The sequence below is a fragment of the Hyperoodon ampullatus genome (assembly GCF_949752795.1).
Source record: "Hyperoodon ampullatus genome assembly, chromosome: 11".
NCBI classification, from domain to species: Eukaryota; Metazoa; Chordata; class Mammalia; order Artiodactyla; family Ziphiidae; genus Hyperoodon; species Hyperoodon ampullatus.
This window is the reverse complement of record NC_136924.1, coordinates 53,542,848-53,614,936: the sequence shown is the minus strand read 5'-3', so window position 1 is coordinate 53,614,936 and position 72,089 is coordinate 53,542,848. Positions and strand designations below refer to the sequence as shown.

General features: G+C 40.8%; 1 protein-coding gene across 1 annotated transcript; it reads right to left on the bottom strand.

Moving 5' to 3' along the window:
• Nucleotides 1-39,862: 39,862 nt before the first annotated feature.
• On the bottom strand, nt 39,863-48,613 carry PCED1B (PC-esterase domain containing 1B; the record flags this gene model as incomplete). The annotated part of the gene is made up of 2 exons (XM_079715293.1): nt 48,512-48,613; nt 39,863-41,238 (listed from the first exon to the last, which is right to left on the bottom strand). The coding sequence occupies exon 2, from the start codon at nt 41,180-41,182 to the stop codon at nt 39,863-39,865; it is 1,320 nt and encodes a 439-aa protein (XP_079571419.1). The 5' UTR covers nt 41,183-41,238; nt 48,512-48,613.
• Between the last annotated feature and the right edge of the window lie 23,476 nt (nt 48,614-72,089).

The window sequence follows — 72,089 nt, the reverse complement described above, 5'->3', positions numbered from 1 at the left end:
GGACTCAAGTAAGCCTGAACTTGGAAGGACGTAAAGAGAGAGAGCTCTAGGAGCCTTCTAGCTCAGCTCAAAGAGCAAGCAAGGGGGTTTCTCATGCTCAGAAAGGGATGGGGAACTCATGGTGTTTTGTTTGTTTGTTTGTTTTTGGTTTTTTTTTTCTCTTTTCTTCATTTTCTTTCTCCCCAGTTCCCCAGCAATCCTGCAGCAGTGACAGGCCCAGGGACCTAAACTCTGAGGAAGAGAGAACTTTCTCTCCAAGTGAAGGAACTGAGGTCTCAAGAAAGGGAAAACAAGCCCCTGTTGTTTTCTTCATTCTTTTTCTCCTTCCACTTCCGTCCCATCTGTGCCAAATGTGGTACAGTCATGGCAAGTGCACGGTAGAACAGAATAACTAAAGCCCCAGGTTTCTGGCCTAAAGACTGTATAGGGGAAGCCCAATGAACTTAAAAGTATCAGGGAGATTGCAAAGAGAGGAATTTTGGAACATAAGTCTATAAAAGTTCTTTATGAAACCCTAGGCTTACCTCTGAAAGTGGATCCAATCGTAAACACCACCAAAGACTTTGAGAACTGAACTAAAGAGTAAACCTCTATCCAGATCCTGGACTGGCTGCTTCATGGTGCATCCACAGGACATATCTGAACAGCACAGCAAAGGCTTTGAAAGGAAAACTGATTGTGAAACCACAACCAAAATAACTTTCCGTCATAACCATTGTTTGCTGAAATAAAAATAACATAATCCACAGGATTTGGAAAAGACCCAGAGTCTCATAGCACAACATTTAAAGCATCCAGTGTATAATCCAAAATTACTGAGCATATGAAGAATCAGGAAAATCTCAACTCAGATGGAAAATAATGATGAGTAGACATCAAAGCCAAGAAGGCCCAGATGTGGAAATTATCTGACAGACTTTAAAATGCTCCAAGCAATAAAGGCAAGTACTCATGAAATAGAAGATATAAAAAGAAAATTAAATGGAAATTTTAGAACTGAAAAATAGAATAACCATACAAGAAAATCTCACTGGATAGACTTAATAATGTAACAGGGGCAATGGAATAATGAGTCAAAATGTTAGTGGAATTGAAGATAGATCGATAGAAATTATCTATCTGTACAACAGAGGAAAAAGAAAAAGAACAGAGCCTCAGGGACTTGACTGTCCTGAGAGACAATACCAAAAGTTCTAACATTTATGTCATCAGAGTCCCAGAAGGAGAGGAGAGAGTATGGTGCAGAAAAATTGTTTGAAAAAATCATGGCTGAACACTTTCCAAATTTAGCAAATGACATAAACCTATAGATTCAAGAAGCTCATAATTCCAAGTAGGATAAATTCAATGAAGTCTATTCTCAGACATCATAATAAAACTAGTTGAAAGCGGACAGAGAGAAAAGATGCCTTACTTATGGAGGAACAGTAATTTGAACGACTGTGGATTTCTCATCAGAAATCATGAAGGCTAAAAGGAAGTATCACATTTTTTAAATGCTGAAACTAAAGAACCTAGAATTCTATATGTAGGTAAAATATCCTCCAGAAATGAAAGTGAAATAAAGACATTCTCAGATGAAGGAAAATTAAGAGAATTTATTGTTGGCAAACTGACTCTGATACCTGAAAGAAACTCGGAACATCAGTACTTTAAAAAGAGCAACATAGGGCTTCCCTGGTGGCACTGTGGTTAAGAATCCGCCTGCCAATGCAGGAGACACGGGTTCGAGCCCTAGTCCAGGAAGATCCCACATGCCATGGAGCAACTAAGCCCGTGTGCCACAACTACTGAGCCTGTGCTCCAGAGCCAACAAGCCACAACTCCTGACGCCCACACGCCTAGAGCCCGTGCTCCGCAACAAGAGAAGCCACTGCAACAAGAAGCCCGCGCACCGCAACGAAGAGTAGCCCCCGCTTGCCGCAACTAGAGAAAGCCCGCGCACAGCAACGAAGACCCAATGCAGCCAAAAATAAATAAATAAAATAAATATATGAAAAAAAAGAGCAACATAAATGAAAATTAACTGGGTATACATAATAGACTGAGTTCTTTAAAAAGTGTTTGAAGTTTGAAAGCAAAAATTATGAAATTGTCTGATTAGTGTGAATGTATGTTGATATAATATGTAATAAAGTGCCAATGTAAAAGGGGGGGAGACAAAGGGACCTAAAAGATGGTAAGATTTCTACGTTCCATAAGAAGTGGTAAAATAATAATTCTAAGTAGATTGTCAAAAGTTAAGCATGTATATTGTAAGCCCTAAAGCAACACTTAAAAGCTATACAAAGAAGTATAGAAAAAATCAGAGTAGACAAATTAAAATGGAATACTATAAAATATTCAAATAGCTCAAGAGAATGCAGAAAAAGAGAAAGAGAAAAACAACAACAACAACAAAAAACAGAAGGAATAAACAGAAAATAAATATTAAACATATGTCTTAGGGGTGCATGTTTAGGTGGTGAAACTCTAAAGCAAAGTAAGGAACTGATTATTATTCAAGCCAGGATAGTGCTTACTCTGGGAAAGGAGGAAGAGAGGCGGTTGCAGTTGAGAAGGGGCACACAGGGGTCTTCTGGATACTGGAAATTGTCTGTTTTTTGACCTAATGGTGATTTCATGGGTGTTTACAGCACAACAATTTGTTAAGTTGTATATTCGTCTTAGGCACTTTCCTGTATTTGCATATTTCTCAGTAAAATGTCATAGAAAAAGTGAATATTTAGATAATTTTAAATGCTACTTTCTTTAGAGAGAATTCTTGCTTTAGAAAGAATACTTTAATACCTTACTCCTCATAACTTCTTATATTTTTAATATTAACACTAACAATTGATAAATAGGTGAAGTAAAGAATTGCCCTCTGGAGTTTTATTGTAATCAAACCAAAATCATGGTTTTAGCTACTCAGCATGGAACTTACTTAACTCCTGAGTTTTGGTTTTCTCATCTGCACAGTGAGGGGTGGGCTAGATAGTCTCTTCTAGCTGTGGATGGGGCCCTAGCACAGGGAATAACACAGGGCATCAGCCAGCAATCTCCTTAGTCTGTTCTCAGTTTCAATCCAAACACTTTCTGATTTAAAAAGTGTAAAAAATTGGCCTTAATTACCTAAAAGCTTTTTATATAAGTTCATTAGAAGATTATTTATAGTAAAGCCATTTAATATCATTAAGATAATTCCATGTGCGTTTTTTTTAAACTTATTTTAATTGCAGTGTCTTTTTTTTTAACATCTTTATTGGAGTATAATTGCTTCACAATGGTGTGTTAGTTTCTGCTTTATAACAGAGTGAATCAGCTATACGTATATGTATATCCCCATATCTCTTCTCTCTTTCATCTCCCTCCCACCCTCGCTATCCCACCCCTCTAGGTAGTCACAAAGCACCGAGCTGATCTCCCTGTGCTATGCGGCTGCTTCCCACTAGCTATCTATTTGACATTTGGTAGTATATGTAAGTCCATGTCACTCTCTCACTTCGTCTCAGCTTACCCTTCCCCCTCCCCATGTCCTCAAGTTCATTCTTTACATCTGCATGTTTATTCTTGTTCTGCCCATAGGGTCTCAAAATGTCTTTCCTACATTTTTAGGTTTCATCTGCTTAAAATCGTGTTTAAAATAAAAATTTAAATCAAAGGGCCAATAAGAATTTGGATAAACAAGCATGGATAGAAAATTAAAAGTGTGTAAATGTCCCATAACTAAATTCTAATTTATATCAGTACTGCAGAGAAAACATAAAGCTATGTAGACAGCCTTCAGCAAAAGTGAGTATAATCACCTCAACTCTTTTTTTCTAGAATTGGAAAAAATGACTTAAAGTTTGAATTTTTATTATAAGTACTCATGTATTCTAAAATTTTAAAAGGTCTTACTTTGGGAGAGATATGAGGTTTTTCTAAAATATATAGTATAGTAGCCTTTCTTTGTGTTCTATTATACATGATAAAGTTTTAAATTTGTATGTAGTACAATGTAGAATTCCCTACATTGTGTTTCCTTTTAATCTTTTCTGTGCTTAGAAAGTAGTTCCTTATTCATTTCTCATTCACCTAATTATTCTCTTTCATTTATTTAATAAATGTTGAGCATCTAATATGTGAGACAGTGTTCTAAGTATACATCAGAAAACAAAACAGACAATATTTCCTGCCCTCATGGATCTTACTTGTAGGGGTAGTAGACAGAAAACATAATTAATAAGTATATTATATGATGTATTAGAGGGTAATAAGGGCCATGGGGTAAAAACCAGAGTGGGGTTATGGAAACCAATAGTGTCGGGACAAGGACTGGGAGGTGGGAGCTTGTAATTATAAACAAGGTGATCAGAGTAGAACTCATTAGAAGAGGTGACATTTGAAGAAGATGCTTAAAGGAGGCCATGAATAAGCCATGTAGATATTTGGGGGAAGAACATTCTAGGTGAAGGGAACAGCATGTGCAAAGGCTCTGAGGTCAGAGGGTGCCTGGAGTGTTCAAGGAACAGCATGGAGTCCACCATGGCTGGAGGAGAGTGAGAATGTGGGAGATTAACCAGAGATGTGGTCAGAGAGGTAGGGGGTCTCTTATGTGACATTGTAAGGACTCTGACATTTACTCTGAATAAAATGGGAGCCATTGGAAGGTTCATGATCTAAGTTGGGTTTTGACAAGGTCACTCTAGCTGTTCTTCTGGAAATAGACTGTAGGGAGACAAGATTAGAAGCAGACTGACCTGTTAAGAGGCTATTACAATAATCCTTGCAAGATGTGTTGTTGGCCCGGACCACAGTTAACAGTGGAAATGGTAACAAGTGGACAGATTTTGGATATATGGTCAAGGTAAGATTCCAATAGAAGAATGGATTTTTTTTTATCAACTGAGATGAAGAAGAGTATGAGTGGAGGAGGGATGGATAAGATTAGTTCAGTTTTTGACATCTTAAATGAGATGCCCATTTGATATTAAATGACAATGCTGAGTAGTATACTGGGCTGAATAGCAAAATCATGTCCACTCAGAACCTCAGAATATGGCCTAATTTGGAAATAGGACCTTTACAGGTTTAATTATTTAGATTAAATTAATCATACTGATTTAGGATGAGTTCTAAGTCCAATGACTGTTGCCCTTATAAGAAGGCCATGTGGGCCTCCCTGGTGGCGCAGTGGTTGAGAGTCCGCCTGCCGATGCAGGGGATACGGGTTCGTGCCCCAGTCTGGGAGGATCCCATATGCCGCGGAGCGGCTGGGCCCGTGAGCCATGGCCGCTGAGCCTGCGCGTCCGGAGCCTGTGCTCCGCAACGGGAGAGGCCACGACAGTGAGAGGCCCGCGTATCACAAAAAAAAAAAAAAAAAAAAAAAAGAAGGCCATGTGAACACACAGGGACACACAAGGGAGGATGCAATGTGAGGCCAGAAGCAGAGACTGGAGTGATGTGTCTATAAACTAAAATATGACAAGGATTTTCTACAACTACCAGATGCCTTGGGAGAGACATGGAACAGCTTCTCCCTCAACGCCTCCAGAAGGAACCAACCCTGCTGACACCTTGATTTCAGATGTCTGTCCTCTGAACTGTGAGAGAATAAATTTCAGTCTTATGCCACCCAGTTTGTGGTAATTTGCTAGGGTAGCCCTAAGAAACTAATAGAAGCAGGCAGGTGAAAACATGAGTGAAGTTTAGGGGACAATACTTGGACTGGAGATATACATTTGTGTGTAGAGACCATATGGATAATATTTAGAGCCACAAAATTCAATTTCAAGTAAAATGATATAAATAGGCTGGAGAAGAGGACCAAATACTGAGCCCTGGGACACTCAACATTCAGTTTGAGAAGATGAAGATGAACCAGGTAAGGAAAGTGACCAACGCAGTAGGAAGAAAAGTGTGAGTGTGGTATCCTCAAGTTAAATAGTCTTTTTAGATGGAGTGCCGTCAGCTAAATCAAGCAAGACAAAAAACTGGAAATTAGCATTGAACTGGTTAATACAGTGGTCATTTGGAAAATTTAATGAAGAGAGTTTTGTTGGAGTTTTGGCAGATAAAGCTTGATTTGGAGTGGATTTAGGGGAGAATGTGGGAAAGAAATTGTAAACAATGATTGTAAACAAGACAAGTAGCAAAACAATGTCATTTTGCTTTAAAAAAGAGCAGTCAAAATAGGGTTTATGGAAAAATAAGTGGGGTCATGAGAGGGCTATTTTAAAATGGGAAAACTAACAGCATATTTATATGAAAAAGGGAGTGATCCAGGTGAGAGATGAAAACCGATCCGTGTAGGAGATTCAGGGTATGAGTGATGTCCTTGGATAGGGAAGAAGGGATGAGATCTGGGGCTACACCGTTCAGTATGGGAAGCACAGGTGGCTTCTGAGCACTTGAAATGCGGCGAGTCCAAAGCACAAAATATACACCAGATTTCACAGACTTAGTATGAGCAAATGAATGTAAAATATCAGAGGCATTGTGACATCAACATGCGACAATATGCACAGAGTATTGCCAACCAGGGAAGCTCAGGTGTTTGGTTTTTACTGAGGTCCATTACATAGACGTGATTGATCAATTGCCCACGTGGTCGATCTCAGTGTTCAGGCCCCTGATCCCGGGAGACCCAAAGCCTCCGCCCTGAGCTCTGTGGTTGGTCTTTCTGGCGTGGCCTGCCCTACCCTAAATCACATTGTCAGACTATCGACTGCCCCAGGAGAAGAAAGACAACAGAGATCACCTCCCAGCAGCTGGGGACAAAGGTCAGACCTCTTGTGATGGAGGTTAATTCTTCACTACACAGGGCTGCTGACATCTCTTTGCTTCCTGTGCAGTGAAGAAGAGAACTCAAGAGTTTCAGCTCAGGGGATCAGACATTTTGCAGAGAGAGTTCACTTTGGCGGGGCCTGAAAGGGCTCTGCTCTTCAGTTCTCCAAGGGGAAATGAACTCACCCCACATTGGAAGAGCCCTTAACCAATCAGTAGCACAAACAGCATACTCCAGGAGGCCTCAGTTCAACCTGAATCACACTGAGGAAATTGCTCTTAATGTGTCATCCAAATGTTATGTAGACCCAAATGTTTCATTTAAATGTAAAACAAAAATAACAGAGTGTATCTGAGTAAAATGTGCCTCTCTTCCAATCATGCTGTTCTTTCCCTAGCACTCAAAATTCAAACCCTGCTGAGAAGTTACCCTACATCACCTTCCCAGCCAGCAAAACTCCCATTAGAGAAAGCCAACTATTTTTGAATCATTTCTCCAGTACATTACAGATACAAAGATAATAAGTCAACGACCAAGAACTAACTTTGTGATAGGCACTAGACTAGCACTCTTGCAGGAAGGGGGACCCCTTCCAGGGCCCGAGAGTGGGCTCTTGTCTAACACTCGGAAATGAATTGTCCGAGGAGACACACATGCTGACAAAGCAAGAGACTTTATTGGGAAGGAGCACCCCGGTGGAGAGCAGGAGGGTAAGGGAACCCAGGAGGACTGCTCTGCCATGTGGTGGCTCACAGTCTCAGGTTTTATGGTGATGGGGTTAGTTTCCGGGTTGTCTCTGGCCAATCCCTCTGACTCAGGGTCCTTCCTGATGGCACGCACATCACTCAGCCAAGCTGGATTCCAGCGAGAAGCATTCTGGGAGGTGGGTAGGACATATGGTCTGGGGTCTCCTCTCTCCTTTTGACCTTTCCTGAATTCTGCTGGTTGGTGGTAGCTTGTTAGTTCTGCATTCCTTACTAGTACCTCCTGTTTAAGATAACTCATGCAACTGGTTTCTATAAGGCCTGGCCAGGGTGGGCAGTTTGATTTAGTGATTCCCCTAACAGCACCATGAAGAACACAGGGGCAAATCAGTGAGGCATCCTGCCCTCTGGGATCTGACAGTCTAGAAAGGCAGGAAACACACACAAAAATAACCTGAGGGTAGAGGGAGAGGTGATGCCACACAGACCTACAGGGAAGGGAAATGAGAATTTCTCCCTCAGAGCCTGGAACACAGGCCCATGCTTTGTCCTTTCCAAGGTGGAGAAGCCTTTCTCTCTGTGACCTAGTCCTAGAACATCTATTTTCCTTTTAAATTGAAACCAAGCCCAGGATGCTGCAGGGCCCTCCTGGGTACAAAAGCACCTAGGGGCCCTCCATTTCTGTTTCTATAAAAAGACTTTAGTCTCCTAGGTCTTTCCTGAGTTCTAAAGAGCAGACTTAAGCAGTTACTAACTAGGGACATGAGGCAATGCAGAAACAAAGGAAAAACAGGCAAGAAATAATAGTTCAGTGATAAAACAGAGTCCTAGTTCCTCCTCAAGGTGAAACCACACAGATTAGGACTTAAACCCGAGGACTGGGACTCGAACCCAGACAGAACCCAGACTGGGACTTGAACCCACTGTCTTTTAATTGAGATCATACACCTAGTCTCTGGACTTAATGAAGCCCAGATTCTTTATGTCTCATTGCAGAAAGAATTCAGTGAGAGACAAAGTGATAGGTAAGAAGTGGATTTATTTAGAGAGATACACATTCCACTGACAGAATGCATTCCATCTCAAAAGGTGAGAATGGCCTTGGGAGAGATATACTCCACAGACAGAGTATGGGCCATCTCAGAAGGCGAGAGACCCTGAAATATGGGGTGGTTAGTTTTTATGGGCTGGGTAATTTCATATGCTGATGAGTAGAAGGATTATTCCAGCTATTTTGGAGAAGGGGTGGGGATTTCCAGGATTTGGGCCACTGCCCACTTTTTGGCCTTTTATGGTCAGCCTTGGAACTGTCTTGGGGCCTGTGGGTGTGTCATTTAGCATACGCTAATGTATTACAATGAGCATATAATGAGGCTCAAGGTCTACTGGTAGTTGAATCTTCCACCATCTTGGACCTAGTTGCTTCTAACCAGTTTATGTTGTATCCACAAGGGCTATGTCATTCTTTTAAAGGTTTTGCCCTGCCCCCTTCCCCCCTGCTTCAAAGGGATATACATAACACTCTGATACATATCTGAGTTGAGTTCCTGCAGAACTCAAAGATATATTATTATGCCTATCCCTTGAGGAGGAAATAGGACTCTGCTTTATCACTACACTATTGTTTGACTGCCTTTTTTTCCTGTTCTTGCATTCCTTTGTTCCCTTAAGATCATTAATTACTGAGACTTTTCAAGGGCAAGCATTGCAGCCAGGCTTAGATCACAAAAAGCCTTAGGCCAAAATGCCTTCTCTTATGTCAAGAAAGCCATTCCTGGTTCTCTTTCTCCAGGGACCCGCTAACCTATCTGCTTACGGTTCTACTGTCCACCTTGCTTCTCTCCACCTTCAGCGGAAGCATTCTCACCTCTGTCAAACCCTGCCAGCGAGCACCACCAGCAACATCCTGCACAACTCAAGTGTGTTACTATTACGTTGAGCAGGTGAAACTGTGCAACTCAGATTGGGACTTGAACCTGCATGCTGCGACTGAGATCACACACCAGACCAGATACAGACACACTGAGACCGGTGATGGCATTCAGGACATGGACCTCAAAATATGGCTCCTTCTTATACTGAATTTTTTTTTTTTTTTTTTTTTTTTTTGCAGTATGCGGGTCTCTCACTGTTATGGCCTCTCCCGTTGCGGAGCACAGCCTCCGGACGCGCAGGCTCAGCGGCCACGGCTCACGGGCCCAGCCGCTCCGCGGCATGTGGGATCTTCCCGGATCGGGGCACGAACCCGTGTCCCCTGCATCGGCAGGCGGACTCTCAACCACTGCGCCACCAGGGAAGCCCGTATACTGAATATTTTAAGCTGAAAGAGTTTGAGAAAATGGCAGAAACAGGAACGTTATTCTGAGCTCAGAGTAACATTCACCTCACCCTGCTTCCCTGATACAGGTCATAAACCTCTCATGTGAAACATCCCCTCCCTGTACCTGGAGGAAAGGAACATCCTTGTCTCTAAAACAAGACAAAAGGACGCCAAGAAGAATCCTAACAGATTGGTCTTGCTAAGTTGCCCCATTTACTACACTTCCCTCATACTCCTTGCCCTATCGTACCCCCCATGACTGTCCACTCTTCTCAAACCCAGCATTAAAATACTCAAGTCTAACTCTTTCTTCGGGTCTTCATTTCCTTACGAAGACCTCCGTGTCCCATAAAACTTATATTAAATACATTTGCATACTTTTCTCCTGTTAATCTGTCTTTGTCAGTTTAATTTTCAGACCCAGCCAAGGACCCTAATAGGGTCCAGGAAAACTTTTCCTCTTCCACACCAGAGTCACTTGCTCCTATCTGACTGTGGATGTTCCATGGTCATCATGGTCATCACCCCATAGTGTAGCCCCTAATTATTTGCTAATTGCTTCATGTGGATATGGTTGGTTTCTCCAATTGCACTGTGTAGGTCTTAGCCTGACTAGTTCTTTCTCATCATTCATGTCTCCGCTTCAATGGGACCCTGAGGAAGGACTTCCCAGCCCACCCTAACAAAAATACACCCACCCCCAGGCATTCTCTCCCTTTAGCTTGTGACATTTTCTTCATTCATTGATCACTATCTGAAATGATTTTTATTTATTCATTTACATGTTATTTTCTGTCTTCACCAGCCACCCCAATGTTGGTTGTTTATAAAAAGCAACTATTTTGTCTGTCTTATTCATCCCTGTATCTCCAGGATCTCATCATGTTTTCAACAGTCCATATGCATACATTTCAAGTTCATGTATGAGATATAGTCAGTGCCCTGTGTGTATATGTTGGAGGAAAGGGAGGGGTGTTGGAATACAACAATGGGGTCCTCGCCTCCATATGGTTTACAGCCCAAGTTTAACCCATACTTGAATGATTTTGAATTAAGCAAATAGGTGTTACAGATTAAAAGCACATGTTCCTATACACACTACCATATATAAAATAGATAACCAACAAGGACTTACTGTACAGCACAGGGAACTCTACTCAACATCTTGTAATAACCTATAAGGGAAAAGAATCTGGAAAGAATATATATATGTAAAAAAAAGCACATGTTCATACGTAAATAGTACTAAATGATGCCCTGATTGTTGATCATTTTAAAAGTCTCACAACCTTAATTAGAATACTTATAATTAGTAATTAAACTGCACTTTATTTGTTTTTTTTTAATTTTTTTTAAAGAAATTGAGTATTTTTATATTATTCTTGGAAAGACATAGATAGTATGTAAAGTATTTTTTTTAAATTTATTTTTTGGTTGTGCTGGGTCTTTGTTGTTGCGTGAGGGGTTTCTCTAGTTGCAGCGAGCGGCGGCTACTCTTCGTTGCGGTGAGCGGGCTTCTCATTGCAGTGGCTTCTCTTGTTGTGGGGTGCGGGCTCTAGGCGCGTGGGCTTCAGTAGTTGTGGCACGCGGGCTCAGTAGTTGTGGCTCGTGGGCTCTAGAGTGCAGGCTCAGTAGTTGTGGCACACAGGCTTAGTTGCTCCACGGCATGTAGGATCTTCCCAGACCAGGGCTCGAGCCCATGTCTCCTGCATTGGCAGGTGGATTTTTAACCACTGTGCCACCAGGGAAGTCCCTATTTTTTTTTTTTTTTAGCAACATTTTTTTTTTTTGGAGTAAAATTGCTTTATAATGTTGTGTTAGTTTCTGCTGCACAGTGAAGTGAATCAGCTATATGTATACATGTATCCCCTCCCTCTTGGACCTCCCTCCCACCCCCACCACTCCATAAACTGCACTTTAGAAGAGAGAATTTTTATTTTTTAATTTTTATTTATTTTTTTAATTTTTGAACTTTAATTTATTTTTTTATACAGCAAGTCCTTATTAGTCATCAATTTTATACACATCAATGTATACATGTCAATCCCAATCACCCAATTCATCACACCACCACCACCACCACCCCCTTGGTGTCTATACGTTTGTTCTAGAAGAGAGAATTTTTCAATTCTGGATTTTCTTTTCTAATTTTTCCAAATTCCTGAAGTTTTAAATCATAAATTGGTGAGAATTCTATGTAGGGTTAAATTCCTGATTCAACTCTCCTTTGAAGAATTTTATCTGATGAGGCTGGAATGGAAAAAACAACAATTGTGGGGAGAGGGAGGGCTGTCAAATAAAACTTGCATTTGTTTATTTAGGTCTTCCCTTTCCTATTATCGTCTAGTGTGATTTTTTATAGTTGTTTGTGTCCAGGAAGTTCCATTTTCATCAGCTGACCCTGACCTCTATACTGGTTCAATTCAGCTGCTATTTATCAGGCAAATGTTTACAGAGTTCACAGCACCAAACCAGGCAGGAGCCAAGCCATGGATGGAGAGTCTCTGTTCCTGAGATAAGGGGTCATATCATCCGTGTGCCTTTTTACACTTTGACTAAATGATTCTTTTGGCCTTTGAATTATCTGCTTAATTGTTTAGCTTTTGCTGGCATTCAATATTTGTGAGTGGGGAATGGTTGCAGATATTTCTGAGATGTGAAAAATCTCACCTACCTACTTCGGTTTAAATGGGTCTAGATTGCACAGTACTAAATATGGCTGTTCATTCATACAAAACAATAAAATGGAACTCTCTATTCACATAGAAACAGGTCTGGAAGGGTACCCAGGATACTCTCTGGGGAAGAAGCAAGATTTGAAAAAGAGAGCGAAGGCTTTACCTTTGAAGTTTGAATTTTTCATAACTTTTGTATGTTATTTATATAATAATTTTAAATAATTTTAAATAATTTTAAAATAATATTAAAATTTTTTAAATAATTTTAAAAAATATATTTTAAAATAATTTTAAAAAATAAAATAATTTTAAAAATAAATTTGAGAGAGAAAAATACAAGATAAATGTCATATTCTCAGATTCTATACCAAGGTTGGAAATAAGAGAAAAATCTCAACTCTCAATGAGATTGTACACATTTTCATGAAACTCAACAACCAGTAGAAAGGGGAGAAGTGATTCTGGCCGTCTTTAATGATTACTTTGTAAGAAGCTGTCTGTTCCCAGCAGATGTTTTATTGATGACTCACAGTCTGCAGCTCATTCTCCAAGCACTCTCAGTTCCCTACCGAGAGTCTTTCCAACTCTGCCTGACGCTGCCTGCCCCCTACTCTACGAAGCTAGCATCTTGTGCCACTGAAAATTTGTGATCTTTCCTACGGCTGCTGACCCGATATTGATGGGAGATAAATTTTCATTCTTGCCAGTCACCCTGCCAGCCAAGCCCCTAGCCCCTCCTAAAGGAACTAGGTGTACTCACAACTCTTCTGGGATGACTGGACAAGGCTGAATCCCTAACTCAAGGGCAGGCAAAACATATAGGCTGGTTCACTGTCCATGGTATTCTGGCATGAAAAGCCTTTCCAAACAAGGATCAGTTGGCTTCAGCCATCTAACTTTCAGGAGTTAGAATTAAGAAACACTGAGAAAAGGGGGAAGTTTGCAGTGAGAGTTGTTCAGATTATGTAAAAGAAAGAGGCCTTGAAGTAGAGCAGAGGCCATGAGGAGTCATGAGCAAGCTGAACTTGAGAGGAAGCAGAATCAATGTGCACATGGGTGCTTTAAGAAAATATTGTGAGTAAAATGTGGGAAAGGCCGTTGAGAGTGAAAGAGAATCAGAGATGCCTAGAGGAGCAAACCTGCTGAGAGTAAGCAGGGCACGTTCCAGAAGACCCAGAAACTCCACCACCTGAGCTCCCAGAAGATTCTCAGCATCTCAACGAGTTTCTCATTGCAGTCCCCTTGAGCCTGGCTCTGACACCATTCTAACCTTCCTGAAACCTGGATGTTCTGCTTTTCTGGGGTTCTCTGAGACTTGACCATGAGGCTGAGATCACTGTTTCCTCATTTCTATAAGACTAGATATAGCACATTCTTCATTACTTGAGGTGACCTGAGTCTCTTTTTTTTGGCTGTGCCACGCGGCATGTGGGATCTTAGTTCCCCAGCCGGGGATCAAACCCGCGTCCCCTGCATTGGAAGCATGGAGTCTTAACTGCTGGACAGCCAGGGAAGTCCCTGAGTCTTATTCTTAAAATTTAGAGAGCCTAACTCAAATGGTCCCCTCAGCACAGAAGGTGGAATGGACACAGCTGAGCATCATGGAAAAGGCATGGTCTTCCAAGCACACAAGTCTGAGCTGCAGGCCAGGATCTGCCACGTGTGTGCTGTGAAGCTTTGGGCAAGTTACTTACCTACTTACCTACTTCTGAGACTTGTCCTTCCTACCAGGAAATGCCTATTGTTCAGGACTGCCGTGAGGCCCAAGAATGGTTTGTGTCAACAGCTGGAGTAGTGCCCCCCGCAGCACTCAGTACAAGTTCATGCCCTTCCTTCTCTCTGGATGCTTCCTGTCTTGTGCAGTAAAGCCCGACCTGCCCATCGCCCTTCAGGGACAAGAGCTATGGTTAAAATTGTCTGCTTCCTGTCTCCCTGGGCTCTGCTGTTTAACTCCTTTGTGCTCACACACTTAAAGAGTGAAAGTCAATCTGGTCTAAGCCATAAACATGGATTTGTGGTCAGAGTTTGGGCCCATTTCATTTGATAGCTACCAAGAGTTCATTAGAAGAATATGGTCAGGAGCCCACTATAATGCAATCAATTGCACAGAGCATAGGGGACCGGGAGTTACCTTTCTCATACCTACCTTCAGTCAGGCTGCCATCAAGAAATATTTCTGTGCAAGGTACTGCCAAGATCAGAGGACCACAGCATTGCATGTGATGAGTTGTGGCACAGTGATTGAGTCACAGTAAGTTTATTTCAAATTTCACTTATTTAGGATTTGCAAATGTATGCTGGTTATTTGAACAGTGTAATTAAACATTGTAAAAATGGCACTTAACTCTCTTAACCAGATCTTAACTAGGACTAACTAAGATTTAATCTAAAAATGTCTCCTGCATGGGCCCATAGTGTCCTGCTCCTAGACAGGGCTCATTAAGGATTTATGGACAAGTGACTCAGTAGCTGCTCTGGCTGCTGCAGGAATCAGCAAACATCTGTAAGGCTTGCTGAGCTAAACAGGAGTACTACTATGTAGAAAAATATATGGTGGTATTGTGATTATGGTGGGACCAAATTGCCCTAAAATCATAACATTTAAGAGGCACCCAAACATATATTGTTCCTGAGAAACTAATCTGCTTATTTTCCCCGCTTGGACCTCTTTTCCTGCAAGCCTTTAGACTATAATTTTTTTAAGGGACATGTGTAAATCTCTCTGTATAAATCTCAGAGAAGTAGCTTTCTGTGCCCTGCTGACCTCTTTCTCTCAAAAACAAAACAAGCAAAAGAAAGCACAGACCAGAAAACTGAGCATCCTCAATAATCTAACCAGGCAACATGAAATATGAACATTCCACAAGCATCATCAATTATTTCTTAGGCATAAAAGACAAGTGCAAATGTAATTATTCCACTAACTTAAAGATCTGCCTTAAAAAAAACAAACCACAGCATCAATAATTCTCTAACAACAATGAAATGAGGAAATCTTTTATGAAAAACCAATGAGCAAACTTGATAGATCATTCACCCTTGCACCCATGCACAGGTGTTGCTCCCAAATACATGTTAAGTAAGTCAGTATAAATCCCAATTTGAATAAAGAACAACATATCTTCTGCAGGAAGATCACTATGACTCTCTGTTCGTAATGGAAAGTTACATAAGATAGAGATAAATCTAGAACCTAAAATAATATTTACATCCTCTGGGAGCCCTTGTCATCTGTAATGTAATATACACATATGTTCTGTGCCTTTGTCTAGAGAGCTGTGCAGAACCTGTTTAAATCAGTAAAAGTGTTGTTAATTAAAAAAATAAAAGGATGGACTGACTTTTCAAATTGAAACCCTTCATAGGAGAAGTTCCATATCAAGGAACAATCCATAAGAGCTTGCTTAGGTGGCATCCAAATGCCAGTACTCAAGGAGAGAAAAATGCACCATCAAGAAAAGGTCAAGTTAAACTTGAAGAATAGGAAGAAGATATGGCATATAAATACCATCTCCCAACTTGATATTTAGTTGTTAGGTAAGTACCATCAGAGAAGATAATAGATGGAAAGGAACACCTTAAAGGGGAAGAATCAACATTACTAAAATTGTTCAAGAAAGAGAATGACTAGGAAACCGCCCTTAGGATCCATACCATGAATTTGGTGTCATTATAATGTTATGTTCAATAAAATCCAGTTATTTCTCATGATTAAATGACTTGGGATGGGGACCAAGATGCACCATTTTCTCAGATTTTCATTTTTAAGACATTTTTCTTCCATCACCATCATTATCCAACACTGAAGAAATAACTGTGTGTTTCATAAGAGGAGGGACCAGGAGGGCTACCTGCTAGCACAGTAAGGCTCTTTCCCTGTTGCTTCAGCTCATAGTGTTCTTTCTTTTCTTTGAGAAAAGACCCATTCTGTTCCCTTTGGCAATCCGTCCCGTCCTGTCCTAGTTTTGGCGTGCTTTATGGGACTGTCATGCCTAAAGCAATTCCCAGCCTTACACATACTTTCTACTTTTCTCAATTCCTCCAGGACAGCGCTGAGCAGGTCTCAGACATTGATGGAAGTGAAATCAATCAAACATCCCAGTCACTCATGTTCTCCTTTCATGATAAGGATGTTTTCTGTCCAGAATCTCACTCTTCCCTTTCTGTGTCTCAGGCAATGGTAATGCCATCTTTCCCATCAAGAATCATTACAATGAACATTACAGATTTTTTTTTCAGACAAATCATCCTGAGTTTTTCTCTGAAGTCCCTTTGTTTTCTTAGAATTCTTTTGGTTTCCTTCAAGTAGACTTAAATAACTGGTGGTGTGTGTGCCTGTTTATTGTGCTGTCTCTATGGCAACCATCTTGATGCTTCTTGGAGCTCCTTCTGAGCTGAACAGTGTCTCTATACAGAAAGAGTCATTGTGTGTGGACAGACACCCTGCCTGGCATGATGAAGAGCTCCTGGAAAAGGCAGCCTTTATTTTTACTCAGAGATTAATCTGATTAATTATAATGCCATCATTTTCAAACAGCATCTCAAGGAGACAAGCAGAATGAAATAAGTACCGCTTTATGGAATTTTAGAGCTGCACAACATATTCATGGTACTAATTATAATCTCCAGAAAACTAAAGTTCAGAAAGCAGTCCTTTGCCTCCAAATTGCTGGATTTCCCCTCCATCAGACCATGCAGAACTTGCCCATTCCTCCCAAGTGTTCTTGGCAAATCTTGTTCATTCGTCTCTGCCTAGCTGTGGTTAGTAATTAACAAATTAGTTCCATGATTTGTTCATTTATTCATTCAATACTATACCTGCTCCCAAATCCCACTGCTCATTCCAAAAAGGATTTAAGGTAGATTGCCATCCTTTTTGTAGAAAAATAAGGGGGGTGTCTTGTTCCTCAGCATTTTTTCACAAAGCCCTTTGTCTCCAAGCTGGACTTCTGCTCCTTAACTCTCTCAACCAAGAACCAAAGCCCGTTCTTTGGAGATGGGTCCCACTTTTGTCTTCTAGGACAGGTTTGAAGTATCTGGTTGGAACAGTGGCTGGGTTATGCCCCCCTCTCCATCTAGTACTTCACTCTGAAGAGAAATGGTTTGTAAGTGTCTCCTCTGAGCTTAAAACCCACATATACAAAACATCTGATTAAAAAAAAAAAAGGAAGAAATTTCAAGCGGCTTCCCTTGCCTAGAAACAGATTAATTGTCCATGCATTTAAAATGAATCCAAATCATGACAGGAAGTATCATGAGCTGGGCCCATGAGAGCTTGTTCACAGAAAGTGATAAATAAAAATGTATCCATACATTTTCCACTTATGCTTGTTCATTTCACGTGTGGTGCTTCTAGAATGACTGATCTTACAGAAATAGGTGGCATTTTTTTACTTCACCCCTTTCAATTGCCATAGTGAGTTTTAAATTCCTCCCATCTGTGATCCAGCCATACCGTACAACTTTTTCTCATGTCCTCCTGTCTGCTTTAGGAAAATGCCTCTAGTTTTCCTGGGGATGTTTTTCCTATAGGAAGAATTCAAAGAAAGAAAATAACTCAGTTGATAAACGTGACCATCTTCCACTTCAAAATGGACATACTCTTTGCCATATGGTGGGAATTATGGAGAGATTCTTTATCATCCCATTATACTCAGCTGTTGTTTACTTTTTGTGAATTGAATGTTGACAATTATAGTTTGAGGGATTTTTTTAAACAGCATATGCTGAACAAGATAAAATATTTAGAACAACTTACTTTGGACTTAGTAATTACACTACATTCTTCCAGCCTATTTATGACTAAATTAGAACATTTAGTAATGTTTGGAGACAACTCCCACACTTTGTAAGCACTAAGGGAAAAAAATATAATTTATTTAATTGGTTTTCATTTGAAAGGGAAATAACCCCATTTCAAGCGTCTTAGTGTTAGAAAAGGCACTGTGTATTCCCCATGAAAATACACAGATGCTCATACATTTGGGAAATTAACATATATCTTCCACAAGGAAACGTATGAAGGCTATTTCATTACATTACAACCATTCCTTTCACGCACATGTTTTTGCAGAATCACTACCAGTGACCTCATCTTCCCCTCATATACTCTTTACAGAAGCCCTAAACTTCAGACCAGAGATGAGGCTATTAAATTATCATTGGTCTACAGTGTCACCATAGACAGGCATCATTCATTCGATATGCACTTAAGGAATGCCTCGCCTATTATGCCAAGCCTGTGCTGGGCACTGGGATTCTGAGATGAACTAAATATGGTCCCTTCTTCAAAGACCTCATGACTTAAAGGCAGAGTCAAGGAAGAAAATGCACAATTACAACTCTGTAGTGGAGAGGGGGTAGAGAGGGGCACCTAAATCAGCCAGAATGGGAAGGAGTGGCAGCAGGGCAGCTGAGAAATATTACCAAGAGCAGGCAACATCTGAGTGAATAAGGGGGAGAGAGGAGCTTCATGCAGTGATGACCCCCGACTCAAAGGCTCAGAGACAGGAGAGAGTGCCCTTGAGTCAGTGATAGCTATTATTAGTTCATTGGCGAGCTGGGGGGAGAGGGGAATCAGACTGAAAGGTTAGGTGCAGAGCAAATGGTGCTGGGCTTTGCACTTGAACTTGACCCTGAAGGCAGTGGGGAGCCCATGAAGGATTCTGCATTTTCTCGGGTGTACCATCTGGGAGGGTGGAGGGGAGCTGGACAGAGGGCAGTCTATGCTGTATGAACCTGAACTAGGACTGTGGCAAAGGGGTGCAGACTTGAGTGAGCTCTCAGGGTGGATCGAATGTGTTTGAAGTGTGGGAAATCTTGTTTGCAGGAAAGCCTAGTCAGAAAAACTGGAGGAAAGAAAAAAATGCTTTGTCCCCTTTCCATGCTGCTATGGCTAGGCTCCAGGACTACAGTGGAAGGACACATTTTGCTCTAATAACAGATAATTATCCAGTACTTACTGTGACCAGACCTCGTGCTAAGCACTTTACACTGAAGGGGACCAGAAAATGCCACTTTGGCATAAGGATTACTTTGAGTTGAAAGCAAATGAGAAGCAGCAGATATGGAAAGGGTTCTCTGCTCTCCCTTGTCTGCCTAAAAGCAGGGCATCAATTTCCCTTTATGAAGGTTTCCTCCCCCACCCCTCCCCCATCAGGAAGGGAAGAGCGACTCTGATCCCTGGAGCTGGAGAGTCAAAACCGAGATGAGTCTGCTTAAACAGACCTTACTAAAATAACCCTTTCTCTTCCATTAGTTCCCCCATATATTTCCTAGTCACTTCCTCACAATTTATTGTCACTTGAAGTCCAAACCTCCTTTCCTTTCTTAAAATGGTATATAAGCCCCTGAGTCTAACCAGTTCTTTGAGTTTCACTCCTTTTCTGTGAACTCATATACATGTAAATATTAATAAAAATTGTCTGTTTTTTCTCCTTTTAAACTGCCTTCCTTTAATTGAACTTGCAGGGCCCCAAAGAGTAAACCTAAGAGAGTAGAAGAAAAGTTTTTCCTCTCTGACAATATACATCATCATCTCATTGAACCCTCATCCCTCTCAGTAAAGCAAGTCCTACTCTTATCCCACTATATCGATGCAGAAACTAAACTAAGAGATGTTAAGGAGCTGATTCAAGGTCAAGTAGCTGATAGGTAGCAGGTCTGGGATTAGGGCTCATGCCTATATGACTGCACTGCCTGATCATCAAACAATTATGCTGTAATCCCAGCATAATGCGAAGCCAGTCTAACAGAGCCAGCAGACAGGGAATAGTGTTCCAGGAAATCTGTAACCTGCAACTATCAACAGTAAAGTTAACTGTGTAAATATTTGTGTTGTTCTCTGTAGTTCAGATGTTAATGTCCTGGCATGAGATACAGTGTGACTTTGGATTATGTGCTGAATTTTGTTCCCCCCCAATTCATATGCTGAGGTCTTAACCCTGAGTACCTTAGGATGTCACCTTATTTGGAGATAAGCTCTTTAAAGAGGTAATTGAATTGAAAGAAAGTAATTGGGTGGGTCCTAATCTAATCTGACTGGTGTCCCTAGAAGAAGAGGAAATCAGGACACAGATTTACACAGAGGGAAGACCGTGTGAAGACACAGGGAGAGGACAACCATCTGCACACCAAAAGGAGAGGCCTCAGAACAAACTACTCCTGTGATACCTTGATCTCAGACTTCTAGCCTCCAGAATTGCGTGAAATAAGTTCCTGTTATTTAAACCACTTTGTTAAGACAGCCTTAGTAAATGAATACAATCATATAATCTATCTGTGTCTTATCAACACACAGTTTTAAAATTCCTATTATGGGGCTTCCCTGGTGGCGCAGTGGTCGAGAGTCTGCCTGCCGATGCAGGGGACACGGGTTCGTGCTCCATTCCGGGAAGAGCCCACATGCCGCAGAGCGGCTGGGTCCGTGAGCCATGGCCGCTGAGCCTGCGCGTCCGGAGCCTGTGCTCCGCAACGGGAGAGGCCACAACAGTGAGAGGCCCGCGTACCGCAAAAAAATAAATAAATAAACCGTAACCACAATATAACTATCACACTAAAAAGAAAAAAAAATTATTTTAATGACATAAGATATCTAGTCAATGTTTGTCTCTCCAAATTTTATTTTTAGAGGTATTTGATCAAATCAGGATCCAAATATGATGCATTACATTGCAATTAGTTTATACGAATCTTTTAATCTATAGGTTCCATCTCTCTTTTTCTTTCTCTCTCTCTCTCTTCTTTCTCTTAACTTACATGTGAAAGAAATGGTCTTGTTTTTTAATTTCCCCAGTCTGGATTTTGCTGATTGTGACCCCAAGGTGTCATGTGACATGTTTTTCAGATCTCCTGTCTTTTATCTCAAAGTGATATTTGATTCAAGAATCCTGAAGAGATTTGATTCTTCTAGCAAAGAACACTTCATAAGAAGTAATAATGTGTACTTCTTTTAGGAAGAGTCTGGACATCCCTTTTTGAGAAGTTTCATCCATTGAAAATCATGGATTAGATTATTTCCTTGAGGGTGAAAAAATGAGAATATTCTAATTCTATCCCTCATTCATTTATTAGTTGAAATTCTCCTAAAATGAGAGATTTCCCCTCATAGTTATCCTGAGGTACAGTTTATACATATAAAGTCAGGATAAATGCTTGATTCTTTCTCTTTATTTGCCATTTAAAAAAAATAGATGCATGATTCTCTAGGATCACGTCCAGAGGTTACCAGTGAAGGTGTTCATTGTGATTGTTATATTTGTTTGATTTTTGTTTTCTGAGCACAGACTCTGAAGCCCAGTTTTGCCGCATGACTCTGAGCTAAGCATTTACCCTCACCTTCCTCGTTTGTCAATTGTAAACGTAATGGTGTCTTCATAACGGGGTTGTTCTGAGGATTAAATGAGAATATATACAGCATTTGGAAAAATGCTTGGCATACAGTTAGCCCAAATATAAGTGTTCCTGATCATTAGTGTTATCGTTGTTGTATTTAAATAGGCTGGAGTGGATTCTAGGCAATGATATTTTGTTTGTGTGTGTGTTTGTTTGCTTTATTCTATGAACACAGAGACTGGTCCTTGGTATAAAAAAATGTATCATGGGAGCTTCCCTGGTGGCGCAGTGGTCGAGAGTCCGCCTGCCGATGCAGGGGACACGGGTTCGTGCTCCATTCCGGGAAGAGCCCACATGCCGCAGAGCGGCTGGGTCCGTGAGCCATGGCCGCTGAGCCTGCGCATCCGGAGCCTGTGCTCCACAACGGGAGAGGCCACAACAGTGAGAGGCCTGCGTACCGCCAAAAAAAAAAAAAAAGAAAGAAAAAAAAGTAACATGGCTCAGAGTATCGAGCGGCATGTCAATTTTTTAAAAAAATTTATTTTATATTGGAGTATAGTTGATTTACAATGCTGTGTTAGCTTCAGGTGTACAGCAAAGTGATTCAGTTATACATATACATATATTCATTCTTTTGCAGATTCTTTTCTCATATAGGTTATCACAGAATTTTTTTACAATTTTATTGGAGTATAATTGCTTCACAATAGTGTATTAGTTTCTGCTTTATAACAAAGTGAATCAGTTATACATATACATCTGTTCCCATATCCCTTCCCTCTTGCATCTCCCTCCCTCCCACCTTCCCTACCCACCCCTCCAGTCGGTCACTAAGCACCGAGCTGATCTCCCTGTGCTATGCGGCTGCTTCCCACTAGCTATCTACCTTATATTTGGTAGTGTATATATGTCCATGCCTCTCTCTCGCTTTGTCACAGCTTACCCTTCCCCCTCCCCATATCCTCAAGTCTATTCTCAAGTAGGTCTGTGTCTTTATTCCTGTTTTACCCCTAAGTTATTCATGACATTTTTTTTCTTAGATTCCATATATATGTGTTAGCATACGGTATTTGTCTTTCTCTTTCTGACTTACTTCACTCTGTATGACAGACTCTAGGTCTATCCACCTCATTACAAAGAGCTCAATTTCGTTTCTTTTTATGGCTGAGTAATATTCCATTGTATATATGTGCCACATCTTCTTTAACCATTCATCTGTCGATAAACAGTTAGGTTGTTTCCAGCTCCGGGCTATTGTGAATAGAGCTTCAATGAACATTTTGGTACATGAGTCTATTTGAATTATGGTTTTCTCAGGGTATATGCCCAGTAGTGGGATTGCTGGGTCATATGGTAGTTCTATTTGTAGTTTTTTAAGAAACCTCCATACTGTTTTCCATAGTGGCTGTACCAATTCACATTCCCACCAACAGTGCAAGAGGGTTCCCTCTTTTCCACAGCCTCTCCAGCATTTATTGTTTCTAGATTTCTTGATGATGGCCATTCTGACTGGTGTGAGATGATATCTCATTGTAGTTTTGATTTGCATTTCTCTAATGATTAATGATGTTGAGCATGCTTTCATGTGTTTGTTGGCAGTCTGTATATCTTCTTTGGAGAAATGTCTATTTAGGTCTTCTGCCCATTTTTGGATAGGGTTGTTTGTTTTTTTGCTATTGAGCTGCATGAGCTGCTTATAAATTTTGGAGATTAATCCTTTGTCAGTTGCTTCATTTGCAAATATTTTCTCCTGTTCTGAGGGTTGTCTTTTGGTCTTGTTTATGGTTTCCTTTGCTGTGCAAAAGCTTTTAAGTTTCATTAGGTCCCATTTGTTTATTTTTGTTTTTATTTCCATTTCTCTAGGAGGTGGGTCCAAAAGGATCTTGCTGTGATTTATGTCATAGAGTGTTCTGCCTATGTTTTCCTCTAAGAGTTTGATAGTTTCTGGCCTTACATTTAGGTCTTTAATCCATTTTGAGCTTATTTTTGTGTATGGTGTTAGGGAATGATCTAATCTCATACTTTTACATGTCCCTGTCCAGTTTTCCCAGCACCACTTATTGAAGAGGCTGTCCTTTCTCCACTGTACATTCTTGCCTCCTTTATCAAAGATAAGGTGACCATATGTACGTGGGTTTATCTCTGGGCTTTCTATCCTGTTCCATTGATCTATCTTTCTGTTTTTGTGCCAGTACCAAACTGTCTTGATTACTGTAGCTTTGTAGTATAGTCTGAAGTCAGGGAGCCTGATTCCTCCAGTTGTTTTTCTTTCTCAAGATTGCTTTGGCTATTCAGGGTCTTTTGTGTTTCCACACAAATTGTGAAATTTTTTGTTCTAGTTCTGTGAAAAATGCCAGTCGTAGTTTGATAGGGATTGCATTGCATCTGTAGATTGCTTTGGGTAGTAGAGTCATTTTCACAATGTTGATTCTTCCAATCCAGGAACATGGTATATCTCTCCATCTATTTGTATCATCTTTAATTTCTTTCATCAGTGTCTTATAATTTTCTGCATTCAGGTCTTTTGTCTCCTTAGGTAGTTTTATTCCTAGATATTTTATTCTTTTTGTTGCAATGGTAAATGGGAGTGTTTTCTTGATTTCACTTTCAGATTTTTCATCATTATTTTACAGGAATGCCAGAGATTTCTGTGCATTAATTTTGTATCCTGCTACTTTACCAAATTCATTGATTAGCTCTAGTAGTTTTCTGGTAGCATCTTTAGGATTCTCTATGTATAGTATCATGTCATCTGCAAACAGTGACAGCTTTACTTCTTCTTTTCCGATTTGGATTCCTTTTATTTCCTTTTCTGCTCTGATTGCTGTGGCTAAAACTTCCAAAACTATGTTGAATAAGAGTGGTGAGAGTGGGCAACCTTGTCTTGTTCCTGATCTTAGTGGAAATGGTTTCAGTTTTTCACCATTGAGGACGATGTTGGCTGTGGGTTTGTCATATATGGCCTTTATTATGTTGAGGAAAGTTCCCTCTATGCCTACTTTCTGCAGGGTTTTTATCATAAATGGGTGTTGAATTTTGTCGAAAGCTTTTTCTGCATCTATTGAGATGATCATATGGTTTTTCTCCTTCAATTTGTTAATATGGTGTATCACGTTGATTGATTTGTGTATATTGAAGAATCCTTGCATTCCTGGAATAAACCCCACTTGACCATGGTGTATGATCCTTTTAATGTGCTGTTGGATTCTGTTTGCTAGTATTTTGTTGAGGATTTTTGCATCTATGTTCATCAGTGATATTGGCCTGTAGTTTTCTTTCTTTGTGATATCCTTGTCTCGTTTTGGTATCAAGGTGATGGTGGCCTCGTAGACTGAGTTTGGGAGTGTTCCTCCCTCTGCTATATTTTGGAAGAGTTTGAGAAGGATAGGTGTTAGCTCTTCTCTAAATGTTTGATAGTATTCGTCTGTGAAGCCATCTGGTCCTGGGTTTTTGTTTGTTGGAAGATTTTTAATCACAGTTTCAATTTCAGTGCTTGTGATTGGTCTGTTCATATTTTCTATTTCTTCCTGATTCAGTCTTGGCAGGTTGTATCACAGAATATTGAGTAGAGTTCCCTGTGCTGTACAGTAGGTCTTTGTTGATTATCTATTTTATATAGTAGTGTGATATGTTAATCTCAAACTCCTAATTTATCCCTCCCCCCAGCAGTTATTTTGTAACAGGTCCCCAAGTGAAGCCAAGGTAGAGAACCACAACACAGTGAAGTTTAAAGAAATAATGTTTACAAAGCAGGGGAGTGAAACAACTGCGTTTACATATGTATATATATTTTTCGCGTTAGGGTTAAGGTTCTAAATTTGTATTTTTAAAAGACAGCCTGGGGTTGATACCCTGCTCCTTCACTCACCGACAGTGTGAGGTCTGACAAGCAAATTCATGTCTCCAAGCCTCAGTGTCTTCATCAGAAATAATATTAATGGTAGTGCAGGGCTCATGGAGTGGCCATGAAGATCAGTAATCGTGCACAATGCCAGGTGCATAAGAAGTATTAGCTGTGATGAGTCAAAAAACTGCACCACAAACCACTGTCTGTGCCCAACTGACACTCCTCTCCCTGCCTAGATGTGTCTCTCCATAGAACTAGTTTGTTCTGCCTTCTCATCATTTCTTTATTCAAATCAAAAAGACAAGCACTAAAATTCTGAGAAAAATATATTCCACACAAACAGCTATACTAGAAAGGTGTTAATGTTCAGGGCAATGAACAGCTATATAAACTTATACTCCAGTAGTTCATAGTAGAACTTTTTTTTTCTTTAACATCTTTATTGGAGTTTAATTGCTTCACAATGGTGTGTTAGCTTCTGTTTTATAACAAAGTGAATCAGTTATACATATACATATATCCCCATATCTCCTCCCTTCCCGCGTCTCCCTCCCACCCTCCCTATCCCACCCCTCCAGGTGGTCACAAAGCACTGAGCTGATCTCACTGTGCTATGTGGCTGCTTCCCGCTAGCTATCTATTTTACATTTGGTAGTGTATATATGTCCATGCCACTCTCTCACTTCGTCCCAGCTTACCCTTCCCACTTCCTGTGTCCTCAAGTCCATTCTCTACATCTGCGTCTTTATTCCTGTCCTGCCCCTACCCCTAGGTTCATAGTAGAACATTTTAATTTTTTTTTTTTTTTTGCAGTACGCGGGCCTCTCACTGTTGTGGCCTCTCCCGTTGCAGAGCACAGGCTCCGGACGCTTAGGCTCAGCAGCCATGGCTCACGGGCCCAGCCGCTCTGCGGCATGTGGGATCCTCCCGGACCGGGGCACAAACCCGTGTCCCCTCCATCGGCAGGTGGACTCCCAACCACTGCGCCACCAGGGAAGCCCAGAACATTTTAATTTAAATGATATTTTAAAAGAGAGAATCTTCAGATTGGCTAAACACATAAACAAAGGCCCTTTGAACTGTTCAGTGCCCATGTCCAGATGGATCTTCTGTTATCTTATTTGTACTTCCTGCCTTATCAGATCTTTCTTCCCTCTGCCTGTTGCACAGTTTTAAGTCATTTATTTTTGTAATCTACACACTATAAATTTCGGGCATTTCATTTGAGATGTTGTGTACTTTAAAAAAAAGACCTTTTGTTTCCCCAATATCCTAATTTTTCATCCATAAAGACAACAGACAAGATAGTCTTTTAGAGACAGACGTTAAGGGATGAATTATTGATCAAGCCATAAACAAGTTGGAAGATGAAATGCATTTGCTAAATCAGTTTTATTTTAATCTTTTCCAAACTTTTCATCCTCCAACCCTAGAGATGTGTCAATAATAGAGAAAAATGCCATATACACAGCTGGAACCAACTGGAATAATCAGAGGCCATATTTTTTAAAGCAGTGGTTTCCAATACTGAGATCCTCTTTTATGACTTCCCATCCCCATGGGCCCTGTGTTTTGAAAAATCGAACACACCAAACTGCATTTATCAATACTTAATTTATCTTCCCATTTTTTTTTATTAATCAAAGTCATCTATAACTGCCAACCAGAACATCCAATCGGTATGAGACAACCTGGGTTACTACACAGAGTTGCTATAATTCCAGTTAAAAGCAAGAAAATATCTGAAAGGAAACCATCTTTAATCTGAAAACAGACATTGTGTTTTCTCCTTCAGCAGGAAGAATGGCGATGAGAATCTTACACTTAGGACCCTTTAGTCTTTGGTTCCAACCATTGATGGGCAGAAAGCCTCCGCTCCCGTCCCCACCAAATGTCCACGTACTATTCCCTGGAACTTGTGAATATGTTCGGTTTCATGGCAAAGGAAAATTAAGGTTGCAGATGGAATTATGGTTGCTAGTCAGTTGATTTTGAGATGGGCAGATTATCCTGAATTATCCAAGTGGGCCCAGTATAATCACAAGGCTCCTTAAATGTGGAAGAGAGAAGTAGAAGAGTCAGTGTCAGACTGATGTGATGTGATATGGTGTGAGAAAGACTCAATTGGCCATTGCTGGTTTTGAAGACGTATGGGGCCAGGAGCCAAAAAATGTGAGCAGCTTCTTGCTGGAAAAGGCAAGAAACTGGATTCTCCTCTAGAGCCTCCAGAGAGGAATGCAGCCTTGCCGACACCTCAATTTTTCCCCGTGAGAACAATTTCAGGCTTCTTGCCTCCAGAATTGTAAGATAACACATTTATGTTATCTGAACCCACCAGTTTGTGGCAATTTGTTACAGCAGCCAAGAAAACTACTACAAATCTCTTTCCTCAAGTCATTGACCTCTACTCTCCTTATGAGTCCTGTGTTCTGGGCAAAGTGACCTTGTCCGTGGTGCCTGGCATGCTCTTCCAAATCCTCTGGATCCTTGTTTATCCTCTTCCTCATGAGGGCGTCATGCCACCTCGTTTCAGCGGAGTCAAATCCTGTCCCTCTTTCAGGATGTAGCTCAGATGCCTCAACCTCCATTGTTACTGCAACTGCCAGTTGCCTGCAATCTCTCCCTCCTTTGAACTCCTACAGTGCTGTGTCTGTCTCTCCCTGTCCTGGCATTTACTGCATTTTCTGCTGAAAGAGTTATTCATTCACGTATTATATCTTCTTTACAAGATTTTAAGTTCCTTGATGACAGGTCTAGTGTTTGACTCATCTCTAAATCTTCTATAATGTTTAGCCCAATAGGTTTATGTCCTATGAACTTAACATATAATCACAGTCCTTTATATGTGTGTACATGTACATATATGCACGTGTGTATATGCATGTATGTGTGTACGTACATATGTGCATATATGTAAATGACATTATAGTATGTCATATAGAACCATATGCCCTCATAAGAATAAAGGGAAAAAGAAAACTAAGGTTTTTCACTAGCTGCCACACAAATGTCAAGCATCCCAGACACATCTTTAAGACTAGACTGAGCACTCCTCCCTTCACAAGACGGCTATCGAAGCATGGAATACTATGGTAAGTTTATCCCTTGGTGGAGGAGATGTGCAGTAAAAGTGGAGAGCTGTGCCTGAGACACCCGTGCATTCAGGCACAGGATATGAACAAATAGAGGAAGGTGAGGTCCATGAGCAGCAGTAAGGTCTTGGGCCAACAGCTTAATTTTTTATTTTATTTTGGATCCAGTTACCCACCAGAAAAGAATGCAAAACGCTTTTTTTTAATGCAGATGTTGATCAATATCTTTCTCGAAAGAAAGAAACTAAGAATGAAACTAAACAAGCCACAACATCAAAGAGCTGATGGCACACTTGGCTTGTGCGTCTGTGAGACAGCGCCATTCTTTTTTTTTTTTTTGACTTACGTGCAAAAGATTTATGAACATTACATCGTTTGACATATACATTATACCATTATGCAGTGAACAGTCTTTTACTTTTTTCCAGGAACTGAATCAGAGTCCCAATAAAATGGGGAAAGAGGGCCATTCTTTAAAAAAAAAATTAATGTTTTGTCTCTAAGATAAGCAGGTAGCTTTGTGGCACCATAATTTCCAGTTCTGTGAAAATAGAAAATTGTTGTTGTTCATATTTTGCATATTAAAGCAATTACTTTAGTTATTTTTTAGCTTTTGTCCTTCTAAAAGAAACATTAGACCCAAGAATACACATCCCTCCAAAGACTATTCTAATCCTGGTATATTTTTAGTTCTTTCCTCTTAGAGTCAGGAAATGATAGATCACAAATGCAGTTTTAATTGTCTGTATTCATTATTACTATATGCCAGACATTATGCTAAGTGTTTATAGATATTCTACCATTTAAAACTAACAGTCCTCCCCAATGTTCCTAGCAGCATTTTTTTCAATTGCCAAGATATGGAAGCAACCTAACAGTCCATCAACAGATGGATGGATAAAGAAGATGTGCTATATATACACAATGGAATACTACTCAGTCATAAAAAAGAACAAAATTTTGCCATTTGCAGCAACATGGAGGGACTTGGAGAGCATTATGCTAAGTGAAATAAGTCAGACAGAGAAAGAAAAATACTGTATGATATCACTTATATGTGGAATCTAAAAAGTACAACAGACTAATGAGTATAACAAAAAAAGAAGCAGACTCACAGACATAGAGAACAAACTAGTGGTTACCAGTGGGGAAGGGGGAGTGGGAGGTACAAAAAATTGGCTGTAAGAGAGGCTACAAGGATGTATTATACAATATGGGGAATACAACCAATATTTTGTAATAACTGGAAATGGAGTGTAACCTTTAAAAATTAAATAAAAAATAAAATTTTTTAAAATTAAAAAAAAACAAAACTAACAATCCTGTGAGGTAGATATTATTATTTTTATTTTAAAGTTTAGGTAGCTGAGCCATAAAGAGTTTAGGTTCTTATACAAGCTCTCATCACCAGTAAGGGGCATAAGGCACCATTTACCCCAAGGTGTTTGCTTCCTTAATCCCATGTTCTTGACCTCAGTGCCATCCAGAACTTCCCTGTGGGCTACTTATCAGGCAGAGGAAGGAGCTACATCCCTCCTGTACACAGATGTCAGCTTCCAACCTTAGATATTAGAATTTAAAGAAACTCCAGGGCAGGACTTTCCAACTTTTTTGACAATAACCCATAATAAGAATCACGTTTAACATCTAATCATAGAACACACACACACACACACACACACACACACACACCCCATAATATCATTTCTACTCTATGTGTGCTCTGATATATTTTATTCTACTCTATTTCATTTTTTAAAATTCTGGTCAGGAACCACTAGATTGTTATCAGAATTCACTTATAGGTTATTATCTTTATTTTGAAAATCATGACACCAATACATAGCTAGTTTATCTTACACAATTACTTTTGGAAGAGAGGTCTACCATCTTAAGTAAGTTATTTCTGAGTCTCCAGTTTCCTCATCTGCAAAATGAGGAGGCTGGACCAGATTTGTGATTCTTAATCTTGGCTGCAAATTAGAAATATTTAAGAGCTTTTAAAAACACTTTTGTCCAGGTTTTTGCCCCCAGAATCTCTGATTTAATTGTCTTCAGGTAGGGCCTGTGCCCTGGCTTTTGTTGTTGTCTTATTTTTTTGTTTTTGTTTTTGTTTTTTCACTCCCCAGATTACACTAACAAGCCACCAGGGATAGGAATTACTGGATTAAATGATTGCTAAATTTTCTTCCAGCGAAAAATTCTAGGCTATTTTGACTGGTGAGTGGGTTGTATTTTTTAAAATTATTTTAAAATTTTATTTTTGTACGAAGAAAAGGTCATTAACCCTGAGCAATAGCCCTTACAAGAGTGCTTTTCACATTCTAGTTACAGAGGGATTGGGTTTGTTTAAAATCCTGATCCCTGGGCCCAGCCCCAGCAGTTCTGACCATGTACATCAGGGTGGTGCCACAAACATTGTGCATTTTTCACAAACACCTTAGTGATTCTGATGGAAGTGATCTCAGAAACACTGCTCTGCATCATTGTCTCACCAACTGCTTATAGTTTCCTCAGTCCAGGACTTAGCACTGGGCCTGTGGCCAGTGCTCTGAAATGTTTGCTAAGTGGCTGACCCACTAACCTGGCTGGCTGCTCCACTGCCCTCCACCAGCTGCATGGCTCCATGACCATTTTCCACTGTTTTTGATCCCTTTTCTCTCTTAGCCCAAATAAATAACCACATTCTCCTATTTATCCTACTCCAAACATACTTATGTCTTTCAATATTAAAAACACACTCGGGGGCTTACCTGGTGGCACAGTGGTTGAGAGTCCGCCTGCCGATGCAGGGGACATGGGTTCATGCCCTGGTCCGGGAAGATCCCACATGCCACAGAGCGGCTGGGCCTGTGAGCCATGGCCGCTGAGCCTGCACGTCTGGAGCCTGTGCTCCTCAACGGGAGAGGCCATAACAGTGAGAGGCCTGTGTACCGCAAAAAAAAAAAAAAAAAAAAAAACCCACACCATGAACTATACTCAATATTTTGTAATAACCTATTAGGGAAAAGAATCTGAAAAAAAGTATATATATATATATATATATATATATATATATATATATATATATATATATATATATATGTAACTGAATCACTTTGCTGTACACCAGAAACTAACACAACATTGTAAATCAACTATACTTCAGTTAAAAATAAATAACTAAATAAGTAAAAAGAAAAATATACCAAACTAGGTTACTCATACCCTGAAGGTGATTATACAGTGGTAGCTAGAACAGTAGGATGAACTTGGAACAAATCTTTAATTTTATCTAACAAATATTTTCATAGTGCTAAGTATGTGCCAGTCACAGCTGTAAGGCTTTATAAACATTAACTTGGTTGATGTCCATCCATAATCATCCTATGAGGTAGGTGCTACCATCCTAATTTTACAAATTAGGACCCTAAATTCCACTGTATTTTTGTAGCACTGATACTACCCAGTTTTGAAGAGCATTATTTTTTAAATTAAACTGTACAGAGTTGAACATAGAATTTCAATTAATATTTAATTTTTTAATTTTTATTGAAGTATAGTTGATTTACAATGTTATGTTAGTTTCAGGTGTACAGCAAAGTGATTCAGTTATATATATATATATTGATATTAACCCTGAGCAATATAATATATATTAACCCTGAGAATATATATATGTGTGTGTCTGTGTGTATACATATATATATATATTAATTTTCATACAAGGGTAACTTTATTAAAGCAAAGAACTGAACATAATTTTAATGGACATTTTTCAAAGGACTCCACTTGCATCATATCTTCTCCTAACTTTTATTTTCATTGAGAAATTGTGCAAGGTTAAGTTTACTTTTTTCTAGTGCTGCTGTTTGGCTTACTTTGGTAATCTCATCTGCATTTCTGGTCTGGCTCTGGAACTTCACGATAACTTTCAGAGTCAACTTTGGCCTCAATGCTTTGACATCTCCTGTTCGTTCTAACTGATATATATATTCTTCTTCAGATTCTTTTCCATGATAGGTTATTACAAGATACTGAATATAGTTCCCTGTGCTATACAGTAGGCCCTTTCTGTTTTTTCTATTTTATTTATAGTAGTGTGAATCTGTTAATCCCAGACTCCTAATTTATCTACCCACCCTCTTTCCCCTTTGGTAACCATAAGTTTGTTTTCTATGTCTGTGAGTCTATTTCTGTTTTGTAAATAAGTTCATTTGTATCATTTTTTTTAGATTCCATCCATTAATATTTTAATATGAGGCATGAAATAAATTTAATTTGGGGGGTAGGCTGCTGCAGGGAGACCTCCTGTAGATAAAGGTTCAGCCTCCTCCACCATTAGAGGTATTCCAGTGGAAAAGTGAGAACATGGTGTTAAGGAATTACGTAGTAAAGCATTCTTAAGTTAATTCACCCAGTAGTAATTTCCTTGAATAACCTTATATAATATGATTTCTTATCTAAATTTTATCTCTAGCCATGAAAATTTAATGTATTGCCTAATAAATATTTTTATTGAGTTAACAAATATGTATTTGTCAATAAACTAATTAGAGACTAGTATATCATTTGCAAATTGACATAGACACATAAATACTCTCACTCTGATGTGTAATCATTTATTTATTGGTCAATTAAGGAAGATATAATACCAAAACAAAGATCACTTGACATGCAAAGGAGTTTTTCCACTTTATTGTCCCTTTATTAACTAACCCATTGGGTAGATTTTATAGAGTCTAAGCTAATCCCCAGACTTTGATTCTTTCCCATCTGCAAAATCAGGACAATTTGTCCACTGTTTGCAGGTTCATCTCCATCTGGTCTATATCTTTGGTATTGTTCTAGCTCCGAGCTTATTTCCCAGTGTTAATATTGGGGCTCTTTATGCTCTTTATGGGGTTGTTTCAAGTACCTGGCTTCTGTCTAGAATCACATTTCAGATGATCAGTGTTATGCCTTTCTCCCTGTGTCTGGGTCTGTGTCAGTAGAGCCCTAGATGATTGATGGGGGGCAGAGTGGACGAGGGGGTCTGAGAATAGAGTCCACCTGTATCCATTACCATATCTCATGGTGACCAGGCTTTTCTGTAGGAAGTGTATCTCAGAGTAAGCAAACAACTCCCGTAAATGAAGAAAATCTCTTCTTTACAAAAGAATGCCAAGCTAAGAAATGTGCAAGCAGTGGTAAAATCAGAAAATCACCATTTTTCCACCCCAGTGAAATCTCTGTTTCAAGCAAGAATCATCAATGTATGTTAAAGCCATTAAGTGAAAGATTGATGAGGAACGGGAATATTGACTTGGTACCAATGTACCACCCACAAGACACTTGCTGGTTACAAGTAGGAAAACATAACTTTGAAGTTGAGGAGTTCGACTGTCACCCTTTACTTGGTGATCAATCTTGTCATAGAATACTGGGAACCAGCTTATATGCCCTCTCCTGTGGTACAGTTGAAGCTCACTGCCTTGTCTGTGACGTGTTCTATCAAAAACATTTAACTTGCCTCTAAACCAAACCTTTGGATCTATCATTCACTTTATAGGAAACACAGGGGATAAAGTAAAAGTTAAATGACATTATGAAGAAATCATTAGACAAGCTCAGAAAGTGGAACATTCTGCAGGACAAATGTTTCCAAAGAGTCAATGCCATGAAAAAAAGAAGGGAGTGCTTTGGGTTCTCTTCTAGATTAAAAGAAATCCAGAGACATAATAAGCAATGCAATGTGTGATTCTTTAGTGGATCCCAATCTGAACAGGTGTCAAAAACATTTTGGGGACTGAATATCAGTCTTATTTCGGCTTCTGTATCAAGTCCAGTAGTTCACCCCTGTCTGCAGGTCATGTGTTCCAAGACCTCCAGTGGATACCCAAAACTTTGATTATTACTAAACCCTATATATACTATGTTTTCCCCTACACATACATACCTATGACAGAGTTTAATTTATAAATTAGGCACAGTAAGAGAATATCCAAATTGCCAGCATAGTTACTTTTGTGCTTTGGGTCTTTATTAAGTAAAATAAGACATACTTGAATACAAGCACTGTGACAGAGTGACAGTTGATCTGATAATCCAGACCTCTACTAAGTGACCAATGGGTGGGATCCACTGGACAAATGGACGATTCACATCCTGGGTCGGGTGGAGTGGGGGTAGGTGGGTGAGAGACTTCATTACATTACTCAGAGTGGTGCACAATTTAAAATTTATGACTTGTTTATTTCTGGAATTTTCCATTTAATATTTTTGGGCCACAATTGGCCACAGGTAACTGAAATCATGGAAAGTGAAACTGTGGATAAGGGAGTCTACTGTACTGTAGACTGAGTGGCTTCTAAACAATAGAAATTTATTTCTCACAGTGTTGGATCTTGGATGTCTGAGATCAGGGTGTCAGCATGGCTGGATTCTGGCGAGGCCCCTCTTTTTCCAACTTCTTGTTGTGTCCTCACACGGCGAGGAGCAGAGAGAGGAAGCTCTCTTGTGAACCTTACAAGTGTACTAATCCCACTCATGAGGGATCCATCCTCATGCCCTCATCAAATCCTAATTATCTCCCCAAAGCCTCACCTCCTAATACCATGATATGGTGGGATAGGGTTTCAACATATGATTTGGGGTGGTGGGGGACACAAACATTCAGTCCATAACAGAAGCAGATGATTTCAACAAGCTGTCAGAGCAGCTTCTGCTGGTGCTCTTGTTCTTCAAAGACAGACCGTTTCCTAGAGATTTAGTCTTGCTCTTAACCACAGTGTTGGCAGAGGGTGCTGTGTTGAATGACTATCTCTGCTCAGTTTCAGAATATTGTTTATTCTCCACTTCCCATTACCATGCTCCACTGGGATGTGTCTTAGGATGTTCTGTGACCCTGTGCTGGGCATCAAATACCTGGGGTGTGATATCTCCACTCCACGCCATACTCTGCAGGCTGGAGTAGACCCGCCCCCATGCTTGTTATCAAGGAAGGCTGTCCTGATGCCTCCCCCACCTTGGGGGAAGAAGAGGGCAACCATTCCTTGTACATTTCATCCCACTTTGATTAACTAGCTAATCTCGGACTTGTCCCAGGTTTACCTGATAAATTTTAGCTCATATTTGGGCACAGATTATTATAATGCTCCATTAAAAAAGGGCTTCATATATAAAGTGTCACCAACAAACCTTCTCTCTTCACTTAGCCCAATTATTTTATCTGGCCTTCTCTAGCATAATATTTCCCCAAACATGCTTTTAAAAGATGCTACATATGAAAGTGGTCTGTGGTTAAATAAATCTTGGAAATACTAGGTTAAATACATTTAATAAAGTTTATTTCATACAGAACTTCTCAGAGCCTCTAATCCGTTAAAAGCCATTGTGAGTTTCCACGTGGGGTGACTGTAGAGTGAATCCTTTTGTAAGCATCCTTACCCACAGAATGCATGAGGAGTAAAGATTATGGCTTAAAGGGACATGTTTTAGAACATGTTTCTTTAAAGATTAACGGGTAAAGTCTCATGAAAAATTATATCTATAAATTAAGCATGCAGTGGTAAAGGCTTTTCTTAAACTTGTGACAATGAGAATACTGTTTCTAGTTTATAGCAACAAACATACAGTAGCTGAAAATAATGGTAAGCCCTTTCTCTGACATGATCTAAGTTTTCAAAACAACTTACCTTTGCGGAATTCGTGAACTGAAAGCTCCAGAGATGGAGCTGCTGCTACATACAACTCCAGAATTTAAAATGAAAATTGTCCCTGGCTGTTATGCAATGCAGATGCGGGGGAGGGGTTGGGAGTGGGAAGTTGGAGGGGGGCGCATGCAAACAAACAAGAGCTCCGTGGCTGACCAGGGATGGGGCTGATCCTGATCCTGTGGGAGGATGCAAGTTTCCATTTGTTTCCAAATGTTGGGCCTTGCTTTGCTTGTACTAAGGGGAAAAAAAAAAAAAAAGTTACAGCTTTAAAGTTTTGGCTTTTGGTATAACATAGTATACCTTATTATAGAATCTTGTGAGAAATATGCTGCATGGATGTTAATTTAATCATTAATTTTCCTCTTTTTTTTTTTTTTTTTCCCCAGAAAACTGCAGACAAGAGTTAAATATAAAAAAGCTGTCATTTCTTGAGGCTGGAGAGAATAGGCCAAATGAACCCTGAATTCTAAGTCTTAACAATAGAGCAATAATTTCTCTCATAAAGGTTGAATAATTTTGGCTCTTTTTACCAGACAATAGCTTGATTGCATTGCTAGGTTTCTTGACTTAAGGAGCAAGAAGACAATAGCAAAAAAATTGGGCACAGAAGAAAGCTCTAGGCTGGAAGATAAGGCCAGGATATGTAGGAAATTAACAGGAAGGCCACTGAAGGTGCCCTCAGGCTCTAACTCCCAGTGGGGGTGGGGAGGTCCAGGAGGTGTTAGCTTCCCTGAATGACTGAGGTAAAGTTATAGGAGAGTTCTGTAGACAGTTTGGAAAGAAAAGTAAACAAATACAGCTCAATTCAGATATAAATTGCATTCTTACTTAAGGATAGAATGTGAAGTAATTGTATTCTTGAACATTTAACTAAAGTAAACATGCTTGAACACCTTCTTTGCCAGGCACCATGCTAGTAGGCATTGGGAATTCAACAGAGAGCAAAACTCCTGGAGAAGCTAACAAACAAGCAGCCGTTGCCGCCGCTGAGTGGGGAACAACACAAAGGAAATAAAGAGTGTGTTATGATGATCCTAACAGCACTCTTAGATGGTCATGGAAGGCCACTTAGGAGATGACTTGGAAGGTGTGAGGGGAAGGATGAAGAGTTAGATATCCAAAGAACTAGGGAGTAGAAGATGTTGAACATTCCAGGCAAAGGGAATAGCAAGTGCATAGACCCAAGTTCTACATCAGTTTGACATCTTGTAAAAATAGAAAGAAGTCCTGTGGGGTTGAAAGTGTAAAGAACAACGAAGAGAGTTCCAAAAGGTAACACTGCAGGGACAAGCAGAAGCCTGATCACGTAGGACAGCATAAGACATAGGAAGGATTTGACTCTGGGCTAATGGATTTGGACTTTTGAGCTCCAGAACTGTAAGAGAATAAATACGTGTTGTTTTAAGCCACCATGTTTGTAGTATTTGGTACAGCAGCCATAGGAAATTAATACACGTGGGAAGAAGATTATCTGAGTTTACCCGTACTCCTAAACAGCTAAGAGAAACAGGACTGTTAAGTGATCGCTGCCACTTAATCCATACCATAGTGGATTCATCATCTAGTCAGTGTCTGGTGCTCAGCACTGTATGTCTAAGAACTCATTCTCCTTGGTTCATTAGGCATAAACAGATTAAGGTGGATGAATACATACTAACTTAACTCACAAGAGAGAGATATACACCACAACACAATTAATTGGCTTATTCATGGAAGTAGAAATACTAAATGGGTCAACTTACTTAGATCAACAGCTAAATGTTGCTTGATCTTGCTTGGGAATTGTAAAGCCAGATTGATGGCAACGGGCTCACCTTGATGTCTAATCATAGCCTGCTACACTCATCCCCATGGGATGAGAACATTTACACTGGTCAGACGGGTCCCTTCCCTCCTGATTATGTTGGGACCTTCTGGCAAATTTTGACTTGTAGGCACTACCTTTCTAGAGTCCTCAAAGATCATCATGACCCTGTTTTGGCAAGATTCCCTCCAAGGTACCGCAAAGATTAAATGTCAGTTTACCTCATCTTCTGTTGTCTCACCAGGAACACATACTCCACCTCATCATTCACTCACTGATTCATTCAAGAAATATTATTCAGTACTTACTAAGTTCCAGACATTGTGCTAGGGTTTCAGACACAAAGATAAGTAAGATAGAGGCCCCATTTTCTTACGGTGTTTTAGTGGATTAAAAGTTTCCACGTATTTCTTCTGCAAATAGCTGATCTCATCCATGTCTTGTGATTTCATGGACTCCATTTTTGCGGAATAACACTTCCTTACCCTCATTGCCAAATTTAGGGATGGTCCAATTGAGGACCTGTAAAACAGTCAAATCAATTCCACGAAAAATCCTGTTATCTGGACAATTTTAGTCATGTCCTATTTTGACTGTTTTATCTAGGCATTAACATTTCACTAGTCTAGTGTAACAAAGGGCCTAACATTTAAACAATCTCAATGATGTTAACATTCCTACGAAACAGAGAAGAGATGGTGGTGTCCACCTGTCCAATTTGCAAGGAAGGGATTTGTGCACTGTGTGGTCCCTTCCAACTCATAGTTTTACTCTATGATGATTCATATTGTCATTGAGTGCAACTTAATTTTCTCAAGCCCCAAACTCAAGACTATTAAAGAAATCATAAAGTCATAAGCATGCCATTCACTCTAGTTTACATAACCAATAAACCTCTGGTTATGGAGCTATAAGGGTTTTTCATCATCACTTCCATAGAAAGACCATGTTTGGTAAACTTCCCTTCTTGGTTTGTTGCAGTATAAATCAAGTTTGAAAGTTAATATAAACTGGATACTAGTATAAACTGTGAAAGACTAGTGGAGGAGTGATTTTTCTGTGTGATCTAGAACAAGTCACTCACCTCTTGACCTCAGATTCCCTGTTTGTAAATGTTAGTTAAATTTTATGTTTTTAGTTTTCTCAGTTCTAAAATTCCATGATTCTTTGAGAATCTCTGGAAAATATCACCACAAAAAGTTAAAGTTCTTTTGTTTATTTGTAAGGAATCAGATCCATTTTATGGAAACCCTTTAGAGAAATTCCATTTTGAGTAGTTTGTCAAGAGGCCGTAACTCTACAGCAGATACTGTCCCTGCCCTTATGAAGCTAAGTGTTCAATGGAAGGGAGAGGCACCATTAAATACAGACTCACAAAACTCACAACGACTTTTATGAAACAACTTGTTAATTTCAATTTTATATTTACAAAAAGACAGAGAGAATAGGCAGTGGGGAGGCAGGAATGATGCCTGGTCCCCCCTCGCAGAGTGCAGTGAGAGGCCACAGCCAGCGAGAATAGGTCAGACTGCCCTTCCCTGCCATTATTGATAACAGCAATGGACCAAAGGCTTCAGTTAACAAGGTCAGTCTGTCTGGGGAGAGTCAGACGATCTGTCCAGTCCATGTGCATGAGGAGGAAGGCACCCAAGTCAGTCTATTGAGGGCTTGGATCTCTATAGGCTGGGGCCCTTCTCTTGGAAGTTCTGGGCCGCCCTCTCCAGGGCATGTAGGGGCCACGGGGACAATACCGGGGAAAACCCCTATGGACCACAGGGTCCCGCTGCTGGTAACAGGGTTGGGGGAAGGGGGGCCAAGGCGGCTGGGGACTAAACATAAAGTCACCATCGAAGGCAAATTCTGTCTGGGTAGATGGGGGAATATCTGCATGGAAATGATTCAAGGAGAACTGATCCGATTGGAAAGGACGGTCTGAAGAAAAATGGGCATCTTGGGGACAGACTCGGAACGGGGGTGTCACCTGCTGAAGGGGGACGGGACGGGGTTTTGGGGGCAGGAGTGGGAACTGGGGTGGGCGGGGAGATGGCGTGGGGAGCAGGGGGCAGCACCCAGGCAGAGGTAGGGGTCGGGGCAGAGGAGGGAAGGCCGGTTGATCTCTGCAGGCCGGGAGCTGCCTCTCAAGTCTCCTGCCAGGTCCTTCCCTCGCGGGGCCATCCTTGATGCACTTGCCCACTGGGTCGCGCTGGGGCAGCTCCACCCCCCAGGCGTCGGCCACGTGGGCCAGCAGAAGCTGGGAGAGATGCCGGTGCGCTCGCTCGTTCCAGTGCACTCCGTCGGGCTGCAGGTACTTCCCCGTGTGGCGGCGGAAGTGGAAGTGCAAGTCCAGCACATCGAAGCCGTGCTTTTGGGCCTCGTTAGAGCTGTAGAAGTTGGCCTCAATCACGTTGGTTTTCAGTATGGAGGCCGCGGGTCTGAGCTCGGGCGGGAGGAAGCCGCTAGTGATGTTGTTGCCCACGGGCATGGCCGTGTTCCAAACCAGGAGGCACGACTCGGGCAGCACCTGGCGCAGGCGCCCAAACAGGCTCTCCAGGTTCTGCAGGTAGCTCGGCCAGGGGTCCTCCCGGTACCTGGTGAGGTCCCAGAGGCAGGAGTTCATGATGACCAGGTCCGGGTCGTGCTCACCCGAATGCAGCTCCTCCAGGATGGCTTCCAGGTAGTCGGAGTACACGCGCGTCAGGAAGTAAAAGCGCACCAGGTGCTGGCCAGAGCAGAACTGGCGCACCTCGCGGTAGTGGATGCCATTATGCATGCGGCCCTGCTTGCCCCCCTGCAGCAGCTCGTCCTGCTCGAAGCTGTACTCTCCCTTGGCCTTGAGCTGGCTGAGTGTGAGCAGGCAGTCCTTCTGCAGCAGGAGCACCAGGTCCTTGTACACGGCCCTCTGGACCGAGTCCCCCAGGATGACCACGAACTTGTTGTGGAGTAGCTGCCGTACTTCGGAGGCGAGCAGGTGGACCATGACGCCCGGGACGCGCCGTCTAGCTCCTTCCTTTCACTCGGTGGGTCTGCGGAAGGCTAGGACAGAAGGAGAGAGCATATGGGAAGGACCCACCTCGGGCAGGACGGTTTGGGAGGGCCTGGGGACGGGGATGGAACGTCAGCCTGGAAAGAAGGGAGCCTGGAGCCAGAAGCCCTGGTTGGCCTGGACACAGTTTCTGCCTGAGACATAACTCTGAACACCCAGGAAACCCAGGTTCTACCTGGCCAGGGTGGTGGTGGGGGGCCCTGCCCTCCCGGGCTGGAAGTACAACCACCACCGGCCTGGAGGCAGCCCAGAAGTCTGACAACTGCAGAATGGTTAGGCAAATTTTGCAGCTGTTAAATACTGAGGATTATGATCAAGCAAGAACATGGAGAGTGTGATATATACTGTTAAGCTGAGGAAGTTACCATATGTGTGCCCCATTTCCCTGAAATGGTATAAAATAGATATGCATAGATATCACACTGAAAGAAAATAGGCAAAAAACAGTTTTTAATAGGACAGCAGGATTATGGGTGACTTGCCTCCCCCTCCCCTTTTTGTAAATATACTTTATATAGTCTTAAATCAATTTTAATAACTTAAAAGGAATTTAATGAAATGCAACAGGCCGCAGAAAGGAAGAGCACATATGCAAGGTCAGAAAACATTATAAAAACAGATTTCTTTTACAAGCGAGCAACTGTTTCTTATTAATGGGACTTGTAAGAAATAAATAAAATTGGAAATAATTCACATGTGTTTCAGCTGTAATATTCTTTGTGTTTCATTTGAAGGAGATCAGAATATGCCACCCCCAAACATGCTTTGGCATAAGAAATATTTTAGCTAAAGGCCACTGAGAATCAGTAGATACAGAAAGAGTTCTCTGCCCTCCCACTATGAACCTAAAAGCAGGGCATACATTTCCTTTTGAGGAAGGTGCCCCTTCCCCCAGCAAGGAGAGAAGAGCCAAGGAAGAAGACAGTGAATTGTCAACCCCGAGATGAGTCTGCATAAACAAACCTTACTAAAAGAGCCCTTATTTTCCATTAGTACCCCCAGAAATCCCTTCCCCACAATTTATCATCCCTTGAAACTCATACCCTTTGTTCTTTGTTAAAATGGTATATAAGCCCAGGCTATCCTGGTGGCGCAGTGGTTGAGAGTCCGCCTGCCGATGCAGGGGACACGCATTCGTGCCCCGGTCCGGGAAGATCCCACATGCCGCGGAGCAGTTGGGCCCGTGAGCCATGGCCACTGAGCCTGCGCATCCGGAGCCTGTGCTCCGCAATGGGAGAGGCCACAACAGTGAGAGGCCCGCGTACCGCAAAAAAAAAAAAAAAAAAAATGGTATATAAGCCCAAGTCTCACCACTTCTTTGAGTTTCATTCCTTTTCTGTGAACTTTTATGCACATAAGTATTAACAAAACTTGTGCGCCTTTTCTCCTGTTAATCGATCTTTTGTTAGTTTTATTCACAGGGCCCCAGACACTTTACCTAAAAGTGAAGAGGAAAAGTTTTTTCTTCCCCAGTACACTGAATAAAACGTCGGAAGTTGTGAAACTTGTCTTCAGAACTTCAGATCGAGTTTATTTCAAGCTGCCATTTACAGCCATATCCACTAATGAATAAAAGGTGGAAACACACTAAAATACTACTGGCAAATCTCACATGGGGAGGAACATGGCATCCACTTCACACACTTACACAGAAGCTGTTAAAATCTGCCGTGGCTTGATATTCGTAGGCTTTCATGCATTAGTAAACATTTTAATAGGTGTGGTGGATAGCTATTATTAAATTACACATCTGGTTTTTAAAAGCTATACTATTTGTGGTTTTAAATGGGTATGAGTACAAAAATAAAAACATGAAGATGGATGGAGTACAAAAGTGCTCCACTAAGAGAACAGTTTAAAATATTGGCTTATATGAATCTTCATTTAAATGTTTTTACTATCAGATAAAAAGCTTAAAACTAGGATTTTGCTCATTGTGTTACAACAAAATAAAACATAATTAAGCAAACTCCAGATCCCCTTGGGGCTCAGGCATGTTCACTTCTTTATATTCATTTATTCATCCAACTCACACTTACTAAGCACTGACTAAATGCTCCACATGGAGCATATAAAAATGAGTAAAACCTGGTCTCGCCCTTCAGGAGCAGATCAGATATATTCACTGATAACTGTAATAAAAAGTTGAAAGTGCTAAGTGACATGAAAATAGAATGAGCAGGTGTGGTGGACTTTCAGGGGTCTTTGTGAGCAGGATTACTCTACCCCAGACCCAAGTCTCCAAAGTGCAAAGTGAAGGGGAAAACCTTTCCCAGTGTTTTCAGGGCTCCCATGCCACCCCAGCTATATGTACCCTCTCTGGGCTGGACTCTTGTCATATTCTGTTCTAGTCCCCTAGAGCAGCGGTCCCCAACCTTTTTTGGCACTAGGGACTGGTTTCATGGAAGACAATTTTTCCATGGACGGGGCGGGGGTGGGGAGATGGCCTAGGCGGTAATGCGAGCAATGGGAAGCAACGGGGGAGCAGCAGATGAAGCTTCGCTCACTTGCCCGTCACTCACCTCCTGCTGTGTGGTCCAGTTCCTAACAGGCCTCGGACCCGTACCAGTCCACAGCCTGGGGGTTGGGGACCCCTGCCCTAGAGTAGAGGACATCATCCCCTTCCACTGGAGTTCCCTCCCCTAGGCTGGCAGATGTGATAACTCAGCGCTCTCTCCTTCAGTGGTACTGTGTTTACACGGCCCAATGCATTCCTTCTCTGAGTATGAAGTCCCTAGATCTCAACTCACAATGTGAGTCAAATCCATTACTTAAAAGCTGTGGAAAACGGAGGCTCTTAAATATACTGGTGAAGAGCATTGCTTTTAGAGCCACACTATCTGGGTTTGAATCTCAGCTCTTCTATTTGCTAGTTCTTTATCCCTGGGCAACTTATTTAGCCTTTCTCTGCCTTAATTTTCCTCATCTGTAAAATGGGACTTTTAGCACCCACTTCAGAGATTTGATCTGAAGATTAAATATAAAGTGGTTAGAACAATGCCCTGACAAATAGCATGAATGACTATTTCTAATAGTCATAATTATAATTATATATATAATATATATATTATACTATTATATTATATAGTATATATAATATATAATATATATAAATAATATTATTATATTATATTATTATATACACAATATATACAATATATAATATATATTATATATATAATTATAATTATTATAATCAATAATAATTCATTGAGTAAGTTTCAGAACACCCGGTTAATCATCTGTAAAAGGGGATTACAATATTTGTGCCATTTGTCTAGTAGGGTTCTGTGAAGATAAAATGAGAAGAAGCAAGTGAAAAATTTTGAATAAAGCAAAATTAACATTTATTGAACAGCTACCAGATGCCAACTGCTTTGTAAATGTTATCCGATTTGTGAGAAGGTTCTTATTCTTTCCATGTTACAGGGAAGGATCTTGATGTGATGGAGCTAAGATTTAAAACTACTGAGGCAAAGGCTGTCCCTGTAGGAGACATCCCTTAGAGCAGAACCCCTGCAGGTGAGTCTGAATCCAAAAGCTTGGCTCATGTCAGGGAAATATTTGGGGGCAAGATGGGAGAAGAGTGTTTCAGTGTGCCTTTAAGCATAGGCAGGTAATCCTTTACTCTGCCTGCTTGGGAGAGGGGTCCATGTGTACTTAGGGGGTTGGGGGTCAAGTGAGGATATAGATATATCTCATCCCATACCTTGATCTCAAGCAAGAGACATGCAAAAATTAAAAGACCTGGATTTTAGAATAACCAAAACAAACTTCTACAGATTTCAGAGTCTCACAGTGTTTGAGAAATTCTGGCTGCCCTATATCCTGACCAGTGAACCTAATCCACCCAGATGCTGTTCCAAGGGCTTGGAGCCAAAACCGGGCAAAAATGTCCACCTAAGATTTCTTATTGTTCTGCAATGGAACAGGCAGATTGGACTGTAGGAAAGAAGGGAGGGGTAAATGACTGGAAAGAAGCATTCCAGTTAGAAGCTGAAACTGAAATGCATGAAATTCTTGATAAACTTCCTGTCACAACAGAATTAACAAATCAGACATCCTCAGGACTATCACTGTGGGGGAAAAAATCATTTAAAGACTAAGATGCCAAGCATTAAAAACAAAACCTAATAAAAACAAAGTGATTTTTTTCAGAGGTGTGAGTGAAGAATAATTTGGAGAGCTGAATCTTCTCTGGTCTGGAAAAAAAAAGTTGGTAAGTTCTGTTTTCAAAGCTTTTATTTATAAAAATGAAATAAAAAAGGGATTTGAAAACAGATCAGTGATCTTTTTGGCTTAAGAGTTTTTCTTTGCTTCAAATTTGCAAAACTTATTAGTTTTGGTAGCTATTTTATAGATCAATTGACGCATTCATTCATTCATTAAGGAATTCACTGAGAACTAGATATTGTGCTAGGTGCAAGGAGTAAGTATAAAAAGGCAGTCTCTTCTCTCAAGAGGAGGGGTAAGAAAATGGACATATACAAATATCAAAGGAGCTAACAGCTAGAAGTGATGTATGTAAATGAAATATCAAAGCCAGTAGGAAGAGTCAAAGGGGAGGGAGGAGATAGACAGATGATCCAATGCAATCTGTGATTCCAGCCTCAAATTAAAATCGATTTTTAAAAGAGTTTTATGATGATTCCTTAAATCATAATTACAAGTAGTTCCATGTTTTTCTGTTTTCAAAGTAAAATTTGGGCTTTGGCTAAAGCTCTGACAGAAATATACATTAATAATGGCTACTACTATAATAAATTACTTTTAGGCATCTTGCTTAGATGTCCATTTGGCGATAATTGCTTTTTTTTTTTTTTTTTTTTTTTTTTTTGCGGTACGCGGGTCTCTCACTGTTGTGGCCTCTCCCGTTGCGGAGCACAGGCTTCAGACGCGCAGGCTCAGCGGCCATGGCTCACGGGCCCAGCCGCTCCGCGGCATGTGGGATCTTCCCGGACCGGGGCACGAACCCGTGTTCCCTGCATCGGCAGGCGGACTCTCAACCACTGCGCCACCAGGGAAGCCCGATAATTGCTTTTTTAATAGCTTCATAAACCGTCACTTGTAAATCACTGACTACTGCTTTATAACTATCACAAACCAAACACATAGCATTGTTTTTTATTAATCAATGTGTTGTAGAAATTAGGTTAGTTTTTTTCTTTTCCTATTATCTTTAGTTAAAGGAAGAGTGGCAAAGATATAGAGGCCAGTTACTGCGGAGACCCTGCAAAGAAGTCTTAAATCACAGAGGTAATCACTAACAATTAAGACGTTGTTTTGATTAGTTGTAGGAAGTACTTCTAACTAGTTTAGAGGTTTCTTGCATATGACTAACCATCTTAATGCAACACTGTACTAGGAACATAAATAGTTCATTTCCTTCTAACTGCATTTTTGGTGATCAGATCTACAGATCTATGTTTGAACTATCCAAGATCCCCTTAAATGTTAATGGAATAGATGTTACAAATAAGAAAATGATTTTTCGTGAACTCACCAATACAGCTTACGAGTTCTCGGTATTTGTTTAGTTTTCTATGTGGAATTTAAACTGGTCAAAAATTAAATTGCGTATCATGTAAAGTTTCCAAAGGAAAGAGAAAAGCAAAAGATTCCAACTTCTCTTTAGGAAAGCAAACTTCTCTTTTCTGCAGATGGGGATTCTCAAGAGATTGACCTTTTGATTTGGGGCAAGTCAGTTAACATTCTACTCCTCTGTAAACACAAAAATGGGAAAATAATGCAGGCCTATTATTTTAAAAAGTGGTTTTAGGAGAAATTGTTAAAGATACATGAAAGTACTGTGAGATACCGTGATAAATAAAGCAATAGAAAGATGATTTCCAAGTATTAGCCATTGGAAAGACCGATTTTAATCCCATACCCCTCACCTCTAATATACGCCTCAGCTCTGCAGCCCATTAATTAATTCAGTAAAAATTTAGAAAACACCGTGTATACCTGGGGCTGTGACAGGTGTCATTCTGCAAGTTTGGCTCACATCCCCCCACAACTCTCATGGTTTCTCTACCCCATCCCAACACATATGTCATATGGCCTATATTTCTCACTTGGTTATTCAGTTAGTTCTTATACACCACAGCTAAAATCTCAGAAACATGTGGCATAAATGGAAAATTGAATTTAGATTAATGATCTTCGAACATTTAGATTAATGTAACCACAAGTTTTCCTTGTGGAGGCAGGAATCACTGTGGACATAATTCCGTTTGTATCCGTACCATCCTCACCAGGCCACAATCTTAATTTGTGATTCTTTTGTAATAAAGTATCAACAGAAGATTTCACACATTTGAAGAATTTGAAAATTACCAAGTTTAAAAATCCTAAGGCAGCATATTTTCCCCATAGTAATAGTCCAATATAAAAATCTCTTATGGATTATACAAAGAAACGCAGGGGACATCCTTTATGAATGACGTGCAGGTTCATAATACCTGATATGCAGGTAACTTCTATAAAAACAAAGATAAACTATGGAGCCTTTATCCAAAGAGCCCCATTAAAAAAAACCAACCAACCAACCAACCAACCAAACAAAAACCTTGTATTTTACAAAAGGACCTCCTAAAGTAAAAAAATCAAAGCAATTCATATAAACAAAATATGATTTCAATCATGTACAGCCTATGATGAACTTCCACATTCTGGTCTCGAACCATTATTTAAACTACACTTGTGGGAATTCCCTGGCGGTCCAGTGGTTAGGACTCCAAGCTCTCACTGCCAAGGGCAGGGTTCGGTCCCTGCTCAGGAACTATAAAATCCCACAAGCCACGTGGTGAGGCCAAACACAACAACAACAACAAAAACTACATTTGCTAACTCCCTACCTGTTACTCCTCTAACAGGAATGAAAGATACTGGAAGGCAGTGACCTGGCTTTCACTTCCAGGAGACGACATAGTCAGATGTGGACTCTGGCCTTGAACAGCCGTGTGCTCTTGGGCTGCCTGCCCACTGCCCTGAGCCACGGTTTTTTTTCTGGTGTCAAACAGGGGTAATATCCCCCATGTCAGTCAATAATAGTGAAGATGAAAAGAGATCAAGGTCAGCGTCCATCAGAGGCCTAGGCCAGTGCCTAAGTGCATTAGGCACCTTTAAACCCGCCCGCACAGCAACCCCTCCCTGTGGGGAGAATGCTGAGCCAGCAGAAGGCAGCTCGCTCTGGTTGCCTCCCTCAAACTTCAAACCCACAGCTCCCCGTTCCTCCCTCCCAAAGGGGCAGAGCTGTACCTCCTCAGGTGTAAAGGTGATCCCTCAGCTCAGGTGGCTGGTCCTCCTACATCCTCAGGCACTTTGCTCCAGGAGGTCCCCCGGAGAGGGGAGAATTATGCTTTCTACGTTTCCTTCAATCTCCTGGGGCTGGCTCCTTTCTTTAAACCTTAAACACATTCTAGTTTCTTGCTTTAAAAAAGAAAGGAAACGTCTTTGACTCCACCTCCAAGACAGTCGTATCTTTTGCTTCCCCTTCAAGGCCACTTTTTGCAAAGTTGTTTGAACTGGCTGTGTCTGGGTCCTCACCTCCCACTCACTCCTCCTTTTACTTGATTCTGGCTTCCAACTGCACCAAAGCAAAGAAACGTTTGTCAGTAAATCCCCAGCGATTTCCTTGTTGCTCCTTTCAGCGACTACTTCTCGGTTGTTATCACATATGTAGCATTCCTAGCTCCCTGGGGCTGGGGCACGATGGTGATTCCCTTCCATAACTCTGCCGGAGAGTCTGACACCCTGGTCTCCTGTCTCACCTCTCCCGGTATCCTGTGTGAGTTTCTCTTTCTCCGGCCATCCCAAACGTCAGTCTTTCTCAAGGCCCACTCATTGGCTCCTTCCTTCTTTTCTTCAACATTCTTTCCTTCGGTGGATTCATCCACGCTCTTGGTGTCCATCCGTAAGGTGAACATACACTCCTATTTGCCCCAACTTTTCTGGTTTACCTCTGCTTTCCCAGCATAATCGTTAATAGCGACGCTCCCCCTAAATGTCCCATTCGGGAAGGAAACAAATGATACAGTCCCCATATCAATTACTATTTGTATGCAGATGACTCCGAATTGAGGCCATAGAGCACAGAGGCTGAGGGGATGGGCCCTCGAGTCAGCCCCCTGGGTTTATATCCTGCTCCACCACTTACTAGCCTCTGAGACCCTGGGTAGAGTAACACTTCAGAATTTTTACCTATAAAACAGGAATACTACTATAGATTTCTTAAGAAGTGAGGGTTAAATGAACACATGTAAAGTCCTTAACATGAGGTCTATCATATTTTTAAGTGCTCAGTAAATTTAGCTAGCCCAAACTTGTCTCCTGAGTGCCTGACATATTCTGGTGAGTGGAATAAGGTGAGTTCAGGTGAGTTCCAAGCAGGGGGCAAGGAGTGACTTAGTCTGCGTGGGCCTCTTATCACTTCTAAATTCTCTAGATGCCATTATCCTCCCATCAAACTGTGGCTGAATTCCTAACATAATTCTCTTGTGACCTTTGAACAATCTTCCTAAAGGTAAATATCGATCATCCGTGGGAATGATGGCATATTTTGATGTGCATTTTCAGAGAACTGCTATATAATTTATGCTTGCAACACTGGCTGGGGATAACTAGGTGGAAACAAACTCTGCTTCTAAAACGCTTGGGTCAAGTCATTTTATTTTTCATGACTGTGGCCATTTCCACTGTTCGTAAAACATCAAAATCCTTCAGTGACAGCCTGGATATAGATCAGTTCAACTATTTCTTGGCAATAAAAAAATAAGATGTAATTTTTGAAAATACACTTTAGGGAGGAGAATGTTGCAATATATTTTAGGAGGCTGAGCACAGAAATCAATTTCACCTCTGTTTTAGATTTTATGGTTAAATTTTCTACTTCCCATACATTTCTCTTAATCCTTAAGGAAGTGCGTCTTATTTTGATTGAAATACTTTCTAAAATGGGAGAGTTTTTATTTTATACGTGTTTTCTCATATTTCTCAATTTCATATCTTCACTGTCAACTGATACACTAGCGTAACTACAACATTTTGCATTTTTAAACTTTGTTTTTTAACCTAGGGTATGATCATTCCTTCTGTGCATCTCTCCAAAGCCTGTGGATGAATTATAGAGCTTGCGTATACCCAGAGGGCTTTTTCTTACTTCTTCATGTTTGCTCCGTGACTCAGCATTGAGCGTTCCCTAACCCTTTGTCCTACTGAAATTCTGTTCCTTCTTTAAGACCCAGTTTAGAGTACAATTCTGTCTGAGAGCCTTTCCTAGTTTCCCAGACAGAAAAATCTCCCCTTCCTCTGACAGATGCCTCTATTTAGCACTTGGTTCTGTTTTATTCTATAACTACCTGTCCATGTGTATTTCTACCCCAGTACATCCCAGTCCTGGGTGGCAGAAATGGGTCTCACCCATCCTTGTACCCCTCATGGACCAATGGTTATTATCCATTGAGCGTTTACCCTGTGCAAGGCCTATTCTATTCTCATGACCTAGTGAAGTAGAAACTATTATTATCTCCATTTTATGGGTGAGTAAAGTGAGGCTTGGAGAAGTTATGTCAATCATCCAAAGTTGTACAGCTAGTAAGAAGAGGCAGCACTGGTCCCTTATGGACAGTGAATCTACTGATTGATTAGATAAGCTTAAGATTTTGTTTTGCTTCTTTAGGAGGACATATGGCTCCAGAGCCCAGGCTTTTAACCTCAGCTATACAGATTTATTGAAATCAAGAGGAAAAAATAATCTTACCTAGGAAAAAATTTTGCATATAATTTTCCTTTTTATACTCTGTCGAAAAACAAAACAAAGCAATGCTGTGTGCACAGCTTTCAATTTTTCCATGTGAAAACAAGGCAGTTATGAAATCAACCTAGTTGTTTCCGTCACTGATAGTTAGCTCTTCTTCTGAGTGGGTCAGTGGGAAAGTCACTGCTGCACTAAAGCTACAATAATGTTTCAAAATTTTCTATTCTTACCTTGCCTACTCTAGATTCTAACTACTCTAGGTTCGATGGCTGAGTAAAAGTTTCCATGACTGAAAAGAGTGTGGGTTGGTGGTGCTAATAATGACTAAACTGCTTTCAACTGATTAACAGGTTGGATCCTGAAAATTCTGTCTTCAGGAATGGCCACAAAAGCCCATTTAACCAGCGATGCGAACCCTAGGCTGAGCCAGCAGGCTGAGGGTTTCTGCCACCGCCAGTGCTCACTTCATCTCTGTGTGTTCAACCTTGAAATGGAAGAAATGGCCCCTATATTCCTCTAGGGAGATTGCCAAGAAGAGCTTTTAAAATGAATATTATTTTATTATTGCTGTGGGTATTATTATTAACAATATTACACAGTATTGAGATACTAGGTGCAGTAGTGTTTCAAATGGGGAACAAAGCTCTTGAATGGAAAAATAGGATTCTCAGAGCCAGTCTCTGTCTGCCCTGCTGCCTACCGCCTCTCTTTGGTAGAGGGATCTGGAAGCCCTGGGTTCTCACTGCTTTCCGTGTAGATTTCCCCAGTTTCTTTATTTTTATTTTTATGTTTTTCTGGGTCATGAAAAGGTTTCGTTCTTACTTTCAGAAAGCATTTTTTTTTTAATTTTGTTTTTTATTGGGGTAGGTATAGTTGTTTTACAACGTTGTGTTAGTTTCTACTGTATAGCAAAGTGGAGTTCCCTGTACTATACAGCAAGTTCTTATTAGTTATCTATTTTATACGTATTAGTGTATATATGTCAAAGATTTCCCCAGTTTCAAGCCCAAGGCTGGGAACTGGAGGAGGGATGAGGTGCAGGAGGAGAGGGGGCTGAGGAAATGAGAATCTAGTCTGGAGAACTGAAGGCACCGGCTCACTTCTGACACCAGGCCTTTCCCAAGTCCTGCTTTCCTCCCTTGAGACCTGAGTTTGGACCGAAGAGTTTCTTCCTACCACATGCTCAGGAGAGCTCTCAGCTTCTCCCTTATCCCTCAGTAACAAAACTAAGCTAACAGCACTGCCTACCTCAAGGTGAATTGTGGAAATGAAAGGAAATGCTCTGAAAACTCCACGATGTTAATTGTTGTTATTCTGAGTCAGCTCAGCATATTTGGGGGATGGGATTTAGCAGTTAAGGGAGCCTTCCAATGAAATCTAGTCTTTAGCTTATTATTTACTAAGTTAACTTGTTATTTAGTCACGTTATTTAGTACCCACTCCGACAGTATGTTCAGTAGTTATTCCTCTTAAGACCCGTATGAAATTGGTACTTTATTCTCTCCATTTTACACGTTCGAAAATTAAAAGATTGAGTCATCTGCCCAAGGTCATCCATTTTATAAAAGGTGGAGCTGGGAGTCATAACTGATGCCAAGCCGTTGTGGTCAACCACAACATACAAGATTATACAGACAATAGACGTGTCACCTCCTTTATCCAGTTCACAGCTGGCTGTTCCCTTGCACTGTACGCTTTTAGAGGTTTAGTAGCTTATCAGTCACAAATCCTTACTACAAAATAATATTACAATAATAATAGTTGTCTCTTTAGGGCTCTTCAGTTAAGTGGGGGTAGGGTGGAGTGGGCTAGGATGGTGATTTCTTCCTATACAAAGTGCCCAAGAAATGAGGATCCCGAGAAAGGCTGGTCAGAAATGCGAAATTAATGCTTAAAATAAAATGGAAAAACTGGAAAGTACTTACTCATTAAAGTAACTGGTGATTAAAAAATGTGCCTCTCAGTTGATTCTAGTTCTTTTCCTAGACAGACTCCTTTCTCAGCTGGAGGTTGACGTGTCAGGTTGGACAGCCCAGAGCCTGGGCTGCAAGGCAGATAAGTTCACCTCTGGGTGTTGCTCCGTTTGTGAGCCAGCATCTGGGGAGAAGAGGCCATTTCTGGTGGCATCTAGGGCAAATGACACGAGTCAGCATTTACTTTCTTGCATTACAAAGTGGAAGACTAATGACCGAAGCTTAAGAACTGGGCAAATACGAAAACACAAAGTGGTAAGTAAATCAAAATACAGCATCTTCCTGGAATTTGGCTCTGAGCTAGTTTTCATTTCACATTTCTCAGTAATTTGGGTGTAATGACTCTTGCCTGGTTTCGTTCTAACAATTCAGACCCTGGGCTCTTGTCACCCTTACTTGTGGGGTTTGTTCGCAGCTGGGAAAGCTATTAGAGCGGGGGAAGGAAGGAGAGACAGCGAGGGGCCAGGAAGCAGAAGTGAGGAGACACAGGAAATGATGAGAGGAAGATTACTCCCTTTTCTAATTAGTTTTTTAAAGTCATAATCTTGCACTTTTGTGTGGGGCATTACAGTTTACAAACCACTTTCAGATCGCTTCCTTTGCTCCTCCCACACACTGTGGGCGGAAGAATAGACCATTCCACAGCTGCAGAAAGCAAGGGCCCCTCAGCCACAGGCCTCAGGTAAACACAGAAAGTGGCAGAGCCAGGAAGCCTTCTCTCCCCCTCCATTTGAAACCAGCAGGTGACGAGGGGAAAAAGGGAAGTGGTCCTCTGATTGATTAGATAAGCTCAGAGCTTTGTTTTGTTTTGGAAGGACCTGATTTGGAAGAGGAGGAAAATCATATCACATCCCCTACAGATACCCAGACAAAAGAGACGGAGGAAATAAATCATAAAAAAAGAGAAAATGAAGCTTTAAAAGTTCTCCCCAAATGGCAAACCCTCTAGAGGTGTGTCAAACACTTTAGGATAGAATGTGTCTCCACTACATTAAATGGTATAAAATACCTAATGAACAAGAGTAACAGATTCCAAAATGGTCCTGAAATACATGCCCTTCACGCCTACATTGTTTTTGTTTTTAATGCTATGTTTTAGGTAAACTGGCCGATAAAGCAACGCAGTTGTCTTTTCTTGAAAAATACCACTTTACTTCACTGACTGCTCAATGTATGGCTTAAAAATTAATCCTACACATTACCCATTGTTTTGATCCTCTTATCTATAGCCACAGATCAAATTACTTCACAGTTTTTCCATGAGTTTTAATACAATCATTATTGTGTCTCAAGGCAGGGCTGCATCTAGAACCCAGCTGATAACTTTAGTATTTTAAAACTCAGAGTAGTCTGTGACATCACTTTGAAAATGTGCCATTTATTTGATTCTAGCAATTCTATAAATGAGTTGCAAATCTAACTTTAGTATTTTAAAATTCAGAGTAATCTATGACATAATTTGAAAACTTGCCATTATTTGATTCTTGCAATTCTATAAATGAGTTGCAGATCTTTCCAGTTCTCTAAATTCCAGCTAGCGTGTACTTTGTGAGAATAAAAGAACAATTTAGAGGATGACTAAAATTCACATAATTATACTAAGAGCAGAGAATAGAGGAGCTGTAATAATGCAAATGATAATCTTGCTTGTACTCTTTAAATTTAAAATGAATTTTTTTGAGACCAAGCAACAGATTTTCCACTGATTTTCTTACTTCCAAGAACTTATTATGATATATGGAGACAGTTATGATTGCTATTCTGGCCCCATTTCATGTTCCGTAGCTCAGTGAGCTGCCTTTCTCATCCACCAAACCTGGCTTTTTCCTAAAAAATAATGAGAACTATGCATGTATAATGTTTTGCACTTAGAATGTGCTATCTCACAACAGATCCCAGTACATAAAGTAAGGCAAGCTCTAATTATTATCTTCACTTTGTAGATGGTGAAACTGAGGCCCTGGGAGGGCTTAAGTGACTTAAATCCCCTTGGTGGATCAGCGCAGGATGGAGTGCTTCTGTCTGCAGGGAGTCATCGTCACTGCCCTCTGGGGGCCTGGGGAGTTGGGGGGCGGAGAAGGCCAGACAGGGCACACTGCCCTCATTGTGATTCTTACATTTTGCTTATTTCTAGAAGCTATTTAATGCACATGGCACAAAACTTCAGAAGGTACAACTGGTATATGAGTGAGAAGTAAGTCCCCCTCCCTTTCTTGTTCCCTAATCCCTCATTTTTCTTTCTAGAAACAATACTGTCATCAGCTTCTGGTCTATTCTACCAGAAATATTCTATACAGATATTCTATATGTCTCTGAAATATTTTATTTTCTTTCTTCTTTCTGAAAGAGTCAACTTCCCTTTTCATTGAAGGCAGTTGTTTGGAAAGAATATGAACATCACTTAGAACCAATGTTAAACTGCAGAAACTGATCTTTGGTAAACCGATCATCCAGAATGTTCCAAACACTCAAATGTTTTCAAAAAACTCAAGACTCACAACAGCCTGTAAAAGGAGGTGGGCTGCTCTCCCTGTGGTGTGGTGTCCCATCTGGGGACTACTCAGAAACCCTGATCTTGATTTGTGATTTGGTGACTGCCTGTCTGTTGATGGTGAGGATTGGAGCCAGAGCTATGATGCTGTGAAATAAAGTGAACTGTCAGATCACTGGCTTTGGGGCGAAACAGACTTGGGTTTGAAACCTGATTCTGTCACTTGTAGCTGCATGTCTTTGGTAATCACTTAACTCCTCTGTGACTCTGTGATTTTCTCATCTGAGAAACAGGGATAGAAATAAGCACTACAGAGATGCAAGGATTAAACGAGAAAAACAGATAAGAACCAGGTACACGGTGGTGTATAATAAAATATATCTATATCATTAACCATGGCTCATTTATTCATTCTCTCTTTCACTCATTCATTCAAAATAATCATGGTAGGCAGTATTAGAGGTGCTAGGGATATCGCTGTGAATAACACGGAAAAAAAAAACCACCTTGTCCTTATAGAGTTGACATTTGGGCTGAGGGGAAGCAATTAAAAAGTAAGTAGAATAATATGTTAGATAAAAGAAAAGAGGTGGGGCTTCCCTGGTGGCACAGTGGTTGAGAGTCCGCCTGCCAATGCAGGGGACATGGGTTCGTGCCCCGGTCCGGGAAGATCCCACATGCCGCGGAGCGGCTGGGCCCGTGAGCCATGGCCGCTGAGCCTGAGCGTCCGGAGCCTGTGCTCCACAACCGGAGAGGCCACAACAGTGAGGAACATGATTGCTGCATGGGGAGGACGTGGGGACTGTGGGTTGGAATTTTAAATGGTGTGGCCACAGGGTTCATAACACTGTACCCTAGAATACAGCACCTCGACATACTGAATATTTTAAGCTGAAAGAATGTGAGAAACAGCAGGTACTAGAAGGACTCTCTGATGCCCCCTGGAGCAGGTCCTAAGACCCTGTGTGGGAGGGGCCCTCTCTATACTCATAAGAAAGGAGCATCCTTATCTCTGAAGACAAAGGGACTCTGAGAGGAATTCCAACAAACAGGCCTTGTTAAGTTCCCTCTGTTCACCGCCCTTAGCTCTTACCCTTTGTCCTATCAATCTTCATCAAACCCAGTGTGAAAACACTCAGGCTGAACCTTCCTTTAGGTCTTCATTTCCTTTGGAAGGCTACTTTGTAGCTTTTCTCCTGTTAATCTGTCTTTTGTTACAGAGACCCAGCTGACGACCAGAAGACAGAAGGGACCAACAGTATCCAGAGGGAGGTAACGGAGCAAACCATGTGGAAATCTGTGGGGAGAAAGCTCCAAGCAGAGAGAACAAGAAGGAGGTGAGGGTGACTAGACTGAGTGAACAAGGGAGGGGGACACGGGAGACACACTCAGGGAAGAAGGGAGACAGATCAAGGTCATTGAAAGGACTTGGGCTTTTATTTTGGGAGCCGCTGTGTAGGGTTTGAGCAGAAAATCAACACCACTTTAGTCTAGACTGTCTGGGTTAAGAGGGGAAGGAGGGGGACCAATTAGGAGGTTACTGAGTAAGGCAGGAGTTGAGCCTTAAGCCAGAATGACATTAGCCGAGGAATGAGAAAGGGTCAGATTCTGGAGATATATATATATATATATATATATATATATTTTTTTTTTCAGTACGCGGGCCTCTCACTGCTATGGCCTCTCCCGTTGCGGAGCACAGGCTCCGGACGCGCAGGCTCAGTGGCCATGGCTCACGGGCCCAGCTGCTCCGCGGCATGTGGGATCTTCGCGGACCGGGGTACGAACCCGGGTCCCCTGCATCGGCAGGCGGACTCTCAACCACTGCGCCACCAGGGAAGCCCCTGGATATATTTTGAAAGTAGAGGTGGTAGGATTTGCCTGTGGAGATGAGATGGGGTGTGAGAAAAGGAGGGAAGACAAAGGCTAGCTCCATGGCTCTTGGCCTGAGCAACAGGAGGGATGAAGTTACTGGATGAAGTTACTGAGATGGAGAAACTTTGGGAGAAACAGGTTTGGGGGTGGAGGGCTTGTTCTGGTCGAGATTCCTTTTATGCATCCATAGTCATTTGTGGAATGGGGATCTGGAGCTGAGTGGAGAGGACCAGGCTGGAGATAGCAGTTTGGTTTGGGTTTGGATGCTGTTGCCAATGGAGACGATGAAGCTAGAGAAGAAAAGCTGTCTGAGAATTGAGCCCTGGGGTGCTCCACACCTGGGAGGTCAGGAAGAGGAGAAGGAACCTGGAAAGGGACTGAGAAGGAAGAGTCGGTGAAGCAGGAAGAAGAATGTGTGAGGTCCCAGGAGCCAAGAGAAAAACATGTGTCAAGGGAGGACTCCAAGGAGGGACGGTCTGAGTCAGAGGCAGCTGATAAGTCAAGTGGGGTGTTTGGCCATCGGCAGGACATTGGGAACCTAGACAGAGTGGTGGGGAAGACTGCGGGTTAGAGTGGTTAAGAGACAATGGGAGGAGAATTGGAGGCAGTGCCCCCCTCGAGAGGAGTTTTACTCTAAAGGGAAGCCAAGAGAGAGAAGTCAGCTGGAGGGAAAGTGGTGGTAAGAGAGTTTTTGTTTCTTTTAAGATGGGGAACAATGGTAGCATGTTTGGATGCTTAGAGGAATGATTCAGTAAACAGGGAAAAACAGATGCTGCAGGAGGAATGGGGAGAATTCTGGAGCCATGCCCTTGAGTTGGCGAAAGGGATGGGCTCTAGTGCCCAGGTGGAGGGCGTGGCCTTGGGTAGGAGCATGGACAGTTCAACCAGAGAAATGCCAGGGAAGACGCGTTATGTGGAGGTGACAGCTGGTTGGGGTTTTCCCGATTGCTCTTTTCTTAGTGAAATAGGCAGCAAGGTCCAGGTCACCAGTTGAGAGTGAACCTGGGGAAGGTGGGATTAGAGGTTTGAGGATGGAGAAGAGGTATGAAATAGTCGTCTGGGGGATGAGGAGGCTGCCATTACTCAACAGTATGGAGGCCCACTTAAAGCTGGGAGCCCTTATTTCGACTGAGGATGCCCAGCAGGGGTGGTTGGTTTTCTCTAGTCTGTTTTCAGCCATGTGGGTGCAGGTGCAGAGTAGGCAAGAATGGTATTTAGTCGGATTGGGGTTTTGCCTTTCAGTTTCTATTTATGTTAATGTGCCATTAGAAATTTATAATTTATTTTAAACCATGATTTATTTAAAAGCAAACTCACAAAAGTCAAATATAATTTAGTGAAAAAGTATTCTGAATATAAGGGCAGAAATGATGGTTCCTTTAATATTAACAACTTTTTAATAGTTCCAGCCACAGATTAATTTAGACTTATCTTTCTATGAGCCATTATCATTAGAGCCACATTTTCTATTTTAAGGAAAACTTATTTTTCTTATCTCCTTGGAACTGAGTGTTTCAAGCAGGCCAGAAATCAGCCCACTAAATATTTACTTATAAATGCACTTATTTCAGCCAGCTGGTGTGTGTTTGTGTTCAAATCAATGCCTGGTTACCTTAAAAAGAGGACCAAATTTGGCAAATCACAAAAAATATGTGTTTTCTTTGCTTGTATGACTTGAAACAGTACGTATTTTCGATCATTTCTCTTCAAAGCATTTGCATTTAGCACTTGCAAGCACATATGAATAATTTGTTTCTTTGGGGGCACAAAGGCTTCTCTGAGAGTATATTAAGAATTTTGAGGGCTTCCCTGGTGGCGCAATGGTTAAGAATCCACCTGCCAATGCAGGGGACACGGGTTCAAGCCCTGGTCTGGGAAGATACCACATGCCGCAGAGCAGCTAAGCCCGTGCACCACAACTACTGAGCCCGTGCTCCACAACTACTGAAACCTGTGCGCCTAGAGGCTGTGCTCTGCAACAAGAGAGGCCACCGCAATGAGAAGCCTGCACACCGCAACGAAGAGTAGCCCCTGCTCACCGCAGCTAGAGAAAGCCCGTGCACAGCAACAAAGACCCAATGCAGCCCAAAATAAATAAAAAATACATAAATAAAAAGAAAAAAATTTAAAAAAAGAACTTTGAGACTGGATCAAGACTTCTCATGAGCTGAATTTAGTAACTGGACTCAATTCTGCACTAATTCGGTATATGCAAACTTCTGTGTTGTAGAGGAGCAAGGCTAGAGTTGCTAGAGTTTGGGAGGTTACAGGCTGGCAAAAGCCCAGGTCATGGTTTCACCAGGATGGATGGAATGAGAGGAACAGCATTTATTTATTTGTTTGTTTATTTATTAAATTTTTTAAACATCTTTATTGGAGTATAATTGCTTTACAATGGTGTGTTAGTCTGCTGTATAACAAAGTGAATCAGCTATACGTATACATATATCCCCATATCTCCTCCCTCTTGCATCTCCCTCCCACATTCCCTATCCCACTCCTCTAGGTGGTCACAAAGCACCGAGCTGATCTCACTGTGCTATGCAGCTGCTTCCCACTAGCTATCTATTTGACATTTGGTAGTGTATATATGTCCACGCCACTCTCTCACTTCGTCCCAGCTTACCCTTCCCCCTCCCTGTGTCCTCAGGTCCATTCTCTACGTCTGTGTCTTTATTCCTGTCCTGCCCCTAGTTTCTTCAGAACCACTTTTTTTTTCTTTTTTTTTTTTAGATTCCATATATATGTGTTAGCGTACGGTATTTGTTTTTCTCTTTCTGACTTACTGCACTCTGTATGACTGACTCTAGGTCCATCCACTTCACTACAAATGACTCAATTTTGGAGGAACGGAATTTATAGAGACCTCATTCTGTCAGGATTGCTTTAACTTTTCTGCAAACTTTCTTAGAATTTTTATGTTTCATGTGACTTCTCTATTCTGCTCCAGTGTAGCTTCATGGTTCTGAGCACTTCATGGTTCTTCTGCCTTTGCAGGCAGAAGAAATGAGTTCAGAGTCTGAAGTTTGTAACCTGCGAGCTGAGTGACTTTGGGAAAGTTACTTAAGCTCTCTGGTCCAATTCCACTTGTGGAGATTGAACAGGCCAAGTGCTATCAGAGTGCTTGGTACTTGGTCAATGTTCAATTTATTCTAGGAGTTAGTATACATACATCCATGCTTTAATAATATAAATAATTACTAAATTATCTTAGTAATTTAGCAGTATAAAAATAGACTTTCAGTGGCTAACTACTGAGCTTGAACCAAGGACCAGGCCTCCTGAATCTTGGTCCCATAGTCCCAGAGCCACGGTTCATGAATTTCAGGAAAATCAGGAAAAATAAAAGCTTGTGAACCTTTTTCACAAAGAATAATTTAATACCCTAGGAGAATTGGGCCCTGAATTATTTAGCAATGTCCCTCACCTCTAAATAATATTACATTTTATTAGAAGACTCCAGACTACTGGCTTAGTTATCTGATTCCAGTCTCTCTCTCTCTCTCTCTCTCTCTCTCTCTCTCTCTCTCTCTCTCTCTCTCTCTCTTATTACCATCTTAACCATTTGCAAGTGTGCAGTTCAGCACTGTTAAGTATATTCACACTGCTGTGAAACAGACCATTTCATCTTACAAATCTGAAAAACTCTATCCATTAAACAATAACTCCCCTTTTCCTGCTCTCCACACCCCCTGGGAACCACCATTCTACTTTTCTGTTCCTGTGAATTTGGCTGCTATAGACACCTCACAAAAGTGGAATCACAAGTATTTGTCTTTTTGTGTCTGGCTCATTTCACTTAATATAATGTCCCCAAGGTTCATCCATGTTGATGTAGGTGACAGGATTTCCTTCTTTTTTCAGGCTGAATAACACTGAACATCCAGCTCTAAAATTCACCTGCTCACCATACCTGTAAGAACACAGCTTTGTCCAACCCCAGGCCAGTGCTCAAAGACACTCTTTTTGAGATGTTTTATGTTAAGGGTCAGTTGACTTAGTTATTTATTAGTGACAACAAATTTCCTATACACAATCCATGTTGGCATAAACTATGCAAACAAAGAAGCTCCATCCTAGACCTGCAAAACGCTAGGAGAATCATTTTTCTCTCACCAAGAAAAGCTGGCAGAGAATCTCCCTTTACCTTTTACATTCATGATCTGTGTTTGAAAAATTTCTCTTTAAAATGCCTTTTACTTTTCAACTTGTCATATTGGAGGGGGCTATTCACAACCCTGTCAGTTTTTTAAAATATGGGTATTTTGGGAATGTAAGCTGATGCAGCCACTACGGAAAACAGTATGGAGGTTCCTTAAAAAACTAAAAACAGAGCTACCATATGATCCAGCAATCCCACTTCTGGGCATATATCTGGACAAAACTATAATTCAAAAAGCACCCCAATGTTCATAGCAGCACTATTCACAATAGCCAAGACATGGAAACAACCTAAATGTCCATCGACAGATGAATGGATAAAGAAGATGTCGTACATGTGTACAATGGAATACTACTCAGCCATAAAAAGAACGAAATAATGCCATTTGCAGCAACATGGATGGACCTAGAGATTATCATACTAAGTGAAATAAGTCAAAGACAAATATCATATATCATTTATATGTGGAATCTAAAATAGGACACAAATGAACTTATCTATTAAATAGAAACAGATTCACAGACATAGAGAGCAGACTTGTGGTTGCAGGGGGGAGGGAGGGAGGGGGAGGAATGGAGTGGGAGTTTGGGGTTAGCAGATGCAAACTATTATATATAAAATGGAAAAACAGGGCTTCCCTGGTGGCGCAGTGGTTGAGAGCCCGCCTGCTTATGCAGGGGACGCGAGTTCGTGCCCCGGTCCGGGAAGACCCCACATGCCGCAGAGCGGCTGGGCCCGTGAGCCATGGCCGCTAAGCCTGCGCATCCAGAGCCTGCGCTCCACAACAGGAGAGGCCACAACAGTGAGAGGCCCGCGTACCGCAAAAAAAAAAAAAAAAAAAAAAGAGTTCCCAGTCAGTCAGGGAGAAACACAGAAGCAGATGATTGTAATTCAGTGTTGGAAGTGCAGTTACAGCCTTATGTTAGGGCATCACTTCTATCACTGAAAAAGGATTTGAAAAATCTTACTGAAGATATGAATATGATTGAAAATAGCATTGTGAAAAGTGGCTTCTGGTCAGACCCTCTTCAGAAGGACATTTGCTTTATAAAGATAGATTGCCCCAAATGGTATCATTTGTTTTATAAGTCAAATGTGTATCACTATTCCATTCTACCAGTAAAATAGTAGGCTTTTAAATATTTTTCCAAATTATTATTTACAAAAATAATGTTACTGGCTATTTCTTATTGCCTTCCTTTCTTTCTCCTTTAGGACATTCCTTTCCTTAACACATTTTATTGTTGAATCTCTGAAATACATTAAAAAAAATGAAGATGGAGAACTACAAATTACTTCCACTTCTCTGAATCTAGTGTTCACCAGTTTAATTAACCTATGACTATAAATCTTTGAAACATATGTTGATATTCTATTTTCTTAGACATGATTTCTAAGTGTTGCATAATTGTTGACTCAGTCACCTGATATACTGGTATCAGAACAAAAAACTTTGATTGTGTTTATGTTCCATATATGCATTTATTCTTGGAGATGCAAGAATTTTGCATCTAACTAGAATTTTGCATTTAACTAGCAAATCACGGAGTAGTTTTAAAATACATGACAAAAATTCCTAAGAAGAAAGAAATGTCTCTTTGTTGCTGGTTGAATAAACTCTGCAACTATGCAAAGATCCAATTTAAAATCAGTTCTAAACTAATGAGCCTATTCCGCAAGCTTGTTCTTCTTCTCAGTAAGTGAAGCCAACATTTACTTAATTGCCACACGACAGAAATTACAAGGTCATCTGTGATTCCTCCCTTGCCTTCATCCACCTGGAGTAGAGTAGATTCTACCTGCTGAACCACTCTTGGATAAGCCCCTTTCTCTCCCTACAGCCTTGACCTCAGCTCAGATCTGCAGTCCTGCTGTGGCTTCTTAATTTATCTTCCCATGTATATGGTTTTCTTCCTCCACCCCATCTCTGACCTGCAGTCTTTGTTCCTCCTAAGACACAGATCATACAATTTCACTTCCCTTTCATAGGCTAAATTTAACCTGCTAAATCGTGTCAAAAATTTTCTGAAAATATCAATCCTTCTGCCTTTTCTTAATCAGGCATGTTAGCCAAATACATAGCATTACCTCAGTGAGGCCTGCAGATCCCAAAGTGACAAAGCATCTGGGTTCCTTTAGATCACAAGAATAAGTAATAACAAACACTTATCGAGTATACTATTCTGAGCACTTTAAGTGTTTTAACTCTTTTTACAAAGTCAACAATAATAATTATTGCCACCATTTATTGGGAGTCTAATTTCCATCCAGACATTAGGTGTCCATTAGTTGTTACCTTTTAAACCACCGTGCCGGGTTAGTGTTCCTGTCTCCAGGAGGAAGATGAAATGAGGGAAGGGATTTCTTAGGTCAGGGGTTGCCCCAGGCCAGTCAGCTAGGAAGTAGCAAGGTTCAGAGCCAGCTAACTCCCCCTGCCCCTGCTCTCTGCCCACCCTCAGTACTGGGCACCTCACCACTTACAGGCCTATAGTGGTGCCACATCAAGAAAGGTGATGGAAATCCACAAACAATAAACGTTGGAGAGGGTGTGGAGAAAAGGGAACCCTCTTGCACTGTTGGTGGGAATGTAAATTGATACAACCACTATGGAGAACAGTATGGAGCTTCCTTAAAAAACTTAGAGCTATCATATAATCCTGCAATCCCATTCCTGGGCATGTATCCAGAGAAAAACATGGTCTGAAAGGATACATGCACCCTAGTGTTCATTGCAGCACTGTTTACAATAGCCAGGACACGGAAGCAACCTAAATGTACATCGACAGAGGAATGGATAAAGAAGATGTGGCACATATATGCAATGGAATACTACTCAGCCATTAAAAAGAATGAAATAATGCCATTTGTGGCAAGATGGATGGACCTAGAGATTGTCATACTGAATGAAGTAAGTCAGAGAGAGAAAGAGAAATATTATGTGATAGTGCTTATTTTCAGAATCTAAAAAGAAATGATATAAATAAACTTATTTACAAAACAGAAACAGACTCACAGACTTAATGAACTTATGGTTATGGGGGGGGAAGGGTTGGGGGGAAGGGAAAGTTAGGGAGTTTGGGATTGACAGGTATACTCTGCTATATTTAAAATGGATCACCAACAAGGACCTTCTGTACAGCACAGGGAACTCTGCTCAATATTATGTAACAAGCCTAAATGAGAAAAGAATTTGAAAAAGAATAGATGCATGTATACGTATAACTGAATCACTTTGCTGTACACCTAGAACTATCACAATATTGTTAATCAACTATACTCCAATATAAAATTAAAAAAGTTAAAAAAAAAAGAAAGGTGATGGAAATGGAAATGAAAATATTGTGGCCAAGTCAGGCAGACTGTTTTGACTTATGACTTCTGGGGAACAAAGCCTGGCGCTAAGCTGACTTCCCCAAGTCCATCACCTAAAGTGTTACTGTTTGGGTTTCGGGGTTGTGTCTGGTGACAGCAGGCTCAGCAGTCCTGGATATATGGTGGAGTCACAGAATGTTAGCCCCCAGTCTGAAGGAGAAACTGTCTCTTGCAGAGTGTGATTAACCACAGACAAATTTTAGGAGGAAGTAGCCTAAGAAAAATCTGCAAACTTTGCCTGTCGTCTGCTGAGGCTGTCAAACAAAACTAGATGAGGAGTTTCTTATTTCTTTAAGTGGGAAAGCCCTAAATAGAAAAAGCCCCCAAATGTTTTGTCTGAATAAGTTCTCTCGGTGGATGTCTTAAGAACAGGCGATGTATCACTGATGGCCAGGGGCCAGGACCCAGCTCACCAGCCTGAGGCAAGTCCTTTACCTTGTGGCCGAGTCTGCTGATGAGGAAGGCATACTCACAGGGTCATGCAAGGACGATTTCCTTATTGTCCTGTCCCATCAGGGCTTAGTCCAGAGGAGGAAGGAAGAGAGGTCGGGGGCATGCCACACTGTCACCCGTGCTCAGAGGAGAAGAAGGCCGTTGGGAGTTCCTCTTGGCCACCTGCCGATCTGCTGGGTCACTCTCGTCCTATCAGGAGAGAGATGGTACTTCCGTCAGAGGGCTTGGGTGGGAGCAGCAGCCTCAGCCAGCTGGAGGGCATGGCCCTGTGGCCTCAGGCTGCTCCAGGAGATGGCTCAGGGCTTCCTCTTTCCTGGAGCTAATTACAGAGTCTCAACTCTTATCTGTGCTCCCAGATGAGCCCAGCTGCGGCTGGCTCTCCTTACTTCATCTCAACCAATCCCACACACTTTTTCAAGCCAACACTGAGATTTCCTAATCATTTCTTTTACATGTGGGGACAAAGATTTAAACTAATTTAGTCCTCAGTCTGTCACTTTTGGGCTAAAGTCCCTTTTCTTGGTGGTTGTACCACAGATGCCTCTTAGGACCTGAAAAGATTTTATGCCCTGAAGGTCCTCAGCCAGAGACCACCAGGGTCACCTAGGGCTACACCTTCTCCTAATGAGCTTTTGGAGAAAAGATTTGTCAGCTTTGCTGACATCCCATTCAATGCCCCTGCCAATCTGAGCAGTGAGACATTTTATCTGGATGCCAATGAAGCTGGCTCCAGTTCTTCTGGATGAGTCTATCAAAGTCCCTGTCCATTCAGACAGCCATCTATTTATGGAGGGGGACACTGGCTAAGCAGTCTATTCCCCAGAGGTGTGCTGAGATTTGGGGGTGCAAAGTGGAAGGCGGATGATTACACGCAGATCTTTTTCTTCATTTTCCTTTCCAACATAACAGGTCCTTTAAAAACCTAGGATTTTTTAAATAATTAATTAATATAAAGAGAGAGTGCAGAAAATGGAAATACAGTTTTGCCTTGTCTCCAGTAGGCTGAAGGAATTACCAGGGAGAGAGAACTCAGAGTAAAACACACCAGTCCTGATACCAACTACTGATTATATTATGGTTCACATTTACTGAGCCCTGTTTGTGTTCCTCTTCCTGTCTCTGCTCCCTCCTCCCCTCCCTCCCTTTCCTTCATTTTCATAAAGAAAACTATGGGCTAAATGAATTGCTGGTTATTACAATCTACACATAACCTCAATTATAAGGAGACGAAATGATTAGGGAGGTAACTGAACTAGGGTGTTCAGATCCTTCTACACTAAGAACCACTGAATATATAGCATTAATGCTAAACTAGCAGGAAATATTATGGCTCAACTGTGGAAATCAGCTTATTTGTGGACCATGAGGCATGTAAATGAGGAGGAGAGTCAGAGCCACCAGAACCTTTACTTTTAGATGTCTGACCTGCCTGTCCTGGTCTGTAGGCAGTGGGGGATTAAGGAAACTAGCAAGGACTGGGACTAATCCAGAACCTAAGACACACTCCAGGAACACCCAGATGCCTGAGAACAAGACCAGGAGTTGCAAGCTCCCGTGGCTGTAGGGATTAGACGTGAGATGGAAGAGGGTACAGGAACAGGGTCTGTTCGTTGTACGGACAATCATTTTGCATATTAAACATGTAGGAATAGTCTTTGTTAACTCTAAGACTTGTATAGCTGGCCCTCCGTTTCCATAGGTTCCATCTGCATCTATGGATTCAACCAACTAGGAACTGAAAATATTAAAAAAAAAAAAATTCCTGAAAGTCCCAAAAAGTAAAACTTGAATTTGCCACGTGTTGGCAACTATTTACATTGCATTTGCATTGTTTTAGGTATTGTAAATAATCTAGAGTATTTAAAGTATACAAGAGGATGTGCATAGGTTATATGCAAATATATGCCATTTTATATGGGGGACCTTGGTATCCATGGACCTTGGTATCTTCTGGGGGTCCTGGAACCAATCGCCTGTGCATACCAAGGGATGACTATACTATACTTTAAAAAAAAATTCTTAAACCTTTCATATCTCGTGTTTTGCCACTTCTGATAAATATTATATATGGGAACAGAGAAATACCTCTCTACCATAAGGATAAAACAGAAGTGAAAGTATAGTGGTAAATAAAAACTTAATACTCAGCCTCAGAGTTGGAGACATTAGGGAATAGTGGGGATTGTGGCAAACTGGAGAACACATGTACCATTTAAGTGGGCAGGAGCCACTCTGCTCTAGCAGATTGCTTCAGGAGCCACTCTGCTCTAGCAGATTGCTTCATTAGAGAATATGGCTCCAGTATCCAGTTTTTTTTTACTTCTATCTAGACAGTGAGGGAGTCAAGTTAGAGCAAACATCTGGGAATGGGGAACCACATAGAATCCTATCAAATGGGAGCAGTGGGTAGAAGACAGGGAAGCAGTGAGGATTGCAGGAGCTACAGAAGGGCCAGAGAGAGACAGAATTCTGAAAACATTCTTGCCTTGGGAACACTTTCCCTTCTAGTTGTAGTAGAAACCAGTGACAGTTTCCCAGGCAACATTCAGGCTGGCATAGCCTGAAAACTCATGTACTTCTGCAGTGCAGCATAATTTCTTGATAAGGCAAATTTTGGCACCACTTCTCAGAGTATAACCAACCCAAGAATGGAAGGTGAGATGGTGCTATTGGGTAGCAACTCCCTGTCATGGCAAATTTTAACCCTTCTGTGAAGTACAGAGTTCTTAATTAATTCTCATTTCTTTGTCTTTGTAGTTCATTGAAGTCAAGTTCTCAAAGCCTGACTGCCACATAAGAATCTTCTAGGCATTGTTTTTATTTTATCTGTGGTGCTTAAAACAAATATAGATAATTGGATATTTGTAACACCAATATGCTGATATTGTAGTTGATCTAAATGGATTTTAATATTTCTTCACAGTTGGGCACAGCTCAGTTAGAGGCTCAGTTTTACTCAAAGATGAACTTAAAAATATCTGCTTTTTGGGGGCTTCCCTGGTGGCACAGTGGTTGGGAGTCTGCCTGCCAATGCAGGGGACACGGGTTCGTGCCCCAGTCCAGGAAGATGCCACATGCCGCGGAGCGGCTGGGCCCGTGAGCCATGGCCGCTGAGCCTGCGCATCCGGAGCCTGTGCTCCGCAACAGGAGAGGCCACAACAGTGAGAGGCCCGTGTACCACAAAAAAAAAAAAAAAAAATCTGCTTTTTTTGTTAAGGAATAATAATGGTAATAAAATACTGTTTGGGCAGTATGAATAACCATACTGTCTAGAACTTCAAAAGGTCTTCCAAATAACTTCAAACAAATCTCTACTTTGTTTTTAAGAACACTGGGGAAATAGAATTTAAATGAACAACTGTGTCTTTTAATCCACATCTCATGGGCCCTTTACTGTTTAACTGTCCTTATTATTTTTTCCACATACTCTCTAATAAGCCAAATTGAGATGGATTAGAGTTAGTGGTCTGACACAGCAGGGGAAAGCTATAGTCACATTGTATCCAGATATCAGCAAGGCATTTGGCAATGCCTATCATTATAACATTAGAAATAAGATGGAGAAGTGTGTATGAGCTAGATGACAGCACATTTTAGTGCATTCATAGTTAGTCATCTACATTCAACATATCATTCAACATTGATTTAGCAAATATTTACTGGAAATCTACTATGGACTAGGTACTGCTCTAGATTCTACAAGGATAGGAGTGAATATGAATTTTTTTTTTTGTAGAGAACACTGAGAAAAAAACAGAGGTTTTAAAAAAGGTATACACACACACACCTACACTATATGTATAAATACATATATAATTTAAAAAATGGATAACTCAGGCCTTGAGTGGAAAATAGATTTCATCCTCACTAACAGTGGATATTGCAATACAAAAACAATTTTGAAATGTCATGGGTGAAACATGTTATATCATTATATAAAATGATATATAAAATATATATTAATAGACTATTAAATATGGAGTTCTCATACATGTTCCTCCCACCCCCAAAGATTCCCCTATTATTAAATTTTGCATTAGTGTGGTACATTTGCTATAACTGATGAACCAATATTGATATATTATTTTAACTAAAGTCCTTACTTTACATTAGGGTTCACTCTGTGTTGTATATTCTATGAGTTTGGACAAGTGTTTATTTGCATCCATTATGTTTCATGGTGTCATGTATTATCATGTTTCACCATATCATGTATTCACCATTACAGTATCATACAGAATAGTTTCACTGTCCTATAAATTCTCTGTACTGTACCTACTCATCTTCCCCTCCCCCAGAAACCTTAGCAACCGCTACTGTTTTTATTATTTATATAATTTGCCTTTTCCAGAATGCCATATAGCTGTAATCATTCAGTATATAGTCTTTTCTAGTTGGCTTCTTCCATTTAGCAATATGCATTTAAGGTTCATCCATGTCTTTTCATGGCTTGATGACTCATTTTATCACTGAATACTATTCCATTTTATAAATGTACCACAGTTTGTTTATCCATTCACCTACTAAAGGACATCTTGGTTGTTTCCAAGTTCAGGAAAGTGTGATAGAGCTGTTATAAACATTGAAATGCAGGGTTTCCTGTGGCCATAATTTTCAACTCATTTGGGTAAATACCAAGGAGTACAATTAATGGATTGTACAATAAGTCTAAGTTTAGCTTTGTAAGAAACTGTCTTCTGAAATGGCTGGACCATTTTGCATTCCCACCAGCAATGAATGAAAGTTCCTGTAGCTCCACATCCTCTTCAGCATTTGGTATTGTCATTGTTTTGGATTTTGGCCATTCTAATAGGTGTCTCATTTTTGTTTTAGTTTGTCATTCCCTAATGACATATGGTGTTGAGCATCTTTTCATATACTTATTTGCCATCTATAGCTTCTTTGTTAAGGTGTTAGATCTTTTGTCCATTTTTAAAGTTAGGTTGTTTGTTTTCTTATTGTTGAGTTTTGAGAATTCTTTGTACATTTTAGATATAAGTTCTTAATCAGATACGTGTTTTGTAAATATTTTCTCCTAGTCTATGGCTTGTCTTTTCATTCATTTAACAGTGTCTTTTGTAGAGCAGAAGTTTTTAATTTTAATGAAGTTCCACTTAATTTTTCTTTCATGGATTGCACTTTTGATATTGAATCTAAAAACTCATTGCCAAACACAAGATTACCTAGACTTTCTCCTTTTATATTTTCTTAGAATTTTAGTTTTGCATTTTACATTTAGGTCTGTGATCCATTTTGAGTTAATTTTTGTGAAAGGTGTAAGGTCTGTGTCAATTCCTTCTTTCCTTTTCTTTTTGCCTGTGGATATCCAGTTTTTCCAGCACCATTTGTTGAAAAGATTATCCTTTCTCCACTGAATTGCCTTTGCTCCTTTGTCAAAGATGAGTTGATTAGATTTGTGTAGGTCTATTTCTGAGCTATTTATCTTGTGCCATTGATATATTTGTCTATTCTTTTGCTAATTCCACATCACTATACCTTTAGAATAAGAATTAAAGTCAGATAGTGGCAGTCCTCCATATTTATTCTTCTTCTTCAATATTGTGTTGGCTATTCTGGGTCTTTTGCTTCTCCATAAAAATTTCTTTTTTAAAAAATTTATTTTACTTAATTTTGGCTGTGTTGGGTCTTTATGGCTGCGTGCGGGCTTCCTCTAGTTTTGGTGAGTGAGGGCTACTCTTTGTTGTGGTGTGTGGGCTTCTCACTGCGGTGGCTTCTCTTGTTATGGAGCACAGGGCCTAGGTGCACGGGCTTCAGTGGTTGTGGTGCATGGGCTCAGTAGTCGTGGCTCGCAGGCTCTAGAGAGCAGGCTCAGTGTTTGTTATGCACCGACTTAGTTGCTCTGTGGCATGTGGGATCTTCCCAGACCAGGGATCGACCCCATGTCCCCTGCATTGGCAGGTGGATTCTTAACCACTGCACCACCAGGAAGGCCCTCCATGTAAACTTTAGAATCAACTTGTCAATAGCCACAAAATAACTTGCTGGTATTTTTATTAGAATTGAGTTAAATCTATAGATCCAATTGGAAAGAACTGATATCTTGACAATATTGACTCTTGTTCTCCATGGAATACATCTCCATTGATTTAGATCTTCTTTTGTTTCTTTCATCAGAATTTTGTAATTTTCATCAGCTAGATCTTGTATATATTTTTGGAGATTTTTCCTTAAGTATTTCTTTTTCTTTCTTTTGTAAATGGTGTTAATGTAGATGGTTTTGTGTTTTAAATTTCAAATTCCAATTGTTCGTTGCCGGTATATAAGAAAGCAATTACTTTGGTATCATTCATCTGTATCTTACAACCTGTCTACAATCATGTATCCGTTTCAGCAGGTTTTTTGTTCTTCCTTTGGGATTTTCTACACAAACAGTCATGTTATTTGTGAGCAAAGACAGTTTTATTTCTTTCTTCCCAAACTGTATACATTTTACTTCTTCTTTTCATCTTATTTCATTAGTTAGGATTTCCAGTGCAGTGTTGGAAAGGAGAGGTGAGTGGGCATCATTGCTTTGTTCCTAATCTTAGGCAGAAAGCATCTAGTTTCTATTAAGTATGAAGTTAGATGTAGGTATTTTGTAGACATTCTTTATCAGGTTGAGGAAGTTACCCTCTGTTCCTAGTCTGCTAAGGTTTCTTTTGTTTGTTTGAATTATGAATGGGTATTGGATTTTTTCAAATGCTTTTTCTACATTTATGGATATAATCATATGATCACCTTCAGCCTGTTGATGT